This window comes from Ylistrum balloti, unplaced genomic scaffold (genome assembly GCF_031769215.1).
Source record: "Ylistrum balloti isolate Yb309-2 unplaced genomic scaffold, AGI_CSIRO_Ybal_v1 Utg371710, whole genome shotgun sequence".
Classification (NCBI taxonomy): Eukaryota; Metazoa; Mollusca; class Bivalvia; order Pectinida; family Pectinidae; genus Ylistrum; species Ylistrum balloti.
This window is the reverse complement of record NW_026782861.1, coordinates 121400-193488: the sequence shown is the minus strand read 5'-3', so window position 1 is coordinate 193488 and position 72089 is coordinate 121400. Positions and strand designations below refer to the sequence as shown.

The following is a 72089-nucleotide window of genomic DNA, read 5'->3' as shown; positions in this document are numbered from 1 at the left end:
GAAAAAAATGAAGGTTCCATGTGCGTTACTTTGTGGACAAGACGAAAATACTAGTTTAATCCTGTGATGTACACCAAACAAATCTTATGTTCGCATAACGGTATGTTATACCAGAGACGTATATATATGTCTCTGGTTATACTGACTTTGAAGTTCTCGTCGTTCTAATCTTCAAAGGAGTGTATCTGTCTGCAATTGGTCATAATTCTCCTGTTGCAGACCATTAAAATTACTTCGCTTTTGTCGCTTCTATATGTCATGGAACGTTCCAGAAGTATAGATCGGGAGCATGGTGATTGCGACCGCTGGATTATCAAGGAGTATTTAGATAAAATATTAATTTGTCATTTACATAAATAAAAAAACTGGCAGTGATATTGGGAAACTCCCATGAAAACCCTTTATATAACATGAACATTGCATGCAAATGAGAAAAAAAAACATCTTTTTATAAAATCGTTTCATATTTGATTCACCATTGAGACAACGGTAACGTTATGTTTTGATTTCTCATCTCACGTCTACCTCAACCATGGTTGTCTGACTCAAAACCATGCGGAAGGACCATGGACTTGAGGCATGTGGACAGTCTCGGTTTGTAATTTTCAGAAATCTGAGAAACACGTCACACCGGTCATTAGTCTGACAAAGGTAATAGTAGTTAACAAAATCCTCTTACTGGCTGTGTCATAAGGACATGTAATCAATATGACAGAATGATCTGTATCGCTGATAGTATCGTATTGTTTTCAAACACTAACATACATTACAAAGTTGATATTTTTACATGCTAGTAATGCATGTTACTACAACTATTTTACATTTTTCACATCAAGTATAAAAATCAACACACACACACACACACACACACACACACACACACACACACACACACACACACACACACACACACACACACACACACACACACACACACACACACACACACACACACACACACACACACACAAATAGTATACATTACACAAGTGTGATCTCTTACTGGGGAAGCGAAGTTTGTATGCATTGTTTTTATACTTTAATATAACCTGTATTACAGTGTAAGTTGACGCTTTCAGTGTGCGTTTACATTTTCCACGAATTATATGTAATCGTTACAAAGGCTCATCCTGGATTTAATTATCTGATAGTAGCTGGTCACGTGTAATTAAATGAAATATAAAAAAGTTCATTTTAATATTTTCGTACAATTCAATAACAATTTTTAAAAAAGTTTAGTAGAAAAAGAAAAGGTAATACATACATCTACTGTTCTTTTCACTTGCAAATTAAAAACTAACCTTTCTAGTCCTTGTGTATTACTTTTTTTATAATATTTAGTCTTTGATCAAGCGAAGACCGGAAATATAGAGTAAAATCCAAAATGCATATTCAAATAATTCATTTAAATATGTTGTACAATTTGGACACAGTGACGTTTTAATTGTCTCCTTTTGAGACAGACTCTCGCCCACCATACTCCCTTAAGTAATTTTCTCATGTTGGTCTCGTGAAATCATCTATGTAGGTGTAGCGTCATTAGCATAAACGGTGCTGATTCACTTAAAATTCAATGCAACCTATAAAAGCAACCTATCGAAAGGTATTCACATTTAAAATAACCAGCTACGAAGCAATATTTTCGCAAAAAAATTAAAAGGAAAATAAAACTGAAATATGTGGAGATCTTGAAGCTAATGGGTTCTGGTGTAGTGAATCTGTTTCACATACGTTCAATATACGTTACCTTTCTCATGATACACAATGATATCAGCTAAACATAGTTAAAACAATTAGTTGAACAAGTGTGGAAACCGAATTTGATTGTCACAATTTACAAAATGTAATACCCGACATTACTGTCTGATTCCGTTAGTAATCTTAAAGTGGGGTATTTTGAAATGAATGGTTTGAAACACCGCGTCTAAGATTTTTTCGTGTTGTATATATAGAATACAATCGAAGAATTCCAACACGTCTTCAAAATGAAGTCAAGTGTGATTTTCCTGGCAAGCCTGGGTTTCTCATGAACAAAGTTCCCAAACGTAGTTTTCTGTTTGTCCTAATCTCCGTTAAAAAGTCGGACGTGCAAAGTCCGTTAAGGTCTGCTGAATTACGATACCCTCTTGAGGTTTTTTGTGTAGTTTGTAGTTTTTGTTTTAGTCTGTGGTTTTTATCAATTTATTTCCGTTGCAAATTTTACGTTTGTAATCTTCTGAAATAACAGTTCTAAACAAATTCAATTCAATTTATGTACAAATTGTAGTCATTAGTTCAAATGCTTCAAAGGATGAAAGCCTGTGATAACGTGTCTATACAGCGTTCTTAAGTGTGAATAAAGCCGACAGATTAGAAGAAAACAGTCTTCTATATATACATGAAATGAATTGCGGTTCAGTCAATATCTGTAACCTGTTCATAATCCCTTATTTTTTCTGTTTTGTATGGCTAAGCTACGTTTGTGAAGTTAAACATTATTCTTCTCTGTTTTGGAAAACAGGTACGTGTCTCTTAAGATCATACTTGCTCGTGAGATGCAACGAATTAAACAAAATGTGATTACCCTGATCGTCAATTCACAACACGTATGATATCAGCGAGTGTCTGTCTCACTCGCTCATATATATGTTTAGAATATATCATCCGATTAAGCTGTGAGTGTTCTTTCTCAGTTTCGAATTTCAACAATTTAAAACCAATATTTGGACAAGTTCTATACATTATTGTGTGACTGACGTCCAGGTTGAATGTTACTATGACGTTACATGTGGATCCCAATCTGAAAATTGGTAGATTCCTTTCAACCAAACAAACTTTTGCAAAATTATAGACTGAGATTAATTTTTCAACATTCTTAATTGTAACTCTACCACGAATATACAGACAAAAACCCAAATTGCTGATTTTCTCAATTGTGTTAAGGTTAACACTGGCACCTGGTGACATTTTTTTATTTGGCAAGTTGACGTGATTAAAAAGGACGGATACATGTACATCACGGATTTTCGTGCAAACATTCAGCTGTGTTTTCCTTTTAAAATTTTTTTTTTCTTCATTAAATTGAACATATGTAACTGTTGCACTGACGTGTTAAGGATCGATGTTCTATTGTGGTGGTGACCCCGGAACTACGAGGGCAGTAAGTAATGTACTTCACTAATCAGACCGGTGTTTGTTTCCCTATGTCAATATCATGTTTCTCGTTGACAGCTGATATTCAAGCAGGGCGAGGTAACGCTAATTTCACACGACTGAAGTTGATGAATGAATTTCATTTGAGTGTATCATTTGGTACAGTTATAATTTCTTTAAAACCACATCGTGGATTTAAAAGTACAAATTAAAGAAATTTGTTTGTACTCGGAACTTACAGGAAATTGTACAGATAAAGGAATTGACGATATTACTATTTCATTTCATTCATAAAGAAATGTGAATCGTGTCAATGCTAATTATCCGTGTTTTATTTACTGTCTCAATTAACAGTATAATTATGTCTTAGAATTTTACTATATCCGGTTTAAATAGATAAACACAACATCAATTTTCGTTTACATTTCCGGTATTTGATGAACAAACCCCCAAACATGAGAATGAGTGTATTGTTATATCTTATAACCCAAATGAAAGAGTCAAAACCCAATACATGCTACAATATTTGTAAACAATTTCGTGACGAATGTGATACATGGACTGTGATACTGTAATAGGTAGGTATGGCAGGACACGTACGGTCAGGATTTTATTTTGTTTGTTTTTGTCCTGTCTTCTTATTAGTCTGAATTATTCTGACGTACTATATTTTTTTATATAGGTATTGATTCGACTCCAGACCGATATATATATAAATAAAAATGATTTTTGACAAAAGAAGAAAGACGTTACATTTTGCACTAGCGCTTTCACTGTATTAGATCATGGTGTGGCGTCACAACATGTTATCTGTTGATGACGTCATAATATAAAAGGGGCATAATTATATTTTGCAAACTTTACAATGCGGTTAAACATTAATATTCAAGTCTGGTTTTAAAATGTTTATATATATATATATATAAAGTCGATAGAACATCGGAATCATTCGGACTGCCTTCCCAAGCATTATATACACGTGTATATACTAATTTGAATTTGAAGTAATTTCCAACATTAATATCCCGTAAAATTAAGAATAAAAAAATAGATAAGTAAGATGACTTTTTATAACTTAGGTTTGGACACTCACTTCACTTTCGCAAGTAAAGTTTTTATTCTCGACCCCTTTAAGATTTAATTTCAATCCCACCTGTATGTAAAAGTGAAATGAATAGTAGGGTGTCTATCAGTGCACCCTGTCCTACTCCCAGTTTTTATTATCATAGTTATGTGGACTAGTACGCCTTAACACTAGACTTGTCACAGGGAGGTACACAAATTATAAACTCATTATGTTTACAAACAACACCAAACACCCATCATTGTCATGGTTATGGTGCAAGATCATGTTTACGGGGTCATTCAGTGGTACAAGTCAATACACACATTAACATGAATTCTAAAATATGGTCTTACTTGCTTTCTGCTTTCTAAAATCAAATATTTCTTAATCTTAAATTAAGTTTCTACTAAATAAGAATGTAAAAGATATTGTTTTATAAAAATATCTTAAAAAAATGACTAAGAATTTTCATTCAGTAGGAAAAACACCTTTTTGTTTTATATGAAAGACTGATATTTTCCTTTCGTTTCTTGACATTAAAGATGAATTTTATTCAGAAATAACATTGATATTTAATTTTGAATTTATTATGCTAATCTAATTTTGTAAACACAAGCCCCTGTACAGAATTTTCATGAATCTACCTTAAATTTCAATAGGAACTTGATTCTAGGGTATAATTTTAATCTGATTTGGGTTCATGCCAATTCTATTTTTAACATTTGCTTACTTACATTGTTTTACGTTTAAATACTTGTCCAAACTTCATCAAGTCAGATTCGCTGTCATTTCCAATATGTGCCTGAAATAAAATGACTCTATGTTTTTGTTTAACTCCCGTCAATGGATCCGACACTTACGTAAGTTAGTAGAGAGATATATTTTAAGAGAATCTTTCCATCAATATACAATTTATAGACATCGATCTATTGAGTATATGAAATATTGTTTTAATTCACGGCTTACTAACAACTCGTATTGTTTATTAAATTTATTTTTTTATGAAGGGATGGAGTCTGACTATCGACCGCGAGTAGGACAAAAGAAAATTCGCGGATAGATAGTAAAATCACTCCAAACTAGTGTTGGTTGTTTTCCCATAAAGGATTTTTTTAAAAACTATATGTATTCCGTAGTTTCGAACAGGTACGGGTGCCGTTCAACACCGCTCCACGTATATGAACGCCAACATCAAAAAGGCAAAATTAGTGAAATCCGATAGCGCTTCATTTTGAGTTTGCCTTTATCCAGTTGGCATTTATAGTGTCCATGCATGCCAACTAAAAGCAGTCACTGTTTATACACATCATTTTAATTTTTCATCTCGTTATAAGGGCAAACGTCCTCAATATGTTTAAATAACTTATCATATTCCTGATTTCACGTGGCGCGATAACGATAATTAATTTGTGATTCTAGTCGTTTCCAATATAGACACAGGACTCGTTTGTAATATAAACAGCTAAATATAGACGAGCCATAAATGAATGAAATAGACATCAACTATAAACTTAATTATCACCATGGTGTGGCCATCTTACTAATGAATGTCAGGGTTGAGATGCGTTAGTATTAACACGTGTTTTTACATACATACAAATCAGACCTTACAAAAATGTAAATGTTCAGGTAATAACGCGTCCTGACGTTTGTCCTAGATTAAAGATAGGCTGGATGACTTTGTTGATAGATCATGCAAGGTACGTGATTCTCTGTATCTGTGGTCGTCATTTATTGTTATTCAGCTCTGGATCAAATATACGGCGGTCCTCCCGCATAAGGTTCAATAAAGATAATCACCATCAACTACCAAGAGACGATTTCGCCTCAAAATGATTCTAGCAGCTCAGTTGGATAATGAATACAACAAACCTCAGATAACGAAATAATTATGAATATAAAAATAGATTTATTGTATTTCAGCCTAGTTTTGGTTCTGACACAGGTATCAAATTTGTATCATATTATCAATCTGCTGTTAGAGTTTCACACTTCAGTTTAACACTTGTCATATATACCCTAATCGTGGACATGACACTCTTCTACAGCCGCTGAACTCGACCCTAATAACCTACAAACCAACCAATCCACAGAGACAACTCTTCACTAAGGCGTGCGCTTTCATTGATTTTAATGAAAATGTCGACAGCTGACAAAAAATCACGAGTTTCGATGAAGCATGCAAGAAATTTATGGTCGTCATCATGAAATGAACAATATTTTTATTGCCTCGTGATATATGAAATTAGACATGCTCGATCCCTTTTTTGGGTCAGCCAAACCTAACATTTCTTACTCGGATTGACTTAAATTAACTTGGTGGGTGTTGTCGATTAAACAAAATAGTTCCCATATACACATTTATCTTCAGTTTGAACTAATATTTGCTGGAATCGGCTGGTTGTAATAGACCTGAGTTTTCTACGAACCTGAAGATTGTGCGGCTAATGACACACACTTGCACATTTGTAAATGCGTTGCGCGATATCATAACTATATTTATTTAATTTGCCTGTGATCTCTATGAAGCCTTAATGTGCTTTTTCCGCAATTTACGCAAGATGACCATTAAGACAACACCAGTGCAGTGTGTGGACAACACACGCCAGATTTAATTACAAACAGTATTTTAAGTGCGTTCTGCTATATTACAACTATGTTTTCTTAGTTTTTGTAAATCCTTTTAATCATTTTAAGTATATTTTTTTGAAAACCCTTGCAATAAGACCTATCCATAGTGTTTTAAACAACAACGGAATACGGAGGTTTTTTTTCTATCGGTAATTCTTAGCATGACGTTTCCCTCTGATTCACTGCATTTCTAATTGACCGTTTTGACAGTACTAGTGTTTGTTCATTTGCTTACCTGTTCGTTTAAGGTATGTATCTATTGTTTTGTTGGAATTTAGTAAATAATATCGACGGTATGGTCCAACATTGGTACTGGATCCCAACAAACAAACGTTCGTAGGATGCTTATCACTGGAATAGATAAATATTTGTTACATATATGCAACACAAGTATTTTGAAATCATCTTCAATCATATTTCATAATATATTATTGATTTTGATCAAATTCAAATAAATGATTGAATAAATAAGTGTGTAAATAGAAGTCAGCAAGGATTATGTTGTCAAGTAACTTTCAACGAAAACATTGATGAAATCGACGTAATTATTCTTTCTTACCAACTTGAGAAAATGTTATATTAAACTTTTTTTTTCAATTACTGATTTAACTATCACTTTTATTTAAGAGCTTATCGAGAGTATATCATATAGAACGATTTTTTTTAGCTCACCTGGTCCGACGGTCGGTCGTATGTCTTCCGCCGTTTAGCGTCCGTCAACATGGTACTAGAAATCGCCATTAGCCATGAATGACAGTGCGGATTTTAAAAGTGTTGATTTGGTAAAGAGGATCCAAGTTGATATAAACGATGAGTCTCAGCCAACTGAGGACAGAGGCATGGGGCTCAAAATGAGATTTTTTTAATAGAAAATCTTCTTTTGTAGGAATGACTACAGCACAAGCATCCTCCATTCATTATTATATCGACCCTCACTACGTCAAGAATGGTCCCTGTTTTGTCTATAACATGGTTGTAAGAGGTGATTAGTATTGTGTTTATCGCTGCTATTAAATTTCTTTTTGTGTAACTCCAATTTTAATTTCCATCATCTGTCTTCTAGGTTACCGCTAATTAGGTCGCTAGATCCTAGAAAGACGTAAATGGCTATATAATACAGAGTCATTCCTTATCTGGGTTCTGCTGTATATGATTATTATTTTGTATCAAGTTTTCATTTGTAGTGTCTTTTGTACCATCTCTTGACCCTGTTTCACCGTTTTTGTTTCAGGTTATTGACCGTCAAAATGAGAATGGCTTTTGGTTCCGAGAAAGACAAACGGTCTCTGCCTGACGTTCATACATGAGTTTACGGTAAACGATTAATCAACCCGTTGTCGATGTTACCTCGTTCAGGTTATGACATTTCAGCATGATAACACTATAAAATGACTCTTTAGTAGCCTTATTTTTTTCTAAACTTTATATTAAGTAAGCTGTTGCAAGGACGCAAAACCACAAACACATAAATCAGACAGACAGGCAGGCAGGTAGGCAAACTCAATTATATCATGAGTAACCAATATGTTCTGCTGTGTCATGTGCTATCCTTGGCGTTCCGAAAATTTAGAAATACCCCGATCAAGGATTGAATAATGACATAAACTTTTCCACGTCTGCACTATTTTTTTCTCGTATGAATCAGCAGTGAGAAGTCTGCTAGTTACATTGCAAACAACTCAACTACCACGGAAGAAATTTATGATTTCTAGAATAAATCATACACGGATTTGAAAACTTGCGTGGGTGTGAATGTTAGACTTGCTATCATTAATTCCCGCCGATCTTGTTTCATTTTCGTGTGAGCTGTTCTAAGGAGGCTTAGTAAAAGTGATAAACGACCCAACACTTAATACCTAAACAAACAAATATGTTGAACTCCATTTTTTTTCAAATATCACGTGACGATCGCAGCATGTCGACATCAGACGAGCAATGTTAAAGAGACACGATCATACTATTGTTGATTTTTCTAAAACTGATGGAAAATCCTTTTAATTTGTATAATCTTGAAGAGAATTTCCATGTGGTATTATAGTTTGATGCTCGCCCATCTTGTATACTTTGTCTTCGAGGGTCTCTGTGGAAGACTTTTATCATTTTTTTCTTCAAGCAGGCATTTTATGATTACTTCTGATTATTGTAACGTTATTTTGCAATAGAAATTAAATGTTTGATAATGAAAACCAACATGGTTGTGTTCAATTGTTGAATATTGTTTAAACTAAACCGACTTTTGTCAAGAGAAATTATCCTTGCCTGCCCCCTCCCCCTCCCCCCCCCCCCCCAAAAAAAAATAAATAAATAAAACACCCGGTAATTAAATCTTTGTATTAATAAAGAAACCATGATATCAATACTAACAAAAGATAAGCAGATACGTTGTAAATATCTAAACCCCGCGCGCGATTTACTTGTTACCTTTTCATTTCAAAACTTTATCTGATAAAAGTCCCTTTAAGGACAATTTATTGCACTGTCGACCTTGTGTTATTTAGATGAATTGAATATAGGGATGATTCGGTTTTGTAGAATATAATGATTGTGTGTGTTTATGTGTGTGTGTCCCACGGCACACACAAGTAGGATCAACTCTTACCGTGATCAGGCTAGTGTTGACTCAAAGGACTTTAGCGTAAAATATCCTGCAACGAACCTGTTCTCGACCCAAGTAGCGACCTATTAATAGAAACTTGGGATACAACAGGAATGCGTCATGGGGCAGGTATTATACACAATGTCGTCAGTCTATTATTGTTCACGGAGAGTTCGATACACATTAAGTAACACATACTTTGACTGACGACTTAAGAAAATTACAGCCCTCGTGAAATGAGGACATTTCTTCACTAACACGTGTTGCATGCGTCGTTGCAATGTGAAAGTGTGTTCTTTACGAGCTTTTAAATAAAAGTAAGTATTATCGAATTTCTATCCACAGAGGAATTTAAGTGTGCCATATTGTACACCGGGTATAAAAATATATGCTCGAAAGATTCGGACACGCTTAGCTGATCCTCATGCACACCATAGGTATTTATGGAAGGCTCGCGGTTGGAAGGTAACGACCGAAGTGACACGGGATCAAATTTTACAAGCTTTCATGCTTTTTCTGAAGATTCATCAATATATTAAAAAAACACAGCATGTTTAATATATATGGTAATTAGATTTGTGGGAATCTGGTGAAAGTTTGGACTTGGAGTACTTGACTTCATTGTGAGGTCATTTTTTTGCGTGACAGTTTGTGTGACAATGGCTCATTGGGAAGTATGTAGAACGTGACATGTAATTTAAGCTTGATATTCTGATCGACTACCTACCCGCTGGAGAATAAGGTAAGAAAGTACGTAGTGTTGTGTAAACCTGTCTGTAGTATATAAATCTATTTGTTTATAAATCCCAGTCAGGCCCCGGCTTTCATTGAAGGTAACATTCCTTTATTGCACTCGCCACAAAGAAAGGTATTCAGGTTAATACAGGTAAGTTCTTTCTATCTTTTTATTCAAAAATAAGTTATTTATGAACATCATATTTGGAAGTTTTCGCCATGTGTACATGTAATGCGATGTACTACATGTTTCTGAATATGCTAATTCACTAATATCTGTAATAGACTGATATTTAACTAACCTGCGGATGTAGTGCACGTATTTGAATTCATAAGATGTCTTTCCTTTTGTTTTGGTATATAATTTTTTTCCTGTTGTTTTGGTAACCAGTAATTAATGTTGAAATTGATTAAGATTAAATATGTTGGGTATTTTTGATCTTTGTAGCCCCGGCTCGGTCCTAAAGAATGATAAGATATCATTGATCACTATTTACGCTATATTTAATATGATTATAAATACTTAAATTTCCTTTGTGATGTCATATCAATATTTATTGTAGGTATTTCTATGATTTTAAAAGAGATCAGCTCTCCTGTCTATGAAATGAGTTCGGAATGCCCTTCTTGGTGTTCCTGTGAGATTTTACTTGTCTTACTGTTTCTCTTAATTAATAATATATTTATCGATTTTTTTCAATTGTTACTTTTCCCAGTTATTGATTTTGTTAATTATTGCATAATTTGCATAGAGGGGATCAATATATGATCACGTGTTTTGTCGGCTGTCTTGAATTTCACGTCCGTCTTATCGTCCTCGGACTTAGTTAAGTGGATATAGAAAGATCGATGGAAGTTGACAATACTTTCCCCAGTATAATAAACGCGGTTTAATAACACAGTAATAGGATTAGTGAAGTTGAAAGCAATGAATATGTATTTTCACAGACTGATGAACGATGTAATATAAGACATGTGTTTTCAACTGAAAATTTCATTACAATGAGTTCTGTTGAATCTTACATTTTCGCCCGAATAAGTTTTTGTAGTTTTTCAAAAATAGGAAAAGAAAAAAAGAAAAAAGGAAATGTTGTTTTCATGAAAGCTTGATTTCGTTACTAAGTATAGCTCAAAAAAGACCTATATGTATTGTAACGGTTCATGGACATATACATTCGGCGATTTAGATTACCACGAAATAAATGAAAATAAATTGCCCACGAAAATTAATTGATTTTTCAGTAATGTTTGTAGGCGTGATATACCCAAAACACTATGCACTGAAGTGTCCTTTCAAAAAAATCGCTGATAAGATAGTCAGATATCTTCGGACTAATGATCAGTAGGCTGAACATCACAGACTGATATAACATCTATGCTGTATATTTTCATAAAATGATAGTCTTTCAAGTACGTGATGAGAAGAAGAATCAGACTCAAGATATGCCTTTGGTATAACTATAATTCTAATTATAATAATGAAACTACTGATCTAACGTCCCCGTTACTTTTGATGGTCTGGCGACCGCCATCTTTCCAGAAAGGTGTCTAAAGAATGTTTGACATTTGTATGTTTACATATATGTCAAGCGTCTAAGTGAATTCGCCGGAGTGGACTAGTAAGTCGGGTGATCGCTTATCCGGACGTGAATTCCTTTTTGCACACGAACATCAGTATGCTCTTCAGGAAGTCTCAGACTTGGAGTAATTGTGTTTGTTGATGGATAATAATTCAAATTAAAAAAAAAAAAACCCAAACAAGCAAACTGTAATGTTGTGTTCAGTATATTAATTTCTTATCATTGTGGCTTCATACAGATTGAAAATGTTTGATTTTCGGTGAAATCTAAACTTTTGTCAATTTAGAAAATGCCAATATCTGACTGACGTTGACAAGGAAAAGCGCCACAGGCTACACCACTTTAGTCTGAAAAATATTACATGGACAAATTCACTGGATAAATGATAAAGATAGCCAACAGTGTTATTCTGACAATGTTGTGACTGTAGATTGCTCAAATTGTCGCGTTTTCTCGAAAGCTTTCAGGTAAAAGGTGCATGTATTGTTTTACTTGGAATGTATTATTCTGTATAATTTTATTTTCAAGGTATATTTTCCCGATGTATTTCTGTACCCTGAAATGACGAAAAATAAATCTCCGTCAAAATTTCAAATGTTACAGTATTCTCGTAGTATTTTACATTTAAAATTTACACTTAAACTGCCAATTAAAAATATCTTTAAATATTTAAGTGACTGTGTTGAAATTCGTCCTTGCTCCGGCGTTGGTTTATTTTTACCTTATAACTTAATACCTAAACTTTGTGTGGATAAATGAAATAAGACTGAAACCTGTTGAAATAGACACCTTTTGTCTGATAAGTAGATCAAAACACGGTGAACCTGAATAGACTGATTATCCTTAAGAATAAGTATGATTGTTGAACAGGTCATCTTGGGGAAAAGATAAGCACATTATATAGATAGGTCGGGCAGAAGGTAGTTACAAGTATCTTGACAGGTCAAAGTGCATCATAACTATGATTTATCGGATGTTTTGGATTTGAAATGCCAGGTGAGGGATCTCAAGTAGGTCAACCCTAATATGGCAAGGAAAACTTATAGTTTGGACAATTGCCCTTGGGAAGATCAATTATCGCGTGAAAAATGTCTATAAGTGTGACACGAGACCTGTCATGTATATTACTTGAGCTGTTTTAGGATATAATTAGTGAAGTGATACCAATAGAATATTGACAAAGGAATTTCGCCCATAAAGTGGCGGGCGGGCGGGGGGGGGGGGGGGGGGGGGGGGGGGGGGGGGGGTGGTGGTGGGGGGGGGGGGGGGGACATTCTGAAAACGCACTTTCACAATTGTTCATAGTTGTTCACAGTTTGCGTGTAGAAAGTTATTAGAACTCTCTGTTTAGATTTAAAAATTGCGATTCATGACATTTAAAAATTTGGATACAGTAAAAATTAAAGAGCATCATGATGTAGCAATTTAAAAAAAAATTTTTGCACGATGTGTAAATTAATATTCAACTGCTAGTGAAATTCCATCTCCTGTCGACTTTTACTCTATTGTATAGAAAATGCAGATTCATCACGTTAGCAGTGCGTGGTATAAGGGTATATGGGTCAAATTTACGCAATAATTCACCCTCTCTTAACGAGGTAGTGGCCCTACCAACTGTATATATATTTAAAGCCACAATGCTTTACAAAGGTTCCTAGGAACATAGATAACAACGAAATTAATATAACAACAATATAACGCTAGGACAATTGTAAAAATTGGCGTCTTACAATATAAATTTAGAACTAAATACAGTCGAGACAAATAATGAAATAAACTACAGCATAAAGATGTTTCGTCCTTCTAGGACTTGTCACTAATGCTATGGACGTATATTGTTTGAAAAAAAACGAATGTCAAAAACCAGATTGATAGGTACTCTGAACACTAAATTCAATGAATATCGTATTTTCAACATTGAATCTATGAAGTACATATAAGTTTTTATTTCCAAAATTACGACAACTTGTGTCGAATCACTTTTGTTATTTAGTATATACCAAGAATATTTTAAAACCTTATCAAGCGGTCAGGGGCAGCTGCTATATCTCCACTCAGATACAACAATCTGGGCTGGCGTCCATATCGCTTTTGATAATTCCTAATCATTGAAAAACAACAAGAAAACACCGACAAGCCATCATAAATTTGATTCAAAATTTGATTGAAATTGAAAAAAAATGAAAAAAAATATGGAGAACAGAAAGATTTACTCAAATATCGTTGTGAAAGCATAGCGAGTTTAAAACCAGTTGTTCCGAAAGGTTGAGCATCTTTTGCTTCATCACCTCCCAAGTAAATCACTGTTAATCCGTGTCATGTCACAATAGCTGTGTAATAAATTATACAAATAATACCTCTATAAATTATACAGTTTCAAACTTTACAGATATGCCTGTAAATACTACAGTATCAATATATACAAACAGAATCAAATTGTTTCACGTGTGCAGGTACACATGCTTTGCGACAGCAACACAAATAATATAAATACTACTTATAAGTTTTAATTCATTAACGATCAACGGTTAATGAATCCAAATATATGTTAATGTGACAGATGTCCAATACAGTTGATGGCCAAAAATAAACAGCATACTGGCGTTAAAGAAAACACATATTCAATTAAAGGCGTAACACCTTATGTAATTAATGGACACAAACATTTTAATCGCTCAAGACAATATAAAATCTAGTTATATATAAATATATAACATAGCATGTAATGTCAGCATACGATCAAATTATTGAAAAGAAATAAAACTTGTTAGTGGAACTGAAAAGGTTATTTTCGAAGTATACTTATATTTGTGTATGTACTTTGTTTTTAACTTACAACATATATCCACTAAATACTGAACTGTATATTATAACAGATACTTTTAAACGTTAGAGGAATTTGTGAGTACTATATATCCATTAATTGGTGTTTATTTGATCAAACATGAGTCCCACGAAAACATAGAGCATATCATCTAGAACTACCTTATTTGGAAAATACGTTCCATAATATAAAGGATACAAATAGAAATTTATGCAGTAAATTTCAGTCTTTAGCATAAACCAAATCAGGCAAGACTTATTTTTTCGTGATAAAAGCACAATACTTTAAAACTCATTTCTTTATGACACAATGAGAGTACATTTGAAACAGAAGCATGAATATCCAGTTCTATTCTAGCACGAATGAATACGAAACGAAAAAAAAAATGAAAGTTTAGCAGACACCAACTTCACCTCGAATCCTTTTTAAAACCATTATTAACAATTTTTGAACTGATGAAAGTTGACTAGTAACAGTGTTGACATTAGAGTTATGGAAAACTCACTCGAACGTGACTAATCATTTGCTTTTCATTAAATAACACACGTGATATATAAGTTTTTGCCTGCTAATTTGCATACGTTACCTTATGCAACAATACACATGTAACACTTAAGGTAAGTGTGTTTTTAACACTTTCTGGTAAACATTTATCATAGTATACCCGACATTTGTTACCCGAATGGCTTAAGCTATACCCCGTAAAATATTAAGTCTAAGTGGTTTGTACAGAAGAACAGTGGATGATACTTTGATTTCCGAAAGGTGTTAGAATTCATGTCGACACTCTGGATTGAATTATCATAATTTTACATGTAATGTTCCTGTATAAAGCGTCTCTCATGACAGCATGAACTGAAGACGCTCACTTTGAAACCTTTATATTCATCGATCGTGTTATAACACCAGCTTCAAAAACCAGTTTCAATGTTTTAATTGATTTAAAAGAAATGACACATATTAAGGTAAAAGATTTTGTATTTGTGTGATGGAAGGTACCTATAAAAGACAAAAGTTTGTTTTAAAAAATGACATATTAGGTGGACAAATGAGTTGAACGAAAGACTCTTGGATGGTTGTAAGTTGTAGATATAACGGTTGGTTATAGACAGTGCAGTTGACTGTGATGAAAGTGCAAATGGACGATCCGTTTGTGTATTCAATTGGAGACATCTTGACACAGTTATTTTACAAGTGACACGAATAAGCATAGAAAGACAAAATGATGTATGGCTGAGCAGATGGCTGGACTCAGGACGCATGGATGAACATGAAGACGCAGAACTAGCTCGAGGCTGACATATATCACAGTTAAAGAGGACAGTCAATATTCGTAATCACAACGTATGCATGTTGCAGTTTCATAAAATTTCGGGATTGTGATATCTTTTCTCTGGGTTGGAATTTGAGGGCGAGGGAGATTGGACCTAACCAGTAGTCTATTTATAGGTACGACAATTGCAAAATGGAAAATGAACATGACACCAACTGTGATCTATTGCAAAAATCACTCTCCAATCTACCAAGAATATTGTTCCAGACTTTGTGGACTTATATTATTGCAATTATCTAAACAATTACTTTATACTATTATAATCTTTAAATGTTTTGAAAGGCAAAGTATCTAGTGGATTGATTTTATATAGACATATGTTATTGATTATTAGTGAACTTTTTAATATCTTGTTGATACGTTACTTAGTCGGCGAGGTTGTTGAAAAGTTATTGTTATGTTGGGCTTAAATTTTCGTGTTTTTCATAAGAAAGTTTTTTGGATGACACTTTATTTCGTGAATAAATATAGTTCAAACAATCTACTTATTCTTTTGTTAATATTACCTTGACACATGCATTCGTGCCGAAAATTAATTATCTTAGTATCTTCACGTGTTTAATCCCATGATTCCATTAGGTGCGCTCGATTTAGTGTTCAGTGTTCGATTCTGGTGCATTCGATTTAGCCACTGCATTGTACAGAAATAACAATTCCGGCGACCCTGGTGTATGCGGTCTTTCAATGGTCGATAACACAGGCACTCGAGGCCAGGATATTATTTTTTAAACATTGATTTTTGTTTTAGCACTCATGACTGACGTTATTTAAACGAAATATCAGCAGAATTCAAGTTTATGTGCCGGTTGACAAATCCGAGGTCCACGGTCATTAAAAATACACAAGGCAAGCAACTCCAGATTTTAAAAAATCGACCCCTCGCTTGGAAACTGGCTCAAAAAAAGTAGTTATGATAAGTTCCTTGTAAAACAATATGTATCCGTAGGTAGTGTGTATATTTACCTTTTATTTGGTGCTTAACATTACAGGCAACGAGAAATTCACAATACGTACATGAGATTAACATCTCAATAACCGGAGATTTTATCGTCCATGTAATTATCTTTGACGGAAGTAACATGCCATTTCAAGGGCGGTCACTCCGACTTTTTGGGAGAAGAGTTCCGGATAGCACTATACCAGTGAACAGGTAAGAAAGTTTCCGATGTCATTACGCGCGTAACTTCAAAATAGATATTTTTATTTCTACAAATACATTTGCGGGGATGGAAAAATAATGGCTGGGCAAAGAAAGTCCACATTTGCCAACTCGGATACAATATCATGGTAAGGGATTATACAGAATGCATCAACTTTCAATCAAGCTGGCGGTAATGAGAATTTTTTTTCAAAAAAAAATAGAAAAAAATCATGCAGATAATGAAAAAAGGGCGCAATTTATGAAAAATATCTTGGGGGAATATATTAACTTAGAAATTGGAAATTAAATTATATTTTCCATAGTGATTTTCTTTGCCCAGCCATTATTTTTCCATCCCCGCAAATGTATTTGTAGAAATAAAAATATCTATTTTGAAGTTACGCGCGTAATGACATCGGAAACTTTCTTAACTGTTCACTGGTATAGTGCTATCCGGAACTCCTCTCCCAAAAAGTCGGAGTGACCGCCCTTGAAATGGCATGTTACTTCCGTCAAAGATAATTACATGGACGATAAAATCTCCGGTTATTGAGATGTTAATCTCATGTACGTATTGTGAATTTCTCGTTGCCTGTAATGTTAAGCACCAAATAAAAGGTAAATATACACACTACCTACGGATACATATTGTTTTACAAGGAACTTATCATAACTACTTTTTTTGAGCCAGTTTCCAAGCGAGGGGTCGATTTTTTAAAATCTGGAGTTGCTTGCCTTGTGTATTTTTAATGACCGTGGACCTCGGATTTGTCAACCGGCACATAAACTTGAATTCTGCTGATATTTCGTTTAAATAACGTCAGTCATGAGTGCTAAAACAAAAATCAATGTTTAAAAAATAATATCCTGGCCTCGAGTGCCTGTGGTCGATAATGATGATTATGATCGTTTCATATTTGGTCTATTTTTGTCGATTTTACCTTTCGTATATCACATTGAATAAGCTCATTATAGTGCGTTCGATTGCGGTCACCGGTGCCCTCAATCTGTTTAACTGCATGTCTTGTGCGTTCTAATTAATATGTATATATCAGCCGAAAACGTAAAAAAAACTGATTAAACACACCATATTAAACGCTGTTAATAAAAAAACATTTAAAAGCCGTTTAATTAAGTCACCACAGATAAAAATGATAGATGTCAAAAATGCAAATTCTTCAGTTTGGAATCTTCTTGAATTATGGAACATCCCGAAAATTAGTTCCGAGTCATACCCGTTTTGGACAATTATGACAGAAGTGAAAAGGAAGTGAAGCTAATTTGTTGTCATTTTGTCGAAACGAAATCAGAATGGGCTCCCTGAAGTAGCCGCTAACAAGCATAATGGCACCGTTTCTGACAAATGACAAATTGGCTGCTGTGTAATAAGTATACATACGTTTAATACAAATGGATTTCTTCGGCTAACTTTGAATTCGGTCATGTAATTAATTATTGTCTAGCAACCTTTATGCCATACGCATTAATATCAGGTCAACATGTCTGCAATGAAACATCTTTTCAGTCATATGTCTTTGTTATCACTGGGGTGAGTATTGTTTACTTTTCGTCCATTAGAATACCAACCACATTGTATTGACAAATGAGGGACTGGTGGATTTTGTACTTGATTACATTTTTCTCTTTTAATTTTTTACATTATCAAAATTCTTGAACGTCTATAAGTTGTTAGATAATTGAATTTATCATTGGTTCTACATCACGTTGAAGAACGTATTCAGACCTCTTTGCTGAAATGTTACTAGCCAGAACGCTCATCCGAAATATAAGTGATAAACTTGGTAATATTTCAGAAAACATTCCGAGGGTTCTAAGCATGAAGGTGTTCATGATCAGTCTGTTGTTGGTTATGTGGCACATGGTCTGATTCTCCTAGTACTTTTCTGGTGTCTCCATGTAAATCTTTCTTTTGTTCATAATTTGCCTTTGTTTTATTGAATTTGAGTTTGGATTATGATTATGTTGACATGTTTTTTTTCTTGTTTTTTTCCCCCTGAAATTCTGATTTCTAATATTGTATCAATGTAAACAACATTATATTATAACATTAATGAACATTGTTAAATGGGAATAACTAAGATATAATGATCAATTTCGTCTAGGTACATTGATTTTTCCTGTGACTTGTATGTCCGCATGAACTGTAAAATCTTAAATTTCGTGTTTTTAAAAAAACATATGCTTTTTTGTTGGCACTTAATTTAGTGGATAAGTCTTGATCAAATTCACTATAATCTATTGCAACTTTTATCTATCTATCATTACGTATCCATATAAATTCGTGGATTATGAGTACCAACAATTCAATAAAAATGTGCCCAACGAAATTTTAATGATTTCATATCATATGTACAAAATTTATGTATGAACAGTTGATACCGATTTGAAATACATCAGTGACGTTTCGGTGACTACACTCTGCCAACTTTATCGAAATGATGAATTCACCGAGACGTCACTCCTAAAACAAACGAAAAAGATACACAGACTTTGTAAATGGGAGTTTACAACCTTTAAGATTATCAAGCTTTTCCGCCTACACTTTTCTATATCAGGTTTCTATTCTTTTACTGAAATAATCGATAGATTTCCAAAACTTATCTAAATTGAATATGAATTCAGCATCTATACCGTGTCATTTAAAACAATAACCCTAAACCAATAATACATAGGACTCATTTGCGTACCCGTGTTTTTGAGAAAAAACTGATTTTATAAAGCGTGCGGTAAAGCTAACAATGCATTTTAAAGTTAATCGGTGTGATAAGCATACTTATGTGTTTACATTTTTAAAATGTTGTGCCAATGTAATTCTGTAGAAATTGTGAAGTGGCAGAGACAGAGCTCCAATCCCGTAATGATTATACTGAATAACTACATTTAAATGCATATTAGTTCAAGACTTGGTTTAACGATATAAAAACTTTTGTATGTGAAATGTTTACGACGATTTAAAGATGTCAAGTACAGCATTTAAAATACATGTAAGCGTTCTGTCTGATATTTTCAAACTAGACCGCTTCTAAATTTTTTTTTTGTCTTCGTTTTGCTAGAATGTTTCCCTGGTTGTATGATTGTATGAAATGAAAAAAAAAAAAAAAAACAGATGTTTGTTGATACATTAACGTTTTAGAGCATATAGAAAAAAAGAGTAAATCTTTCTGTTGGTCCTATATATCTTTCTTTGTTGATTTTGCCTGGTAAGCCTAAACAGCTGTTAGACGAATAAGGTTCGGAGTAGAAACATTGATTGTGTAGATGTCTGGTGGTTATTTAACAAGGTATCGTTTTCTAGCTAGTTACTGGACTAATGATGACACTATGACAGCCTCAAGACACCGTCACTTCTCAAATAACACAATATCCCTCAAATCAAATTCTCACTGATTAACTTTTCGCCTTCAAAACTAGCTGCTAGTATCTTGGTTCAAAAACATCCTCATATAAATGCTATTTGTTGAAAATGCACAATTTTACAAAAAATAAATTTGCGAGACTTGGATCTGAAAGCTTAAAATTTACAAAAAAGGGCAACAAATGATTAGATAAATAGCTTTTGATTCGTTCATTTATATAAATAAAAAGGGTTGACAATGCTTTATAAGACATGGAAAGTACATAAATAGTATATTGAGATGCAGATCATATGATATTGTCGTGACGATATCTCGTAGAGTGTCATGCACGTTGTTGATCGGTACAGCCGAACTTAGAAGTTCAAATATTCGATAAATTGACCGACCGTTTTTCCTTTGCCACCTTTGCTTCCCGAAATCATGGTATTTTTCAAGACATATGAACGTTAAATCCATTGTTTTCTCATAAATAATTTCTGTAGTTTATCCAAATCGTTTCAGGAAAGATGATTTTTCTCTCTCTAAAGCCCAAGTCTATCACCATATCATAGAAATCACGTTCCTGATTCGGCTTAACATTCTCATAGCTTTTAAACAACATAACGTAACATGACTTCGTGATAGAAAATTAATAGTTTTTAATATATAAATGCCACAATTTGAATAAAACTCTCGCTACTTTTAAAGTCTGGTTAGCTTCACGGTCTGATTAACCTTAGTTTACATCACGTGTTGAATTCAATTTCACAGAAATGTGTTTTGAACATGTTGAGAAAGTTCAATATGTTATATATTAAAGTTATGGCAAACAAAAATCGGAGAGAGTTAGTTATGGTGTGGATTGTGGGGAAGATTAAAACAAAACGGTCGTGGAATGTTAGTTGTGTCGTGAATTGTGAGGTAGATTCAAGAAAAAGTCATGGAGAGTTATTTTGGTCGTGAATTGTGCGGTAAATTTAGGAAAACGTCATGGAGAGTTAGTTAAATTGTGAATTGTGGGGAAGATTTAACTAAAAAGCTGAGGAGAATATATTAAGTATCTCGGAATTGAGTTATTATATATCTTAATATTACAAAGTTTCAATATTCAATTTAACTTTCAGCGCATTTGAAACTCTTTTAACGTTCAAAAAATCTTCACAAAATTCTGGACTCTTCACTCTTATCATGCAAACTGACCTATTTTGTCGCCTTGCGAGGTTAGAATAATTTCTTGATTAAAGAATATTGTTCTAGAAAAAAAGCTTCAGGGAGATACCAATATTTCTATAGTTAAGGTCGTTGGGAATGCGATAATTCTCATTGAAGGGATTTGGCTACGATTTTTCATATTTTTTATCTATGTCTAGGCGAGGTTAGAATAATGTCTCGTTTCAATGAAATTGTTCTAGAAAATAAGCTTCAGTGATGAAAGGAGATTTTTTTATAGTTAATGTCATTGGGAAGGAGGTGATCCTAATTGAAGGGTAATTACCACGAAAATCGTCTGCGGGCACGTCACCCGTTTGTACGTCTGCCCCTTACAGCTGCTCGTCGCCAGCGTCGTATAACTTGGGTTGCTCTGGCCCAACTGAGAGCAGCCCTTTGGAAGAATTTGGTCAACATGCCAATGAGGAGGATACACTCATTCATGAACATCTTGCCTGTAAGAATAAGGGCTGTGGAGAGAGCGAATGGGGGACATATCCGGTATTGACTATCCAGCGCCAGCTATTGGTCAATTCCGATTTCAGATTACAGAGTTTTTTTTCCTTTCCTTTCAATTACTCCTTAATCTCTTACCAAGTACAAATCGTTGTTTTTTTCCAGTTTGTTCTTTATGGATTAATCTTCATTCTTACTTAAAAATATTGAACATTATACTCGACGTCCTGTCGAAAATCATCATCAAAACTTACCCCTTGCGTTTCTTTATCCCTCGAGTATACATCTATCCACGAAATCCAGAGTATGGTTTTATAGTTTATTTTATCCTGTTAATATATATATATATAAATAAAAATGATTTTTGACAAAAGAAGAAAGACGTTACACATATATATATGTATATAATATTGTGTAAGTAGCTTGAAAACCTTTAATTAACTATTTTAATAAATTTAACATTTTTTACAGGGACACTCCTCCTGGCTGATAAGACGCAATCCCAAAGAGTTTTTACGGGGACATTTAAATGCATATGTGCTATGATGGAGAGATAGTGTGTGTTTGTTTAGAGGGTAAACAAAAGTTTTCAGCGGTGACCAGGCTAGTTTGTGTAACTGACCCATGGTAATAATCGATTAGGAAGGTGTTTATCCCTTTTGATCCACCCATGCTGGTATGTGTTCCTAATCAGGAACGACGTTTGATTTTACCTGGACCTTTCACCTGTCTGTTCCACCCAGTGGTACTTCTTACGTGAATTTTCGTATATCTTTTTGTCGAAGCCGAAGAGGAATCATACAGCTACCTGGATTTTTTACACGACTCTCTGTTACTACTGTGCTGTTTAACAGTAGAAAAGTTACAGGTGTTTGTTTACAAAGGACATGATCGGGACATCATTGACGTTTAAGCAAGGGTTAACCTAATTTCTGCCGATACCGACATTCCCAGGAAGGCAAGATATACTTGGATAGCGATCATATATTACATCATTATATTCTCATCCAGTACCAAATACTGATTCTAAGCCTCAAGCAAGCCCGGACCAAAGTTCTTCAAGACAAATATTCAGACATTCATCGACTCCATTCTTTTCACGAAAATGTCAGAACATGTGGTATTTAGATATTTGGGGACGGATTGGACGATCGGAGTAATGATACTGTGCTTTATATTATCGCCAGTCAACTCGTCCACATCCACCAACTTTCTGAATGACGGTATATGTAATCCAACAAACACAGTCACATGCCCGTGTTCGCGTCTCACAAATGACAGATTGATGGTCAACTGTAGTTCAAAGGGATTCAGTGAGGTACCCTCAGGCTTCCAGAACGCCTCAGTGCTGTAAGTATGACCCCTATACTCTAACCCCTGTCAGAAATTCAGTTGATGCGAAAACATTTTGTTTTCCTAGAAAAGAAACCCTTACAAGATTTCATAACCAGATTGAATTTATTTTCATTTTGCTCTAATTAACTCTAATTGAACTCACATCTGTTTTACTTGCGTATTTCTTTATTGATTTATTCGTTAGTTACTACTATTTTTTTCCCTTACATTAGTTCCGTCATTTCACATCCGAACTAGAAACCAGTTTCCAACGCAACTGACAGCATGATGTATCGCACGAAGATATGATTGAAACGCTCTCAAGCTATGTGAACAAATACCCATATCATTACATAAATCACACTTTAAAATATAGCAAATAACACAATAGAGCTTGAATTTGTGTATGTCTCTTTCTCACCACATGCCTATATCTGATGTAGCAATATCATTATCATCATATTTTGTAACATTCAGTTCATAAAATTCATATCTGAATGGTTGAATGTTAAATATATGTTGTTGCATATCCAAATTACACTGCTTCATTGTTTCCAATATATCAGCGGTCTGAGGCTTGCAGTTTTACTTAAAAAAGAATTGCAAAGCTCAATAATATTCTATCCAGATTTCATGACCAGGTTTTAAATTTGGACCAATCAAATGTTAGCACATTATCTCCTGATGGCACGCTAGTGCTATCATAAATTAATAACTGTATTATATAATATAAAATAAATAATAAATTAGGGTATCCACAATCATTGCTACATCAACAACACATTAAAAATTAAAAGAGCTAAAATAACATTACTGCTAATATATTACATTTTAACTTATCATAACAAAAATAAATTACAAAACTTTGATTTCATAAGTATTTTATCATTCGACGATGTCTGTGCATGTAGTATCTTGTCGTACTGTTAAAAGAATATTTCAAGAGTTGTATTATTTACGAAAAAAATCGATTTATACTGAAAATGAAATGAATACTTTTTGCTATAGCTTTAAGCATAACCGGAAAATGTTAAACACTATTTACCGTAATCTGAAATAGTGGACAGCATGATTGCAATAACAATGAGATAAAGAGCCCGTACCATCATCCTACTTTTCAAAGTTAACAACAACCCGACCAGGATCGGACCCGACATGTTGATTTGTCATGAGAGGAGGTACAGAATCGATAATCTTGTTTAGCGAATGCTCATCTCGAAGTTGAATGAAATGTCGCGGGCGATATCAGGAAATTAAGAAATAGTTCGATATAAAAGAATTAAAAATCCAGAATACGATCAAACGGTTACAACAGATTTGCTTTAATGAAATTGAATTCAATAAATAAAGAATGCAAAAAGCAAACAAACAAAATAAAGAGGATTTCGATATCTGTTATCAGATTACATGCTCCTTCATCCCCTTATTTCCGTTTCATTTATTTCTATGTGAAATTTGTGTAATGGAGGAAGCTTGATAATGTTGTCTATTGTTTTAATATTGCGAGAAGAAGTTTGCATTGAGACATCACTCCTGAAGGTTTATCGTTCTAATCCTCGTTTATAAAAAGGAAAACGCCATATCAACGGTTGGCCTTTTTGTCTTCACTTACCTTGGTCATCTCGCTTGCACTGTGGGTGCCCGCGTTCTATATTCTGTGTTTCCGATTGCCTCCCTGCTCCAATTACTCTTACTTATCTTTCACGGTTCGGGTAACACTTACAAAAAATTATCGAACGAGATAGAATTTAGATTTTTAAGATTTTGATTAAAACCCTAAAACATAAACAAACCTTATATATTTCTGTGTCCTACATGTCCGGTTTTTGTTGTGGAATCATAATAATAAGTAGTGGGAGAAAGACACAAATCATAGTAATAAGGTGGGGTATAAATTCGTAAAAACATAAAATTAGCGATGGTCTTCATGAAGAGTCCTCACCAGATAGCTTCCCCTTTACGTTCAATTAATCAACTTTATATTCTTGTTAAGTGAACCTTTTGGATTTGATATTGAAACCTTAAGAGAAACGGCGTTAGAATCCTACTTTTCGCACATGAAAAGTTCCGCAAGTGCAGAATTTTATTTAAAAAAAAAAAAGAAAATAAAAATATTATTGCTTAACATCGATGTGACCAGAGTATCACAAACATAATACTTACATATTTTTTTTTATTTATTGAGAAAACAAAAGCGAAAAAAGCTGTCAGCTTATATTGATCATTCTTGTCGGTCCAGAAGGGAACACGCGATGTGTCTTTAAAGAACCCCGGACGTAACGGTGAAAGACGAGTGAATTACCACTGCGACACCCGACCACCCAACATGATGTGGATACGATTTTAAGAGAAAGATAATGTAGACATTTAGTTGTATAATTGAATATAATCATTTCTAAATGTTTTTTCTTCAATACTGAATTCTTCCAATTCTGAAATAGCATTACAAAACAAGAAAATACCGTCAAAATAATGATAATCCGAATTTTAATTTTAATAAAACTCGAGCAAAATATCAACAAAAGAAAGATTTCCATGGAGACACGTGAAAGTACGAAGAATCACATTTTATTTTATGTAGGGGTTCATTTATAATTTCAGGATCACAGATTTTATTTTGTAAGAAACTAGACTCAACATGATCACCCCAAGTCACCTGGTTTATGTACATACATGATGATTAGGTCTGAACGACGAACAGGTGGGCTTATCAGCCAGGTAGCGACAAGGAATACATACATGTACATAAATAGGTTGATGGGTGTGCAATATCTACGTCGAACAGAGTACATGTCTCAATTTTATAAGACATCCCTTACCTTCTGTGCCTATATTGATATCTGTAAATCCAATCTCTCACATTTGGCACGTCGGCATTTTGCATTGTAAATGCCTTTTTATGTACATTTGGTGATAATTGTAGAATAGAAGTTCTACTAATACAACTAGTAGAAAATAAAAGATGTAGCGTTTTGTCATCAGACAGATCAACAGCGCGAAGTGTTTAAGCATTGACATGTGAGAAGATAAGAAACAAAAATAAATTTTGCAACTGTACCATTAAGCTGTTTACTCTTAGTTAAGCTGAGTTAAATACAGTCCATTGCTACCATCTTGTCTATGTTTTTTAAATGTTATATTTTATCTCATTATACAATTTTCTACCTTGGTCTTCACAGGATGATAATAAAATAATGTCGATTCCATACCATCTTGTACATACCATACGTCAGTGCTTATTCGATTTACGCTGGTCATTCTTCTGATGAAGCTGACCATTATTCTAGTGACATGACCAACCGTAGTTGGTAATGTTATTATTCCCACTTTTATAGCATTTTCCAAATAGGTCATACCTCTGCAACATGACCTTAATATCAGGAATACATTTCAGTATTGATCACTTTGCAATATTTTTCATATTATTGACATTTGCCGAATGGTAACTTTGCGTTAAGGACAAGAGCTGCTAGTCAATGTCATGTGGTTTCAACCATCGGTGAAAGATGACACAGTTTTGATCAAATGGTTCGGTTTAAATTGTTGTGTTTTGTTGTTTTTTAGGCTGTTGAAAAACAATATCATTACATGGTTGAACGCAGGAAACTTCAAGGGTCTTCATTACCTAGAAACATTGTAAGTATACCCTTAACATCTTCGTTTGTGAATAAGGTATATAGTGATTTTACGACTGAGTCTTCTGGCAGCAACATACCGTATATATGTTATCATAAGAATAACTGGGCAGTGGTGATTTCCTGCACTTCATTGGCATTAAATTAAAGACAATAATTATCGAAGTATAAGTATATTTTCTGTCTGAATGAAGGTATGTTAAAATATTTACATATAGATATCCTTCATCTCCACATAAATACTTTTGTTTACCTTGTAAAAATTCTTTTTGATGTATGGAAGACTAAGTAAATATAATACACCAACCTGATATATTCCCCCTTCTAATGCAAATTATTCATGAAGTGGAAAAGCAAACCATTATACTAGCATTTTGTCTTCAACATTGCGACACCGTTTTTATTCTCATTCTGCTCCTTGTACTTGCTGTTAAGGTGAAGTAAGATTTCCGTTCCTTTAACACAGTCTGTACATTTCTCCGTTTGAGAGCGATAGGAATATTGTTCGGAAAAAAATGCTAGATGATAAAATCAAATATTAACTAGAAACATAAATGAAACCAAGTGTTTCAGAAAGGTAAGCGTCTTCTGTTTTATCGAAGACAACCGATATATGAGGCTCGGTTACTCCAAGGATAGTCACATTCTTTAATGAGTACAAGGTTGATAACAACGAAACCAGCAATCGTCGAAGACATCTAGCTTAAAACCAAGAATCTTGTCAGCAGAAAACATTACTTTTGTATCTATATGAAAACGGCGTTACTGTGTTCATTTTAAATGCAAGGGATCATCATACGAACAGAGAAACAGTGCCTTCCTGTTGTATCTTCCTGTTATATCAATTGTGCCATACATTATATGATAGGGTTTTGTTATCACAGCTTGATAAGTTTTGTCATGAAACAGAGAATGATGTATCAAATTTATGCGTCACAGAGTGGAGGTGATATTTAGTTCGGTGCTCATTTCCTCTAGTTTCCACACGTTTTGCGTAAATGTGTGGGATTTCCGGCTCGTTTTACAGACCTATTAAGAGGGAAAATTCGAATTTATCTATCTGGATTACTTCAAATGGTATGTTATTTTTATTATTAAAAATCCATTCTCTTTCAGGCATATCAGTGACAACAGAATCAAAACCATAGCGACTGGAACATTTGATTATCTTTACAGTCTGCGAACCATGTAGGTACAAAACTGCATTTAAAGCCAAAGTTGTTTCTAAGGGTTCATAACTTGACAGTCACAATTGACTGCAAATTACTTAGATTTCGCGAAACTTATTTCCGTAAGAGCTGATCTAGAAATGACTTTAGATTCATGGACATGGACCGGCATCCGAATCAGCATGGATGCCACCCAGAGTAACTTTCGTACCAATAATAGCGGGAGGTTTGAATCCGCGGATTGACTCTCCTCGCGTATTAGCGGTAACATAAAACCTATGCGAAATACAAGTGATTTACAGTATTGAAGTTTAATTTTACTGTTGATCGAAACGTTTGCTGTTGTACAAGAAAATGATATCTGAAGGGTCTTTTTTCGATAACGAAAAGCAGAATTCTTCAAATTTATAAAAGAAAACGTCTTTTTTAAAAGATATGTTTCTTTTTCTCTTTTTTTCGTGGCTGATATCCTTCGTAAAGGATTGCATTATATTATTATTATTGATTGTCATTTATTTTTGTTTTGTTTGTGTTTGCTAGAAACTTACAAAACAACCTTTTAACCCGGATCGAATCTACCACGTTCCAAAACTTGCCTAACCTTCGAATACTGTAAGTATTAAAAATAGAAACGGAAGCTTAACTCCTTGCTGAAATGTCTTCAGACAAATTTAAAGCCATCATATCACAACAAGCATCAAGAAACAGGTTATTATGAAGTTACAGATTTAAAAGAAAAGAAGAAAAAAAGTCTTCATAAACTTGTAACTTTCGGAAATCTGGTGTTGAAAATGTACCCGTCATCCGGGAGTCTTTCTCGAAAATGATGACTTTGTGGACAAATCTCTTTATGTGGAACAAACTGCGATATGTTAAAAGTAATTGTTTGGAGGGCAGAGTTATTATTATCGAGAATTAGGGAAATTGCTTACCACGCTTATCATACAGCTCTATGGAGAGATGTCCCCATGGCTGTATTGAAGATAACGATGGACGTACACATTGTTAAAAAAGAATCTAGAATCTGCGTTGTTTCTTAATTTTTATATTTATAGAATAAATACGACGAACATGGCCATTCTTAAGTGATTTACTACTCATGATACGGCTAAGTCATTGACTATCTTATTCTAACTCATAATATCCCCTTAAAACAAATTGAAACATTGATATAATACTGTTTGCGTGATTTGGGCGAAGTACTTATCACTAATAAATAAAATGATATGAAATGTCTTCGTTGATATAAATTACATATCTTTGTGTATTCTGTAATAACCCCTAACATATATGGATTTACACTCTCACTCAACGCGTGAAAAACGATTCATAAGCAGACTGGGCCGTTTTTAATAAGTCTGTTGCTGGTTAAAATAATTTTATTTCTGCAACTTATTTATTGTCGTTTACATTTTGGATACATTCATGTGTTGCAACGGTGTGTATAAGATAGGCACAACTGATCACTAGGTTCCAAATTCTGTTATTATATAGAAAATTTCAAACTACAGATGACACCATTGCCTTTGAAGACAAAAAAACTATCATGGTCTGCATAAAGCAAAATAAAATCATATTTCACTGATTGCTGGCCATGCATTTATTCTTTCAGGGATCTTACGAACAACCAGATCGGCAGAGTAATAGGCGACGCCTTCGTGACGCTCACAAATCTGAAACAGGTGTAAGTACTGACGTCATAACAACCTTTATAGACAACCGTGTACGAATACCATTTTCGTCTTTCTCGCGATAGAGGCTTACGATTAAAAAAATATTCATGTGCAATAAACCTATATACGAACTGTTTCATTGATAAAGTGTACACATAAGTAACTGACAACGAATGTTACAACTCGTACCTTTTTCTTATGGGGTGTTGTTCTTGATATATAACTATTCGAAGAGTCAAAGAAAGGACTTTAATTACCATTATTCTACCACTTGACAGCGCATTTACCGGAAATGGTCTCATTTGTGATTGTGAAATCCGGAAGTTTTCACAATGGTACGGAATCATGGGAACGTACGACGTTGCGGTACTTGATGCGCATTGTGCTGACAAAAATAATCTCCCCATCCAGGATGTGACCGACTTCGGTGTATGTACAGGTATGAATGTAACAATTACAGCTTGCATAAACTACTTCTGCGATTGATTTAGGGTTACTTTCCGTGAATAGTTTTAAATACAGTTGCACAAGGCATCCACCATGGTAAGCTCTTGAAGTAATCAGAACTTAACGGCGAATCGAATTTGCATCTGGACATTAAACGACAGTTGTATTGTAAATTGCACGTTCATTCTTAAATGAGGACCAGCCCTATAGTTTTTTAAATTTTGAAATATTCTATGTATCTATCGTTACGAAATATCCGTCCCCAGTTCACTGGTAGTATCTAATGATGTTTTGCTAGAATTTGATAACAACAATTCATTTGACCTGACTTAACGCAAAATCAAAGCATATCTTACATTTAGGTTAGTGCTGAACTATTTTCGATAAGCTGGTAAAATTACGGTTGTAGTTGCTAGGTAGCATATATCCTTAACTGTTGTTTCAGTAACTTTTGAATACAACTGGATATCTATTATGCATTTCAAATACATTTCAATATTTGAATGCTTACAAATATTGGCTATGATTCAGAAACTGTATCATGTGGTGAGGGTTATCCATCTGATATTCAATGTATGATTTCAATGTATGATTTTAAGCAAGCAATGAAAATTTATCAAATATAGCACCAAAATATAGGTTCCACTTTGCTTTTTGAATAAGCATTGCTACTGAAAGACAGGGATACATAAGATATGTATCAGCACTTCGCAGTACGATTTAGATTACCACACAAACAAAACATGTACAGATGGAGATATGATACATTGAAATCGAACGAGGGAAAACATTTGATTTCACTTTAAAGGCAACGCTTTCTCTCTCGTTGTAGGACAAGATCTCTTTGGTCAGGATATATCTTGTGAGTTCTGTGAACAGAAAAAGAGTGAGCGGCTGTGTGAATCTCCTGTAGCAATGGAAGCGGGTTGTCAAAGTTCGGATCAAGTAAGTATAGTTTAAATTATTATTAAGCTTAGACAAACATTTATTTTATGCCGGATGTGTAAATGCCAAATTGGAATTAATAAATATCAGGATTAACCCATCTTATTGGTTATTTCTATGAAGATAGAGATTGAAATGTTTAAATTGCTAACATTCTAACGGCCCTCTTGTTGCAAGAGATATACAGATATCACACTGGATTTTAACGTTGCGTGGACACAGTATTGTTCCTCGATATTTTACACAATAACATTTTTTCGCCTTATAACTAGCAGGAGTTGGACATTTACATACATATATGTTTATATGTGGCACTGATTTTTTTCTCTGCGATCACATATATTCGCAGTCGCTACCGCAAACCACGTACCTAGAAAGCCTTGATTAAGAGTTCCTGAGGTTATATCCAATGGACATGCCATTAAATGATTGGTTGCTTTAAAACATTAAGAAATATTGATATATCCAAAACTAAAATCGATTGACTACTTCAGGTATAGCTGTTGTGATGGGCATTTCGATAAATATAGCGTGGCATAAAAGTTAAACAATGTGAGACAAGAAAGAGGCAACATCATTTCCATTCTTTTGCCAATGGCCTGCTTGAAACTGTTTCAAGGAAAACTATATTTGTGAATTATTTTACATCAAAGATATACATTCCGTTCCTCCTCGGTAAACTGTTATCAGTTTCGTTGAAAAAGTGACTACTGACTAGCGTTGCTAAAGTTAGCTTGAATTTTGACGTAGGCGTTTCTAGGTTCTGTGTGCACTATATTGCGGTAAAAAGAGTGAGAAATTGAGAAAATATCTGATACATTTTACTCTATATAATAATAATATATGTAAAGTTATCATATCAAAAGTGCGTTTCAATACTGACTGTAAAAGTTTCTTTTCACGCTGTTTAAAGTCCTTGCAACAGTCAAAGTGATATCAACATTGGTATGAACCAGAGACGTATATATCACATATGTTATATATGTCTCTGTATAAACGAAGGAGATTGCCGTTTAAAATAATAAAAATTGACAAAAAAACAAACAAAAAAAAAAAAAAAATAAAAATAAAAAGAATGCATATTCTTTTTGACCATGACAGCAGTTATTCTCCATGTTGAATAATTTCCTAATATGTTCCTGTATCCTCTTGACAGCCGTATATGCTGTTCATGGAATATCTGCGAAAACAAATGAACTCATTAGCACTATTTCTGCCAACTTACTGTCGATTTCAATTCATAGTGACCGCATTTTTCAAATCTTAAAAAATTATACTTCGAACATCCATTTTGTATTATATATATAGTAGAATCATTCCTTTAATTAACAAAGAGTGACTTAATATAAAACGAGTACCGTGAATGTACATACTATGTAAGACATCATGTTTTGAAAAGTCAGGCGTGTCTGATGCTCTTTAGTTTGCTTGGTGGTTCAGTTGTTATTTACTTAGTTCTTATTTGACTAGTTAACTTCCTCGGTTGTCCAAAGTTTACATGGCGGGTGTCATTGATGAAGTAGAGAAAGCTTACCCTTCTTGTATATATGATCTTATTCTCCTTGTACTTTTTTCAGAAATGTTCATGAATATGTTACTTTTGTGCATATTTTGCACTAGTTTTCTTTAATTTTATTTTCGATTATGATTTTTTTAAACATGTTGATGTTTCCTTTGCTGTTTGTTATAATAAAGAGATGAAAAAAAAATTTTCATTTTGAAACGTAAACTATGGAAATGTCAGTTGCAAATTATGAAATATGTAAAAGCTTATCACATGATGTGACAGTTCCACTTCTTTTAAAAATAATCGATATACAATTGTAAATATACACGATGAACTGATCAAGCAATCCGTCAACAGTCTAATGGAACAGACGTTAAACTTAGTTGCTGACAATGCAACATCATGGAAACACGATTGGCTCTCTATTGAATTGATGTACGCATCCTCGTTATTGATCGTTTATGACGTTCAAAGCCTGTATCGAAAACTCCGTTGATGTAGACCTGTCACGGCATATACACCTACATCCTGCGGCACTTTGGAAGCAGCAGACAGTTGGCTTTGGTTGGTCAACAGATAAACAAGGAAGGTAAGTTTTCGTTATACGTTTTGTTTTGGTAGTGAGTATTTTTTAGGATATATCTTTGTTGTGAACGATAAAACATCTAATCTATTGGGATAGTGCATCTGCCAGTCTAGATGTTTCTCAGTCGTTTCCTAGACATTAAAGATTTAAGCTCTTTGCATCACTGACGAGTCCTAGAGTTAATAAACCGCTATATGGTGCAATTTCATCCATTGGTTCTATGGCTCATTTGTATGGCTATTGTACAATCTTCAACAACGTAATAATTAACTTCTACACTGTGAAATCATCCATTGATTTTCAGTCACAAGAGCTATTTTTTATACTAAATTGTCTTCCGAATGTGAATACCAGGTTATTATTGGCATATAACCCGTACCATATATTTTATACGGTATGGAAATCAAAAATATAATTGACACCTTTTTTTCTTCATTATTTTAATCGTGATGTCACAATCCCTATTTGGTATTTGCCATTGACGTCATAGAGTAAACAGGCAGGAAATAAAAATTTCAAATTAGAAAGTTTGCTGCAAAAATCAGATTAAAGTACGCACATGAATTCGTATGAAAAGAACCGCGTGTAAAACCCTCTGCAGATGAATGTGTACAGTTTCCCGTGAAATCCCTAGAACATCATATTGCATGATAAATATTTAAATTTATTCCTGCATTTATCAAAAGCTTTAATCTATAAATCACTGAAAAAGGAAAACAAATGATACATTTGGATGAAAGGACGAAAATATTTTTTTTAAGATTTAACCAATAAATATGATATTTTGATTTCTCGGATTAGTATGGTACTTTTGGTTAATTAAATACAGCATATCTCTCGTTAGTGTGACATCGGAATCACGTGACCGGATAGGAAGTCATGCTTTGATATCGTGTCAAAGAAACGTTATTTTCTACCGTTTTCTCTCTTCCATCATTGATTAACCATTTTGACATGATCCACACTGTAGGTGAGATTTAGTAAGCAAACCTGTAATATCATGGTGTCCTTGTGAAGGATTGTGCAAACGAATCACAAAGAGTAATACTGAATAATTACAGGTAGCAGATCTGCATCATGCATCTGTTGTGTGTGTTGTTGATTATCAAATTTTTGGGATCAAAAGACTGAAAATCCATAACGAGTTACCAAAATATCAGCAATCTTAAAATATCAAAACTAGGCTCGCAAACCTATGTACTTATTACTGAATTTCTTTAAGTGGAACAATAAGAAACACACGTAAGCATAATAATATTGAATATTTTTTAGAAGGTGTCATTTTGAAAAAAGGACAAAAAAAAAAAAAAAAAACCCATTGCGAGAGGTTTTTTGTTTCAATTGGAAAAGTGATATCTGTAATGTAGTGTATTTTCTTTTATATTTCAGATAAAAACAAATTGAATATATCAGAATGAACACCAGCAGTAATTTCACTACTGTTTCCTGTGATTACAATTGCTGGAAGAAGATAATTGATCAACTTAATGCCTTCATGGTCGTGCAGAATGTGCCCATCTTACTGTTTATGTGCCTGCTTGTGGTGATAGGAATCCCTGGCAATCTTATTGTGATTTGGATATACTGCGTGCGCAAGGTTCGAACCACTGCCAATTGCTTTGTCATCACCCTTGCCTGTGTGGATCTGACAACATGTGTCGTTATACACCCGTATGTTATATCCAAGTTGTTTAACAGCTTCAACCAACAGCAGGTTTTGACCTGCAAATTGTTCGAGTTTCTGATTCATTCAACTTTGTCTATATCCGCCATTGTTTTGTTCGTGGTCGCAGTGGACAGGTATCTAGCTATTTGCAAACCATTTCATTTTTTAAAATATCAGAAACATGCCACAGCTATTTTAATCATAACGTTTGTTATTGGCACTATCGATAGCCTTCCGTTACTAGAGTTTTATGGTAAGAGGACAATACAAGTATCTTCAATGTCCAACAGCATAGTTGAAGGATACATATGTGACTACAGTGACGAGTATCAAGGGACGGCATCAATGACGTCATTCGGGTTTGTCATGTTTGTTTGTTTCTCTGTGATTGTAGTAGGGATGATGATTATGTATATCAATGTTGCACGTACAGCATATAAACAACGTACAAGGGTCGTTTCTCCTGCAGACTTGGCGACCGATTTTGGAGAAAAGAACTTGAAATATGGCAACAAAGCTCCAAGTCAGAGTGTTCCAGTTAAAAGTGGTCCTAGTCGGAGTGGACAGACAGTTAGTCCCGTAATGGTGTTGTCAGGGTCTTCGGATTTAAGTTCCGTGTCAACAGTTGAGCATGTATCGTTGACAGTCAATATGTTCAGGGCAAATATGTATAAGGATTTGAAATCAAAGACACAACAGCCTTTATTTAAAACATCAAGCAAATATGTCCAGAAACGCATGTTGAGTGCAGACAATAACAAAGTGAATGAAGAGCGAAAAAGCGGAGAAACATCAAGCAAGAGTAAGGTTCGATGGAAGGCAACAACACAGTTGAATCACAGATACTCAGCAAGGTTGAAAGCAGCTAAGATTCTGTTTCTCGTAACAGCAGTGTTTCTCTTGTCCTGGCTTCCATTTTGGGTGATCAGATTTTGCTGGCTTTTCGCGCCGTCGTACATGGCTGGTCAATCAGAGACAGGAAAGGCAGTGTTGAATTTTTTCATGCACTTGTTTTATTTAAACAATGCTGCAAACCCTGTTATCTATACCATCATTAATAAGAATTTTCGTGCAGAATGTCGTCAATATTGGGAACGTTTTCGCGTTAAGATTGATCCATCATAAACTGGAAACCAGGGACAAACTTCGTAGTATATGTATAGCTGTAACAGTGTCACAGGGAATTGTTTTGGTCTGGTATCTATTTGGACTCAAATACTGTCTAAAATTATTAGATATATGACAAATATGAAATTTATCGAATTATGGCGCTTAATCATCCAAATTTTGACATTTCTTCCAATCAAGTTGATTTTTTCTCAGTCGCCTACTATAATTCATTGTTTGATTGCACTGACCTAACTCAAAAGCTCTAAATTTGTATTAAAAGCAATTGGCTTGTGTCTTTCATACAATCTACAGAATTAACATTTTTATTGAAGTCATGTAATAGATACGGATACAAGATATACCATGGGAGTAATGAACTTTCAAAACCATCAAATTGTTTGGCATATCGTGTCTGACTTCGGCGTCGAACTGATTTTCCTGACCGGAGTCAGTAACCAGAACATTAGTCCCACCGGGCTGTCCGTATTGATGTTTCTAATCTGTGAAATTAAAATCAAAACATATATCCATATGTCATATTTCATTCATAGAAGAACGAAGTATTTCGAAAAAGTTTCAATCTGATCCTTAGACCAAAATGAAGAAACCGATAATAGGAATCTTTGATGACAAACCAACAACATGAAATGTCAGCAAATATGTGGAACCTAAGGCCATATCCGTAAAGGTGTGTCATTTGATCGTATTTGATGCATATCATACATAAAAACAAATCAAATGACATCAGTTGAGAGAACTGGTCCTCGCTCGTCTGTACTCGTGTTTTGTTATTTTCATAAAATGTTAAAACTGACAGTACTATCTTTTAATTTTTATTATTTTTTAAATTAAATTTTTTTTCATTTAACCCTATTAATCCTATAGACCATTATAAATGAAGAAATTGGTATTACAAATGTCTGAAGGAATTTATTGATTTGTTGCGATCGAGATGTCTTTATTACACAGGAGTGATTGGTTGCGGGTTGGTTTGTATTAAAATTGTAACTTGAAGGCAATGAACGGCGCTGTTATCAACACCTCTCCTGAACGTTTTACCAAGTTGTTGAAGCGACATGTGGCATATTGTGATGACACGTTCCAAATTATGGTAGTAAAACATTCAAAAAAAAGTAAATTCCTTCATCATGAATAAGAAAAGGCAAGAACATGTATGAAATTACGATATCTCAAATAACCATTGATGACGAATTAGATTGCTGTTGGGGGGTTGTGGGGGATTAAGTCCACTCATAGCCTGATATACCATTCAAGGTGTCACCTGCCAAGTCCAAGAATGTACTACATGATCAGTAATATGCATACTGAAAGCAGTAAACAGAATTGGGAATGGGTAACTGGTAGAAAACCTTGACTGGCTTTGATAAACAAAACAAAACAAAACAAGTCGCTCGGAACATAGATTTGATAATTCCTGTTGATATTTCTAGAGAATTTTAGAATGATATGAAATAACGAGCGTTTATCAAGCGTGCATCTATTCACAATGTCCTGTTAGTATTCTCATCAAATCAGATACGCTGTTATTTAACTTTCATTTCACGAATATTCTATTAAATAAATAACATTAAGAGTGCGCAACAGGCAAATAGGAATACCAGCCCTGTCCTCACAGGTAGTATTTAATTATAAACAATTGTGAATTGTACACACACAACCTTAATCTATTTCGATGTCAATCAATTAGTGAAATCACGGATAGGTATCGATTTCCTTCTTGGAAATGTGATAATTGTTTCCATGTTCCATTGCAATCGATTAATATTGTCAAGCCAGAACGATTAGTCGGTGTTTCTATCTTCATTTTGAAATTGATGACAGGTGGTTTTATCTCTGTTTCACTGATAACCTTCAGTTCCTAAATAAACCCTTTCACCCTTGGGTGTTCACTTTATACACTTAACTAATGGTACGTGAGATTGAAATATCCCACTTTAAATATGTCAGGTATAAATAAAGATGATAAATCCTTCTAATTTGACAACATATAGTCACAATATCATTAAATATTCGTTTGATATGGTTTGTACATGTATGGTCTGTTTTAGTACAGTAATGATAAACTGTGACAAATGTTTAGATAATTTGAGCATAAAGGTTAACTCATACTGATATTGTATAACAACACAATGGGAGGCAGCGGCGAATTTATCATTGGAGAGGTTTGGGTTAGCAGCGGGTTTGTTATTGGAGATTGAGTTAGAGGCGGATTTGTAACTGGTGATTGAAGACTCGAATAACGAATTAACTACTAACAGCTAAGAAGAAAATCGAATAGCGATTAGACCAATGTAATCAAGCTGATGTTAGGATATAGGTTAACCTAACAAAAACAAATTAGATTTAGGATATAGGTTAACCTAACAAAAACAAATTAGATTTAGGATATAGGTTAACCTAACAAAACAAATTAGATATAGGATATAGGTTAACCTAACAAAACAAATTAGATATAGGATATAGGTTAACAAAAATACAAATTAGATATAGGATATAGGTTAACTAAACAAAAGGCAATTAGATATAGGATATAGGTTAACCTAACAAAAACAAATTAGATTTAGGATATAGGTTAACCTAACAAAACAAATTAGATATAGGATATAGGTTAAGCTAACAAATACAAATTATATATAGGATATAGATTAACCTAACAAAACAAATTAGATTTAGGATATAGGTTAACCTAACAAAACAAATTAGATATAGGATATAGGTTAACTAAACAAAAGGCAATTAGATATAGGATATAGGTTAAGCTAACAAAAACAAATTAGATATAGGATATAGGTTAACCTTACAAAACAAATTAGATATAGGATATAGGTTAACCTAACAAAACAAATTAGATATAATATAGGTTAACCTAACAAAACAAATTAGATATAGATATAGGATATAGGTATAAACCTAACAAAACAAATTAGATATAGGATATAGGTTAACCTAACAAAACAAATTAGATATAGGATATAGGTTAACCTAACAAAATTTAGATATAGGATATAGGTTAACCTAACAAAAACAAATTAGATATAGGATATAGGTTAACCTAACAAAAACAAATTAGATATAGGATATAGGTTAACCTAACAAAAACAAATATAGGTAACAAAACAAATTAGATATAGGATATAGGTTAACCTAACAAAAACAAATTATATATAGGATATAGGTTAACCTAACAAATACAAATTAAAAATAGGATATAGGTTAACCTAACAAAACAAATTAGATATAGGATATAGGTTAACCTAACAAAATCAAATTAGATATAGATATAGGTTAACCTAACAAAAGGCAATTAAATTAGATATAGGATATAGGTTAACCTAACAAATACAAATTAAAAAACAAACAAAAAGCAAATTATATATAGGATATAGGTTAACCTAACAAATACAAATTAAATATAGGATATAGGTTAACCTAACAAAATCAAATTAGATATAGGATAAAGGTTAACCAAAAACAACAAAAACAAATTAAGATATAGGATATAGGTTAACCTAAGAAATACAAATTAGACATAGGATATAGGTTAACCTAACAAAACAAATTAGACATAGGATGTAGGTTAACCTAACAAAATCACATTAAATATTGCATAAAGGTTAACCAAACAAAAAGCAAATTATATATAGGATATAGGTTAACCTAACAAAACAAATTAGATATAGGATATAGGTTAACCTAACGAAAACAAATTAAATATAGGATGTAGGTTAACCTAACAAAATCACATTAGATATTGCATAAAGGTTAACCGAACAAATAGCAAATAAGATATAGGATATAGGTTAACCTAAGAAATACAAATTAGACATAGGATATAGGTTAACCTAACAAATACAAATTAAATATAGGATATAGGTTAACCTAACAAAATCACATTAGATATTGCATAAAGGTTAACCGAACAAAAAGCAAATTAGATATAGGATATAGGTTAACCTAACAAATACAAATTAGATATAGGATATAGGTTAACCTAACAAAAACAAATTAGATTTAGGATATAGGTTAACCTAACAAATACAAATTAGATAAAGGTTTACTAAACAAAAGCAAATTACATATAGGATATAGGTTAACCTAACAAAAACAAATTAGATATAGGATATAGGTTAACCTAACAAAACAAATTAGATATAGGATATAGGTTAACCTAACAAATACAAATTAGATATAGGATATAGGTTAACCTAACAAAACAAATTAGATATAGGATATAGGTTAACCTAACAAAAGATATAAATTAGATATAGGATATAGGTTAACCTAAACAAAAAAACAAATTAGATATAGGATATAGGTTAACCTAACAAAAACAAATTAGATATAGGATATAGGTTAACCTAACAAAAACAAATTAGATATAGGATATAGGTTAACCTAACAAAAACAAATTAGATATAGGATATAGGTTAACCTAACAAAAACAAATTAGATATAGGATATAGGTTAACCTAACAAAAGGCAAAAATTAGGATATAGGATATAGGATATAGGTTAACCTAACAAAAACAAATTAGATATAGGATATAGGTTAACCTAACAAAACAAATTAGATATAGGATATAGGTTAACCTAACAAAAACAAATTAGATATAGGATATAGGTTAACCTAACAAAACAAATTAGATATAGGATATAGGTTAACCTAACAAAAACAAATTAGATATAGGATATAGGTTAACCTAACAAAACAAATTAGATATAGGATATAGGTTAACCTAACAAAAAAAAACAAATTAGATATAGGATATAGGTTAACCTAACAAATTAATATAGGATATAGGTTAACAAAAACAAATTAGATTTAGGATATAGGTTAACCTAACAAAACAAATTAGATATAGGATATAGGTTAAGCTAACAAACAAATTAGATATAGGATATAGGTTAACCTAACAAAAACAAATTAGATATAGGATATAGGTTAACCAAATATATAATATAGGTTAACAACAAAACAAATTAGATATAGGATATAGGTTAAGCTAACAAACAAATTAGATATAGGATATAGGTTAACCTAACAAAAACAAATTAGATTTAGGATATAGATTAACCTAACAAAACAAATAAGATTTAGGATATAGGTTAACCTAACAAAACAAATTAGATATAGGATATAGGTTAACCAAATAACCTAACAAAATAGGTTAACAACAAAAAATTAGATATAGGATATAGGTTAACCTAACAAATACAAATTAGATATAGGATATAGGTTAAGCTAACAAACAAATTAGATATAGGATGTAGGTTAACCTAACAAACAAATTAGATATAGGATGTAGGTTAACCTAACAAAACAAATTAGATATAGGATATAGGTTAACCTAACAAAAACAAATTAGATATAGGATATAGGTTAACCTAACAAAACAAATTAGATATAGGGTATAGGTGTACCAAATGAAAACAGATCAGATATAAAGATATTGATTCCAGTCATTGGATTCGTTTGCCGAATCTCCAATTCCACAATCTTCAGCGCTTTCTCTATAGGTTTGGGAGTTGTGTTGTTTGTTGTGATTGGCCGTCGCCATGAATTCAATGATATCTTTATCCTTATATGATATCAGTTAGATATGCCCGACTCTGGTAAACATGTCCGGTGTATTTGTTATTGTTAATTGTTGTTAAATTTGTCAAAAATCAAATTTAGCTGTAATTTTTTTTTCTGAATGTCCAATGGACTTGAAATTTGGTTCGGGGAACAGTACCAAATAACACTTTAATACATGATATTTCCTAATTTTTGACTGACTTATTTTTCTAGCGTTAAGTTCTGCTTAGTGTCTTTTCATATAAAGATCATCCAAGACATTTTACTTGGTATCATAGAGAGTGAAAAACAAAATGCTACAACAGCCCCGCAATAGACAGTCTACAGTTATACTGTGATACATCTGTGACATGTAAAATTACCTGACTTTTGTACATGTTGAACATTTCTTCATTTTGTAATCTTATTTATGAGGAATAAAATGATTGGTTGATTGATTGCTTGATTGATTGATTGGGTCGATTTCAATTTCACTGACGTTGAAATTAATTTTAATTGGAACGTATGCTGCCGATGATGTTGCTGTTGCGTCCAGTTTGGCGACGTCATGTTTTGTCGATGATGTTGACAGTAACGTTACGTTCCATTTAGTTACTACGTCGGTAACATCAGTATTGCCTGCTGAATGGAAAGCGATCAAGGCTACTGCTTAAGAGTCGGAAGGGCTTGACTATCCAAACATGGTTTCATAATTTTTCTTGGTCGAGGTCGATAGTTCTCCCTATATAAAGACACGGGCTTTTAGCGAACCGTGCGCGAATAGGCATTCAGGCAATATTTTATGTGATTAACAACAACGCGACGCCTATAAATGATATATCGGTGGATTGACGGAACAGGTCTCTAATACTTAAGCTTCATATCAAATCCGTTGACGATCCTAAACTAAAAACATCTACACGTTTTTTCCGACACCCAAATTTTCGAGCACATTTTGGACATGGCCGCCGTGTCGTTATAAACCTATTATAAATTATAAACTCTCGCGAGATTGGCGGTCATTTTCAAAATGAGCGTGAAACTCTGATTTCTATAATATAGGGAGGAAATCTCACTATTGACCGCGATCCGATCATGACAAAAAGATAAAACTGTGGATAGATAGTGATAACTTAAGAGATTAAATGTTAACAAGATCATACAATTAATATCATGACCGGATCCAGTCTTGCTCCAGGCAAGGCATTATTACCCATCTCCAATACAACAACCATCGACATTGGTTAAAAGAAACTTATATTTCATACAAGGTTCAAGCGTCGAGGTTCGGTGATGCTTGGCAAGAATTTCTAACTTGTAAAAATCTACAGCACCTCATTTTATCTTCAAAGAATTGCTTGGCATGATGAGTGGAAACAATCGGGTAATCACGATTGCCATCATATAGGTACCTCATAGTATATCGAGGACAAATGAATCTGCATTCTGCATTAAAAATACACATTTGTTGAGTATGCTTTCTTAAAAATATTTTGCAGCCAGTGTGTTATTCCAAAATGGCGTTCACGTCAACCGGCCTGGAGCTAAATAAAGGATGTGAGTCGTATGTCTCTTGTGTGGGAAAGGCTCGAATTACCAACCCGCAATGCTCCGGGAGAACAAACGTGCAATGTACTTTCTGTTGTCTGGGAAACCATTGCAACGACGACAATACCGGAAGTAAGATGTCTTTCTATAATTACGGGACTTATCAATAAGGGTTAATTGAATAAAAGCAGAGGTTTTGTTAGTTTTGAATTTGTCTGACACTTCGTCTATGGAATGTCTATTGCATTCAGGTGTAAAATATTTGTTTGCAGACAGAGGTATTGCCTTGCTTCTACAGATTAATATTAGTGCGTATTATTGATCAAATTTCTTAAATAAAATAGGGTTTTTTCAATGTCTGTCTTGGCTTTGAACTCACGGTACAGTTTGTAAAACCTCGTCTCTAACAAATAGACAATGGCAATAAAAAAAACAAACAATAACATAATATAATTAAGAAAGTACATTGTTATAAAAATATTTAATGTAAAAAAAACTATTAGTCAGTATCATTTATTAGCAAATGTGAGTTAAATTACGAAATTTCATGACATGTCAAATGATTCGACATAATTCCACTCTTCTTTAATGACTTTGCCGATGTAATATTTTTCTTCCATGTCTAAAACCTGTCAAAGTGTAACTTTATTGAGTTATGTGATAAAAAGTTTCGTTTCATGTAAGAGTTGTGGAAGTCCTTTTAAAATCTTGATATTCGCTAGCTAAGGCTCGGTAAAAAATGAAAACTAATCTGAAATGGAAATGAATATAAGATCCTATATGTAGCAATGAAATGGTTTTACTGAACAGTGTTCTTAAGGGTCGCATTTCTAACTTTAATCCTCTTTGAAAAAAAAAAAAAAAATTATATCGGGTATTTCCTTATATCACCACGTGACGTTAAAAAATGACGTCATTTTGTAACGTCACGTTTGATTGGCCAATGCGGTAGTGTAAGAAATTAGCAAAGAAAAGAGGCCATTATAGATGTAAAAATACTGAAATGTGAGATTTAATTATTAGAAATAATTATTTCTATGTACATCCCGTTTTTATAATTTTGGTTCAATGATATCATATAAGATAATTTATATTATTTTCTTATTACAGACCGCTTGAGGACGGTGACGTTTGCCTTGACAGCAGAATTGTATGGCGATGTTGCTGATAATCTGTTAATTGGAGGTTCCGTGTTTTATGTCGCTGTTCAATCCGCAGTAAGTTTTTGTAATCTGCATATTAATTAATTATAAAAAAATTGTTGAAATACGTACATAACAATGAAGTATATTATAACATTTTTGTCAATGAACCACAAAAATGAATTTTGACTCATTTTCTGAACAGGCATCAAACAAATGAAATGAATGTCAATATCTATTTGTTCATAACGCTATGACGACACATATATATGGTCTAAAACTTTAAATCTTTTGTGTTATTTAAAAACATATAAATATACGTAGCACCTACTAAATCAAACATGATTTTCAAGATTTACAAAATAGGAATTAAAAACGGAATTCATCTCTTTGATATTTTAAACTTGAAATGGAAACAAAATGTATAATTTTTTGCCACGTGATGGAGCATTTGGGCAGTTAATATTGCGACTCATATTCTTAAAGTGCTTTCGTTCTCTGAGAAATCTCTGACGTCATAAATTGATTGATAATAATATGACGTCAAAAAACTGATTAATACTAGGTTGGTGTATTTATCGAAATCTAGCATAGTTAAAAGATAAAAGATCATGATGTTACGATAATTGGATAATAGAATACAAGAGTTGTGTATTGTAGATTATGACATATAACTAAATCCTGCATGGAAATATAAATTGACACATGATAGTCTCACAAATTACTTTAAAAACTTAGATGAGCGTTGTCAGAACCACCTAATCTCTCCGTATACGAAGGAGAGTGAACTAATTCGGTGTGTTTTCTTTTCCAGATTGCAAATATTTTAACCAATCAGTCATTGGGATCATATCACGTGATCGTTCACAGCATCGCGAGATTAGGGTAAGTAACAAAAGTGTATTGTAGGAGATCAAGTGATAAGACGCAATAACAAAATGGCCACATAATTTGTCCTTTTTTTTCGTTATCTGATGTTTGATCACGTACATTTGTAATATTCAGAGAAAGATAAATATAACGCCACCATTTTTGAGTCTTCGTCAACTCCATGAGTATTTTCAGATTGTGTTTTATTACTTTGAAATTGCCACAGGCCCGGAGAATTGACAGTTTCTGCCAGCATTGAGTGCTACACAATATACGAAATGCAGGAAGTCGAGTTATATAGCTTTATCTATAACGAACTTCAAAAAACAGCCCAGTTACACGACAAAAAGGTTCACAGCTGGGCACTTGAAAACCCAAGTAAGTTTTTCTTCATAATAGACAACATCAATCAAGTACAACAACAACAACAACAACAACAACAACAACAACAACAACAACAACAACAACAACAACAACAACAACAACAACAGTGTGCCGAAACAAATTAGAACACTGTATCATCATTCCAAACTGATGTTGTAGTTCACATACCAGACTGATGTTGTAGTTAACATACCAGACTGATGTTGTTGTGATCATACCAGACTGATGTTGTAGTTCACATACCTGACTGATGTTGTAGTTAGACATGTTGTTGTGACATAACAAACTGATGTTGTAGTTCACATAACAGACTGATGTTGTAGTTAGCATACCAAACTGATGTTGTAGTTCACATAACAGACTGATGTTGTAGTTAGCAAACTGATGTTTGTAGTTAACATACCAGACTGATGTTGTAGTTAACATACCAGACTGATGTTGTAGTGTACCAGACTGATTTAAGTTAGTTAGCATACCAAACTGATGTTGTAGTTAACATACCAGACTGATGTTGTAGTTAACATACCAACTGATGTTGTAGTTCACATAGTTAACATACCTGACTGATGTTGTTTAACATACCAGACTGGTGTTGTAACATACCAGACTGATGTTGTTGTGATCATACCAGACTGATGTTGTAGTTCACATAACAGACTGATGTTGTAGTTAGCATACCAAACTGATGTTGTAGTTAACATACCTGACTGATGTTGTAGTTAACATACCAACCTGATGTTGTAGTTCACATACCAGACTGATGTTGTAGTTAGCATACCAAACTGATGTTGTAGTTAACATACCAAACTGATGTTGTAGTTAACATACCATACTGATGTTGTAGTGATCATACCAGACTGATGTTGTAGTTAACATACCTGACTGATGTGTTGTAGTTCACATAACAGACTGATGTTGTAGTTAACATACCTGACTGATGTTGTAGTTAACATACCAACCTGATGTTGTAGTTCACATACCAAACCGATATTGTAGTTAACATACCAGACTGGTGTTTAAGTGATCATACCAAACTGATGTTGTAGTTAACATACCAGACTGGTGTTTAAGTGATCATACCAGACTGATGTTGTAGTTAACATACCAGACTGATGTTGTAGAACCAGACTGATGTTGAAGTTAACATACCTGACTGTTGTTGTTGTTAACATACCAGACTGATGTTGTTGTGATCATACCAGACTGATGTTGTAGTTCACATAACAGACTGATGTTGTAGTTAGCATACCAAACTGATGTTGTAGTTCACATAACAGACTGATGTTGTAGTTAGCATACCAAAATGATGTTGTAGTTAACATACCTGACTGATGTTGTTGTTAACATACCATACTGATGTTGTAGTGATCATACCAGACTGATGTTGTAGTTCACATAACAGACTGATGTTGTAGTTAACATACCTGACTGATGTTGTAGTTAACATACCAAACTGATGTTGTAGTTCACATAACAGACTGATGTTGTAGTTAGCATACCAAACTGATGTTGTAGTTAACATACCAGACTGGTGTTTAAGTGATCATACCAGACTGATGTTGTAGTTAACATACCAAACTGATGTTGTAGTTCACATAACAGACTGATGTTGTAGTTAACATACCAGACTGGTGTTGTAGTTATTATACCTGACTGATGTTGTAGTTAACATACCAAAATGATGTTGTAGTTAACATACCTGACTGATGTTGTTGTTAACATACCATACTGATGTTGTAGTGATTATACCAGACTGATGTTGTAGTTCACATAACAGACTGATGTTGTAGTTAGCATACCAAACTGATGTTGTAGTTAACATACCTGACTGATGTTGTAGTTAACATACCAAACTGATGTTGTAGTTCACATAACAGACTGATGTTGTAGTTAGCATACGAAAATGATGTTGTAGTTAACATACCAAACTGATGTTGTAGTTCACATACCAGACTGATGTTGTAGTTAGCATACCAAACTGATGTTGTAGTTAACATACCAGACTGGTGTTTAAGTGATCATACCAAACTGATGTTGTAGTTAACATACCAGACTGATGTTGTAGAACCAGACTGATGTTGAAGTTAACATACCAGACTGATGTTGTTGTTAACATACCATACTGATGTTGTAGTGATCATACCAGACTGATGTTGTAGTTCACATAACAGACTGATGTTGTAGTTAGCATACCAAACTGATGTTGTAGTTAACATACCTGACTGATGTTGTAGTTCACATAACAGACTGATATTGTAGTTAGCATACCAAAGTGATGTTGTAGTAAACATACCTGACTGATGTTGTAGTTAACATACCAAACAGATGTTGTAGTTAACATACGATACTGATATTGTAGTGATCATACCAGACTTATGTTGTTGTTAACATACCCGACTGATGTTGTAGTTAACATACCCGACTGATGTTGTAGTCAACATACCAAACTGATGTTGTAGTTAACCTACCTGACTGATGTAGTTCACATAACAGACTGATGTTGAAGTTAACATACCTGACTGATGTTGTAGTTCACATAACAGACTGATGTTGTAGTTAATATACCAAACTGATGTTGTAGTTTATTACACCTGACTGATGTTGTAGTTAGCATACCAGACTGATGTTGTAGTTAACATACCAAACTGATGTTGTAGTTAAAGTTAACATACCAAACTAATGTTAAAGTTAATATACCAAACTAATGTTAAAGTTAACATACCAGGATATTGGTTTCTAACAACTACAGAGACACTACTGAAACATTTGTATTGCACTGTTGTAGTTTGATGTTTCATTATAATTAAGATTCTTTATGTTTTCCAATCATTTGATGTTTGTATCCTTTAGTCAATACTACCTCACATGCACTTCTTATTATTTTTTTTATGACGATCAATACAAATTTAGAACATCAAACGTGTCATTTGGATATACTGGTCTTTTTATGATTGTTAGATTGTACTTGAGCACTGTTGCAATTTCTTATTTTTCTGCTGTTAAATTGATTGATGGAAACTTCAAACGGAACAAAAACATCGCTGAATTAATTTAAAATGAAGGGATTCATATGATTCTCGTCACATCTCTTTACAAGTATACCTCAAAGTCCTGCGCACCTATATCTGTGATTTATGTATCTTATATGTTACCAGAGAAGAGATGTGTACATAAAACATCTGCCTTGTTCATTGCTCATCAATGCTTCTTTTCTGCCACGTTTCTCGTTTGGAGAACCTGACATAATTGAATGCACGACACATGCATTTAATATAATGGAATTAGCTTGTTTGTCTGTCTGTTTGTCAGTTCTCAAATCGCTCCACTTGACTGGATAATTCCTTTCAAAATGATGGACTGACTTTAATGGATTTTTGTATATATTTTAACTACCGCACACGATGTGTATTTTCAATAGATTGTTGACCTAATTGCCGAACTTAATGTCTCTCTAATTTGTCAAAATCATTTATTTCGTATAGTCTTAAAACAATTAGAAACGTGTCTCGTTTGTCATCGTAACTACACATACGTCGACAGCTGTTTTTTCCCACAATTTACTTTATACCAACTTATGAATTTTACAAATCCTTGCTTGCAGCACTGTGTCCTGCTGAAAATGTTGCCAGTCCTAAAGGAACGTTTTCTTGGACTTTTGCTGAAATAGGTGAAACACAGAGGGTCGTTTGTCCAAACTACACAGGAAACAGTTTCAAATATGCTTACAGAGAATGGTAGGGATTAAAATCTGATGTCAAGGTTTATATTTACATATATATTTGATAACTGAAACATTTTAATAACAACTTTATTCCACTTCATGATTTTTTTATTAACTTTTTACAATCAAGAGAATATATCTAAACTGTTACATATTTTTGTCCATCTCATAAGATGGAGTAAATCTAGTAATCGGAACAGCCGAAAATCTTATACGATTGAGTAAATCAAGTAAAGAGAACAGCCGGAGCATTGAATGGACAGCAAGAGTATTGTGACGTCATATTTCAGTAGAAGCAGATGCAATGAGAGTGTCATTATCATATTGTGTTTAATCATGTTTGGTATGATGGTGTATTGGGACAGTGGTGAACATATATAAATACACGGGTATAGCTGTAAATGTTTCATCAAAGATTCACGAAGACCTGTCTTACGTCTGCTGATTGCTCTCCGATAAAAACCAGCTGGAATAAAAGAGTGTGTTCTCATTTTATTCTTCATGGCTTGTCTTCGACGTGGAAATATCAATTAATGTCTTTTTCGTTCTCGACAGTAAAGCTATATATGGCCTAGCATGGATCGTATTCTCTATAATTCCAATGTCGTTATTGTTCTAGATGTCTTAAATCTATTAGTCACATGAAAATCACCTGTCGTAAAAGGTAATGGATACGCTTTCGTTTTGCATAGGGGCAAATATTCCATACAATGATAAAAGGCCTATACATTTTCACCTTTAAGCAATATTTCCTGTATGTAAGTACCTGATTTGTCCTCCATTGCAATTTTGTCCTTTTTAATTTGTACTTTTCACTTTCTTTTTAATTGATGTTGTTCTGTTTTTAAATTGATATGACAATATATCGTATTATATGTTTCCCTGAAGCCTGATGGGACTTAACAATGTCGCAGAGTGGTCAGCCATGACTGTTAAGGATTGCCTTGACTACACAGCACCAGCAACGACGACATCGACGACGACGACGACGACAACAACAACGACGACAGCGCCACCTGTTAGCACGACGGCCAATCTAATACAACTGTCTCGGGAACCGGCCACAGACGGTAGGTATTTGTTATTCACTTAAGCATTCGGTTACAAAATTAATTCAGAAATGGCATTCCTGAAGATTTATTCAGCCAAACAAGACACAGTTGATTAAAACTTCTTTACTAATTTATAAATTATACCCACCATTTAAATTGTGATTTACCTCGTTTGCCTCTTCGGTCCATACATTTAAGACCCCCTTGCATCACTTACGAGCTATGGAGGTTGTGATGATTTTTATTTTTCCGGATCGAAAGAATGAAGGGATATTGTTTTATGCAGTCTGTTTATCTGTTTTCAACTTTAAAATTGCTCATAAATATTGCACCGTAAAACGTATGGCTTTCATATTGGCACGTGTGCTCCTTGTGACAAGACCATTCTCGTGGTTTCAAAATGTTTGACCATATGACCTTGACCGTGACCTTTGACCTACATTTCAGAGTGAATGAAAGTCATTACCATAATGAAGACACAAGTGTTTTACAAAATGTGCATACAATTAGCGCATGTCTTGCACATAACAGTTTTAATGTCCCACTTTAGAATTTTGTTGCCACCGGGGCCATATTGTTTGATAAACTCATCTAGTTTTTGTTTTGTTTGTGTTTTTGTTGCTGTTTTCACTTTGTCTGCCTTTTGAACTTTCCATCACAACCTCTTACGTTTGTTGCCCAGTTTATACTGTGAAATGGTTAATACAGTGTACATATCCCCTTTGGTAAAAATATGTACAAAAATAAAAGTCACAAATGACTAATTAGTTAGATATATTCACTAAAGGATTAAGTCACTGAAGTCTTTGTGCAGCACTCGATTAAACTTATATCATCATCTTTAAAGTCTTTAATGAACGTCACATTTGTTTATACAAAATAAATCGATCTAAAATATAAAAAAAAGGATACGTATATCGTCTATTGGTGTATCCGAAAGCTTTCCTACTTTTATGACAATGTCACGATAAAACGAATTTTTACCGACTTCTTTTAATTATTATATGTATATTTATATATATCTCAAGTGTATCATAAAAAGGAATTCCTTATCTGTTTATCAACCGTCCGAATATGTTCTATTTTTCGTCAAATATATGATAACGCCTGCGCACAAAACACCGTCTCCTGTAAACAGAAATGGCTTCCCGCTTGAATCGGTTGGCGATTAATTTTTCGTAGTTCTGAATTGACTAAGATTTATCAAATAACATTTGTCAAACCCATAGCAAATTCAGGTGCTTAAAAACTGGTTTTTACTGCGTCATTGTCATTTCTGTCCGCCATCATGTGTTCGTGTTTACAGAATTAACTGCCTCGTTTTCAAAACTATGGCGTGACATTATCTGCTTTAAATTTAAAAGGGTTTCCCGCACTAAAGAAAATGGAAATCGACTGTGAATATTGGGATAGCATAGAAACGTAACTGAAAATATAATAAACAAGTACAATTAACAAAAAATAATGAGTTTACCGTGATGTCCTTTTAAATACTCAAAAATTGTGATTAAAAAATTTGAATAAAAATGTAGAGTTGGAAACGACAGCGCCATACAATCAAACTGCGGTTTCGGGCTCCTAGTTCACTTCAAAAATGATAAAGGCCGAAATTTTGAATTTCGGGAAGCAACATGCACAAATGACAACCAATATTTGATTATAGTGAATGCCGATGACCAGGCCACTAAGCTTGCGGAAATATCGGGGGCCTCCGAAACCTACAGCAGTGATGATGTCAAGTTGACGATCGATAAACTGGAGGAACTAATCAACCTTAATAGCACCCACTTCTCCTCACAAAGGGAAGCAAACATCGCGAAGACTATGAGTAACTTCCTGGATACTCCAAAGGAGCAGTTATCAGTTGCAGAAAAGGATTCGAACAGCCCGACTAGGTAAGCATTTATCAAAGCTTGGAAGGGAAGGTAAATATATATATCCGGTGAAAAAAACGGCAAGCACCAGGTGATATAATATTGACAAAATATTTTAACGAGATGTAAATATTTAACACGCAGTAAATTCTGTGGAAATGCGACTTTCAGGACGGTACACTATGCAAATACATACATATTAAACGTATACACAACACTTAACATAGTGGAAGACGACAAAAACGTGCATTAAGGGATTATAATTAAGTCCTTGTTATAATTCATGAGTCTCCGCGTGAATCTTTTTGTTGTTTACATCATATCCTAGTTTTGTTAAAACTGAGTATAAATTATAACTCTTTTGATACATTTTGAATTACATCTTTAAAGTTTTGGATCAATTCAAATATTTCCAGTCCTATATTTGGCGATATATAGAACATTAGCGTCATAGAACTGTCCTCGAATGACGTAACGGCAGCAGTTAAACTTCATTATTTGGCTCCGATTTTAAATTTGTGTTGATAGATGCGATTGTTTTGTGTGTAATTAGAAACGTTTTAATATTCCTGTCTTGTTATTCAGTTCCGGTATGTCTTTCATGCCATTAAACTATTTTTGGAACTAAAGCTTTCCGTTTTCAGGTTTTTGCAAATAGTTCAGACGTTGGTTGACAGAGCTGAAACAAACAGTTTCACCGCTGTAAATCCTAATTTGGCATTGTTTTCAAGAAGAGGAATTACATCGTCCAGTTTCAATGGTTACACTATTCATTCTAACAGCCAGCCAGGGGAAAAGTTTGCTCCAAATTCGGTAAGAATGTTTACCATTAGACAGAAAATGAAATGACGCGAGAATTTCTCGTTGTCGTGCTTTTGCGTAAGTTGTGAAATATCATCGTTAGTGACAAAAATACTTTCTTCTTGGCGTCGAATTTGATTTTTTTAACTGTAATCATTCATTTTTTTCATTTTTTTTCTGTGTCGATTTGGAAATTTCACAATTTTGTTGACATTGTGCTGTATATATGTACAGTGACTAGATTATGGTGTATTTCACATCTCGTTAGTATGTCTGGTGGTGCAGTTGTTGTTCTAATTTGTGAACATGACGTTACTAACTTAGATTGATCATTCACTAGTTACCAAGTTGAAGTCATCACTGAAACAGGTGATGCCTAACCATCCGGAACATATTGCAGTGTCCGAGTAATTTTTTCATTTGTTTATGTTTTGCCATTGTTTTATCGAATTTGAGTTTGAATTACGATTCTGTTGACGTGGCGTTACTTCCTTTGTTGTTTCTGTAAGCAACGGTTTCCTCGACACTTCACCAGGTTAAACGAGGAGTGTTGGGAAATAATTTCCCTGAGTAAGATAAAAACAAAAAACACAAACACACATTCAACCAAATTACTCCTTAAACTATCTACTTATGCTTTCAGCTTGAAGCTTAATTTAAATAACTTGGCAATAAATCCTTTTTAACAAGTTCCCAGGCTAATGTGACATGGTCGGGTATTGTCTTATCAAGTCCAATGAAATTTCAGTATGACGGCACTATAAATTTGCCATGGAGTGACCCTGTCATCCGAAAACAAGTCTAAAAATCACCTTTGCTTTTCGTGAATGGAGAATCGAGAAACATTTGTGTGCGTTGACGATGTGATATAGTTTACCTTAAAAATTCTACCTTGTCTTTTTGGGTGATTTGACGGTTTTTTTCTTCAAAAATTTTCACCTATTGATATGATTTCCGCTGTAAATACATTTCTCCTTCTTAAAGAAAACACATGACACATCTTTGTCTTATTTGTTTTCGAAACGAATAATAAATTAACTAATTAAAAACAAAATAAATATAAGTAAATTAACTTAAATAGACAGATGAAATTAAAAATTAAATAAATAAAATTTAAAGAAAAAATAAATAAAATTAGAAAAAAAAAAGAAAAAAAAATCCAGCTCGACCTCTGATGTTACTGTACGAATTTTGTTGTTTCATTTGAGTGTTGTATGGTTGATAATTCACTATAAATTTTTACTTTCTATAGATATAGGATAATTTCCAGGAGACTTTCATTCGGCCTTACTATTTAGCAGTTATTTTTGTGAAAACATCTATTCTGAGAAACATAAATTGAAAAATTATTTGTGATTTTTTTCCAGAAACATAATGGTCATTATTCATCACGATCTGACAAATCAGACAAAAAAAGTTTTGATAAGTCAACTGTATTTTCGTCATAATGATCTCATTAGGGAATTGTCTACGTCCTTACGTGATATGTAGTTAGACTAGCTTGATGCTCGTTAGTGTACCAATGGGCTAATTTGTTCACCCTGTTTACTATCTGTTGGCATAGTATTTCATAAAACACCGTGTTTGCGGTGACGATTCAAACCGATTAGACATGGCAGGTAGATATCGTAATCTGTGAAACACGTTTTGTAAAGCGTGTTATTTTTCTGTAACATTTATATGGCTGCTATCGCGATCTTACTGAAAAGTGTGAAATAGCATTAATATTTATCGGTTATGAGACCAATAGCCTGTATTTACAAATTACCCACTTGGACACCCAACCTATGATGTTAACAAGTCGCACTTTATTCGATATTCAAGGGCCTGTTCCCGTTATAATGTTTCTCTCCGTGCAAAAAGTCAACTGAAGGGACAAACTCGTAACACAGGGTTTCAAAAGATACAGATCGGTGTAAATTTGAATGGCCACCATAGTGATTTCATTGAGAATTATCTTATTTATTGTCCGATATGAACCTTGACATGTTTAATGCTCGATAGTGTTCCTGTTGTTTCCGTTGTTGTATAAATTATTCTCATTTAAGAACGTGACACTGATTACTTGGATTGACCAAGGTTTACAAAGCGGGTGTCGTTGATGAAGCAGAAGACGCTTACTCTTCCAGAACACATGGTCTTATTCTTGTGCATTTTCAGGAGTCTCCGTGTAAATCTTTCCTTTGTTCATACTTTGTCCCTAGTTTTATTGAATTTGAGTTTGGATTATAATTATGTTGTCATATTAGTATTTTTCTGATTCTTTTTTAAATACCAGATTACTTCCGAATTATAAATATTGTAGTCTCGTTCGTAGACTGTCCCTTTCGTCACAGATATCTGGTAACAGAGATTGTTATTTTTTCTCGTTTCAGGTCCAAGTACTTGCAGGGACACATAATACCAGTGACCAGTCTTTCTTAGTCTTACCTGCCGATCTCCCTCAATCATTGACTGCCAACCAACGGGCGGCCATATCTAAAATAACATTTGCAGCTTTTGCCGAGGATAAAATATTCTCAGTGGGTGTCGCTTTCAGATGAGAGATCAATAATATTCTATATAAAGATATCCTTTCGTGTCCATTTTGTATATTTGTATAAAATGTTAACGCATTTGATCATTTTTTGTAGAAATATTATGTTATTTGAAACTTATTCATCACTGGATATGTCTCCATACGATGAAATTGACATTGTTCATTTTAACACTGGAGTTTCAAGTTATGTATTTCTGTTTGTAGGCCATAACAGGTGATCTTCCACTGGCGTCCGGCGATCCACAAGTGGGCGATAACTCCAATTTTATTAGGGGTCCCAACAGTCTAATAATGGCTGCCTCTATACCTAACGTTGATGTCTCTGGTCTGCAAAGTCCGGTCCTACAGCGTTTTGTTCATACTGATAAGGTATTTTGCACGAAATTACATATTTCTGACTATTATCTGCTATGTCTGCGAAAATAGAATTATGAATCCAATTAAATCAGCGTCGTTTTGATTCTTGTCATTCCATATGATACATGTAAAACCGTAGTAAGAAGCAAACACTTAGGTGACATGTTTCAGAAATGACGTCAGTATAATAGTTCATTCAAACCTGCGCTGTTTCCTGTCAATTACAGTAAGTGAATTAAGAAAAAGAAATGCTAAATGATTGCCTTTTATTGGGTTTATCGCGGTTCCAACAAACATGGTCATTTCGAGGCGAGCTGTGAATATTCCTAAGTTTTAATGTGTTCAGCCGCTGAGTTTGATTGGATATAAATAACGCTTTGACGTGATTAGCAAATCGTAGTCAGGGGGAATAACTCGATCTTACTCGAATAACTTTAGGTGGCGCTTTATTACCACGTATTCAGTATAAATCCCGGTTTACATGGATGGAGCTCAAGGAGAAAACAAACAGTATTATTCATAGATAATTGTTTGAATATATTTATGTGTTGAGTCAGTCATTCCAAGTTGGTGTAGGCTCATGGAAACTTTTATTAAAACATCGGTTACCATGTATTCACATTTTTAAGGCCGCAAAACGCCAATAATTTCGTGTTGCCGCCATAAAAAACGTATCAAATAAGTGAATGAGATGATTCTTCAGAAATATTAATTCTGTCAAAGCATTTCAGTTAGTCATGCACATCTGTCACCAAATATTCATAGGGAAATTCAATGGAACGGCTGATTTAAAGAAATACTTACTTCCGGAAAGCTCATGTCAGATCAGCGATAGAGAAGATTTAGACGTATCGGTTAGAAAAGCTATACACACGCCCGTTTGTGACACGTGAAAATCATGCATTTAGTTTTGGTAGGAATTATTTCACGATCACAAAAAAATGTTCGTATTTCGAGTTATTTTACTAAAAACGCTGTATCAATGGAAAGCTTTTATAAAACAAATATCCACGTTTTTTCACCGGAAAGGAAAGTTTTGTCGCAGTCGATAGAGCCCATCTTCAATATACTTAACTGAAAGACGGTTCAGTGTTTAGTTTTCGGTCTGAAGTTAATAGATATATATCAAGTAGTAACCCCTATTTTATATTTTGACAGAATTCTAACAACCCTGAATGCGTCTTCTGGGACGAAAGTTTACAAACCATATCAAAATGGTCAAACCAAGGCTGCTTCATATACGAAACTGTGAACAACTCCCACACCACCTGTGCATGTGATCACCTGACCAACTTTGCATTATTAATGGTAAATGTAGTGTTTATATTGAAATAAAAATAAAACCTGTCCCAAATCGGTATACAGATGAGTTCTTTTAATTGAAAAATTATTTCTACTTTGTTAGCTATAAAAAGGATTCGTTTGTCCAGTTCCAAAGTTGTTTTATCTTAAGTATTTTTCAGAAATAGTTATACTCTTTAACCTTGGAATAGATGTCTTAAACTAATCCACATTCTATCTTCTAAAGAAAAAATTCACTTCGAATTTAACCTCTGTTGTTAAATTAATCAATTTACGTTGTTAAATTTATATATGAAGCTAATTTACTTCAGTGATATTAAGAGATGTTTTGTGTTGAACTGTACATACTGTATCAATTCCTCGATACTCCAGGGGTTACATTCACTTTCGCTCTCGGCACCCCTGGAACATGTCTTGGCAAAACTGAAGGTCTATTGGGCGACACTTTGTGAACAATACCACTGTGGTCCTTTGATCCTGCGAATCTCGAGGTCGTATGACTATATATTGTAATAGCTTTGAAGATGGGTGGTGATCATTTGTAATCTTCAAAAGAAGAATATCAGTCTGTGATTGGTCAGTTTTTTTTCTCCTGTAACCAATCAAATTACTTGTTCTGTCAATTTTGGCATGACATGTTCCATGTGCAGTGATCGTAACCTCTGGAGTATAGAGGATGGTTGATATCATAAATAACGAGTCATTATATACCAATGATTGTGTTCTACAGGATATTTACGGTACAGGTGGAAACCTCAGTGAAGAGAACAGGCTTGCCATGTCTCTAATTTCCTATATCGGATGTGGGATTTCCATATTTGGTCTTTTACTGACACTCATTACGTATTGTGCTTTCAGGTAAATAACTACTAGAGATATATATGGATATTATATTCATTTGAAACATTTAGATAAGTTTTTTTTATAAGTCAAGGGAGTTTACTTCAGTGTCCTTAACAACGCAAAGGATTTTTTTTTAAAAGCGTGGATATTTTTTTATACGGGCTTTTTAACTTAGAAATATTAATGGCTTACACTTTCCAAAATTTCAGTTCGCTTATTATGTGAGCTGTATTTCTATCTATGTTTGAAACAAACGTATTCTGTATCGTTGTAAAGGGAGGCTACTCTTGTAAGCTTAGCGGAGAAGAAAGGATGAATTTTCGATCGTTTTTCTGACGTTAGTATCGATCAATTTTCATGTTCTTCAGAAAACTACGTACCAGTAACCCGTCGAAGATTCTCATCAATCTGTGTATTGCCCTGATTTCGGTTAATATAATCTTTATCTTGGGTCAGCAAAAATACACCCTGGACAACTCCATTGCTTGTAAGGTATGATAACATTTCTCATAATGTAATACTGCTGTAGTTTGTGGATCGAAGACTTTTTCATTTTGAATTTATCTCGTTTTCATTCAAATTCGTGCAAATTCTAGATATTCGTAATACATACATCCTTTAACTGCAAACGTTTTTGATGAAACATGGATTATTTAAGCCATTGAAAAAAAATTCAGTACACGACAAGATGAAAATGAAAATTAAATTAACCTGATCCAAATATTTAATATGGTTTTAAAGGTGGTGGCGATTTTGCTTCACTACTTCCTGTTGTCCGCTATGACGTGGATGGCGGTGGAAGCTTTCTACATGTACCTGGCTCTGGTCAAGATATTTAACACCTACATCCGGCGTTTTCTCCTCAAGTGTTGCCTGGTAGGATGGGGTAAGGACCTTTCCAAAAATGATTTTTTTCATTTTCCTGTCTTGGCTCAACGCAGAAATCGTTCTCATTGTTTATTTTTCATATTGCATTTAAGTTTACGTTAGATTTTTTTATTTTTTTTTTTGCCGTGAGAAAAAATTTGAAGGGCTTTTCAATTATTTATGTGAACCACATAATTTTCCTGTTTCATGGTAAAAGACAACTTCGTTTCCATTTAATATGAGGTTTGTGAAACTCTTCGTGAATATTTCTAATATGAAATGGAATATTATGACAGATGTTCTATGTTTATCGTTTCCCGTTGTCAGATTTAATAAAGTTTGTCGTTTCTTAACCAGTTGTCATGACTTAGGTTACCTGTAGATTTAGTGGGTTGTAGTAAACTTATATAACTAATCAAAAAAGAGTAACAGGAACTTTATGTTATGTGTATTTCATGGTAAAAGTTAAAGAATATCGAAATATTTGATACATTTCAATGTTGAAATAGTTGCTTCAAAATTAGTGTATTAATGCTTAGTGGAATAGAAGCTCTTGTAACACAAAAAGTAGGAGATTTAAGTGTGACGTGACGTTTCGATGACTACATGGCCACCTTCATCAGACAAATGATTAGCGTGGAGCGTACTAGTACCGACGTATTTTGTGTACGAGATTGTAAGGAATCGACTTTTTCGGCTGTACTGTAATCTTATGTTTACTAAGGTCGAAAATAGCGTGACGAAATGGAAAAAGTTGCTAACAAAAAAGTATACAAGATGGTAACAATGTGGAAGTACTTCTTAAGAGTTTTTGTGTACATCCAGAATAGAATTAAATATATGTCTGGTAAAAAAGTAAACAAAGAAAATGAAATGGATTTTAACTAAACTATTCCCGTCAAATGATGAATCATTCTGGTCTATATATGCGTACTAAAATTCGAATATTTTATGGTTCCGATGTTCTGATGAAAAAATGAAATAAATAATTAAACATCCTATGGAAAACAACATGTTTGATAACGACTGTAAGACGTACAAGAAGAAATATATATATAATGTTAAGCACCATTAATACCTCTACGTCATTACTACAGCATCAACTATTTGACAGGTATACCTGTTGTGGCGGTGGCGGTGACGTTAGGAATTAACAAGACGGATAACTACGGAAAACAAGCTGGAGACATGTAAGTTATGTTCTAGAAAGGTGAAACAGCTGTGTGACGATTCCTAGAAGGAGGAAACAGCATTATGACATTCCTAGAAGAGTGAAACAGTTGTATGACAAGTCTTACAAGGATGAAACAGGTCTATGACGAGTCTTAGAAGGGTGAAAAAACTATATGACGAGTCTTAAAAGGGTGAAACATGTCTATGACGAGTCTTAGAAGGGTGAAAAAGCTATATGACGAGTCTTAGAAGGGTGCGACAGCTGTTTGACGAGTCTTAGAGGACTGAAACAGTTTCAAACATAATCATGTATTTTATCATTAACTTAATTATCATAGAATGATGTATAGTGTACAATAAATCTAACGAGGGTGTCCACAAGAGAACATATTGTACATAGTTAACTCTGCGACAAAATATTACGTTAGTCATTAAAGTAAGGGAGGTAACTCTGGCAGTCTTACGAAGATAAACCAACACTACCTCTAGTCATTTCGATAAGAAAAGATCTACACCATGTATAATACCTTAAAAAGGATCTTGGTAACTTTCAAAGATAAAAATTCTAGTATTCTAGTTTTGAAACAAAGTAGTGAATTTGCGTTCGGTAAATAATAACCCCGTTTTATGGTATATTTCAACCTTATTTGTTGAATGGTATACATCTTGAATTCTCAAATAAACTAATTATGACAGAATAAACAAGCCATGTTACGTAATGTCGAAGATGAACAACTGTAAGTCTAGTATATTTTCACTATATAATGCTAAAATAGTTTGTTTTCTTTCTGTTAGATGCTGGCTGAATCCTATACCATTCTACGGTGCTTTTCTGGCCCCAGTGTTGCTGATTCTCGTCCTCAACACCATCGCATTTGTGTTGGTAACGCGTCAACTGTTTGGAATGTCGTCCAAAAAGATTACCAAGTCGGACAAATCCAGCACTGTATCCCGACTCCGAGGGGCTGTGGGCGTGGTCATCCTTCTTGGTCTGACCTGGGTGTTTGCAATATTTGCTGTCGGTGGCATCGGTGGAATAATTATCCAATATTTGTTTACCATCTTAAATTCACTTCAAGGACTTTTCATCTTCATTTTTTATTGTTTTCTGCACAAAGAGGCAAGGAAGAATTGGGCGAGAACGTTACCTTGTTGTGACGCTTCGGACGAGAAGGGAAGCACACAGACCAGTAAAGGTACGATAAATAGCCCAGTTACCTCCCTTGTATGATCTATAAAACGTTATTTGAGATCTACCAGTAGCTTAGTTATCTCCCTTGTATAATTTATAAAACGTAATTTGAGATCTATATATAGTTCTGATAACATTTTGTTTATTGTATAAAATGTATATATATAGTTATCTCCCTTGTATAATTTATAAAACGTAATTTGAGATCTATATATAGTTCTGATAACCTTTTGTTTATTGTATAAAATGTATTTTAGATCTACCAGTAGGTTAGTTATCTCCCTTGTATAATCTATAAAACGTATTTCTAGGATCGGTATCAGTTTATTTTTGAAGTCACACTAACCAATGAAACTGTTCAGGAATCAATGTTGTTGAGTCGTGAGAGAACGTAGTGAGAACGTGGTAAACAACAGCATTGGCACATACACACGATATACCCCGATGTAATTGAAGACATTTCCCGTCATACCAATATCATTGTACAACTGTAGCAGTGTTGTCACGATCAATCGGGATTCGTCACGATTTCCATCACGTTCTCATCACGTTCAAAATAGAGTACACAAGCTTCACAAGAGCGTAGACGAACATTTCTCGGAACCTATATGACGTTATGTTACACTTTGATTTGAATTTCAACCTTTTGTAAAAAAAAAATATGATGAAAATTATTACAAAAAATAATGGAGGCCATATTTTCATTCCGACATCATTCTTTTGCAATTGTATCGCGGGCTTAATTTGCTTATTACTTTAGAACTTGTAAGTTCTGTATAACATCTCTTGAACATTTTCGTCCTTTTCGCCAATATTTTTAAGATGTACGTTTATCAACAACAGGATATATACAAAACCTATAATCAACGCAGTAAGTAAGTTATGTAACTTACTGCTATCAGATAGAATATTTCATGTTTTCACATCGTTTCAAGAATATTTTGAGAATGAACTTTTCGTTGTGACGTTATGGTGGAAAATGTTCAAAATTTGAAACATGATTCAGTATTTTTGGTAAAAACTTAAACGAAATGGAATTTATCCCATGTAATGGGATGTAACCGTTTTCGGACTCTTTGAGTTCAGAATTCTTCAACCTCTTTTAATTTGTCCTCTTTTTGTAGCAGCTAAATGTATAATTTATGCAATTTTGTCTTGTCTTGAAGAATCTTTGCACAACAAATTTAATGAATCTTCAAAGAATTCATCTATCCTGACGCTAGGTTCAAGTAACCACTTATGTGTCAAGGTTATAAGTCAAAGGTCAAGGTCACGACTTCTGGATGTTAATACTGCTTCGTCTGCGACAATTTGGGACGACTTCTCAACATATTTGAGTGAGACTTTAGTTAATATTGCTTTACATTAAGCTTTTGTTCTGAGTTAATATCAATGCCAAGGGTCAAAGGTCAATGTTATGGGAGTGTTAAGATAATTTTGTCTTGTGTTTATCATTCTTAAAAAAATGTTAATTCAAAACCAGTTTAAAATAAAATCATTCCATACATCAAGTGTTGTGTACATAGCACGAATACATATCGTGTTTATATTATGTTTGCGAATTAAGCCTGTTGTATCAAAATATTTCTGCAACTTGCAGCAGAATTTTCGACTTTAACGTGGCCATGTTTTTTTCTGTCCTGTTAACTGTAGTATATAGACTTTTCATATTTTTCGTTTTAAATAAGCGTGTTGCTTCTTAAATATGGATATATCGTATCGCCGTCTTTCGTTTTGAATATGAAACATTGTCGTTATGAAGGAAATCGATACATTGATTTTGAAATAAAAATCTATACAATTATTTTACAGTAAAACATGGAGGTAATTAATTCTTCAATTTCAGACAGAAACTTTAGTTATTTACATATTCGACTTCTGTTTTCAGGGGAGAAAGGGAAAAAGTACACCCCAGGTATATTGGTCAATATGTGTGGCATGTTCTGTGAAGATACTAAACTCAAATTCATCTTAAAATACTCTGTGCAAGATTTCATTTCTAATTCTTTCACTTGATTAACAACTTTTAAATAGCATTATTATTTTTCCCTATTAGATTGTCTTCTTTCTTTAACTGACCACCGTTAATACTGCTGGGTTTAACTCGTCACATCTTCTTCACTGTTTTGAGTTTTAAGGGAATGTACTTATATTTAATGATTATAACAGGTAAATATTTGATTCACGGATCAAAACAAATGTTTTCTTACAAACAAGTGCTGCGTTATTCAGTAACTAAGGTGTTTGTTTGCAATTCACAGACTAACCGGAAGTGTGCTTTCTTGTCGATTCTGTGATTCTGTTTTGTTTTGCATATCTTTAGTGGAACCTCTATAAAAATACTGTCATTTTAATTTTCAAAGTGTATGGCGAAACATTTGACGCTGTACATAATGTTGTAATATAATTTCTTAGATCAATGGATTTTGTTGTTTATTTTATAGAGGCTCCACTTAAGGTGCGTTTCGGATTTATTCATGAATAAGATGCGTACACAATATTCTGATAAAGTATGTTTATTTTGCACATGCCTTTCATATTTTTTATATGTCTCACGTTTAATGTTGACACAATTTCCTGAAGACATCAAACAATTGGGAAAATCGGGTTGAGCTATAGATAGAACTGTAAAGTTTGTTTTAGAAATGATTAAGACATTGGCGTTTTGAAGTGATAATCTTCAACAAAACTGTATTATTATGTATCAATTCAAAATAACGATTCTTTAAATTAATCTGAAGTAGAATATTCCATTCCAAACGATGTGGAGTGACAAAAAAGTTTAAAATAACTTGAGAAAGAACTCCAGCAAATTTTAAGAAGCAAGATTTTTAAATGATTACGCATGGACTTCAAAAAAAAAATTTTGTTTCGAAACGATGAAAACGTTTGGGCTTCAGTGGAAAAATAGATCAACGTCATATTGCTGAAACTTATCATATTTCATTTGCAAATTCGTGTCCAAAATCTTTAACAGGAACATGATAGCTTCTGTTTAAATATTTGCAAGTTTATCCCATTGCTACAGTTTATATTAATATATATATATCGAGAGGATATTTGATTTTCGATTCCAGCTTTACTTTGCATTTTGGCTACAATAATGCGATGGAACCTCAACGATTCTAGCTTTTGATGTCTTTGAAAATCCTGATAAACTGATTTCTATTGTATTGAATATATATCGATAAAACAGGACCTCAGATCATCTGGGTTCTTTCCTTTTCAATTTTTAAATAACGAACATATCACAAATTCCAAGTTTACAATACAAATTTTGAAAGTATGCAGAATATCTCTACCCACACTGAGACAACCTCTGGCAAACTTATGTTGATAATTTGTGATGGCATTGCATGGAGAACGACGTTACCTGAAAAACTGAAAATACCGCAAAATTATGGTTTAGGTTTTTCAATTAATCCTCCACATTTTGACCCTTAAATTTGTCAAATTGAACCTTTTCTGATTATTTGATCAAAAGTAGTTCTAATTTGTTTTCATACGAGATTTAATGCAAGTGATCTCGAAGTTTAACATTTTGTGTGCCAATGATCGAAAAACATAAACAAACTAAGATTGGTTTCATAAAATCTCATATGAAACGAAACTTGTTTAAGATTCTCTATTATTCTATTCAAAAGTCGTCAATCTATGATATCACATGACCAGGGGTTGTCACTATGTCTGATGTAAAGACTGATTTTTATTATAGTTTACTGTGCCGGTTGAAGTTACCGATATTCTTATGGTTGAGATTCCGTTTGGCGTGGCTTGTGTGTTATCAGTGCTAGCATATGTATACTTTTCTTATCAGGGTACAATTCCAGCAGCTCTCCGTCCTCTAGAAATGGCACTGCCTCCTCTGCTGACTTTTCTGACATAAGTAGGAGTACCAGCCAAAGTGACTTCGGCCCACAATGTAGGTACCTTCTATATAGTAACACGACTGACGTCCCGAAACCTACTACTGAATCTGGTATACGTTTCAAACGAAAATATTGTTCATTAAAAAAAAATTGAAAAGATTTTAGTAATACTTTCAGTTTTGTATGCTTTAAACTAGCAAAGATCCGAGTTTTTTCTGATGGAGGTCTTCTTCAATCATATAGTTTACAGTCGTTTTCATAATTTCCAGAATAGAACATTTCCGCCAAATTTCTGTTGTTCAATGTTTATTTTGGTGTAAACATGAAAATATTTTGACTTTTTTTCAGAGAGAATCTCTATCATGCGCTTTGCATTCCTTATATTAAATAAGAAAATACTCAAATCCTTAAAACGAGTGTATTAGGTCAAGTTGTTTTCCCTTTTATTTCAAGTTTGAATTTCATTCTTTATCAATTTATTTCATCTGTTGAAATATAAATAACGCAGTCTTAGAATAATGAAACAACTTCATGACGCAATTGTGTTTCTTTATTAAACTCACTATGTCGAATTTGAACTAATTTATATTATCATGTGCTCTTTAATTGTTCGTCTTTTCTACAAACTTATGAATTGATAAAAATAATCTTTCCACCAGGTTGAGTTAATTGGAAACTCTCTTTAAGTGTAAGTTTCCTTACCTTTGTCAGCTTTTCAGTTCCCATGGTTTCGGAAAATAACAATCTCGGACAGTAATCCGACATCATTGTAATGTGATGTGTTACTAATTTTAACTTTCTGTAATAAAATAACAAAATATCATCCAACAAAACATATATACATGTACTTACCCCTATAACACCTCATAAACACGTTCAAAAATGTTAATTTAATATCTTGAGTCACGCTATATTGTCATGGTATCATGTATACTTTACACGCACGATTTACACACAATAACAGTTCCCTTAACTTTATATTTTTTATACCTTGTAAAACGATGTTTCGTATACTTGCAGTATTCCTTGTGAGAGCGTATTTCACCATTTGTTTTAGAGAGTCATCATTATACAAATGAAAAAATAGTTTAATCCTTGGATTTCACTTCTATGATTGTTGTAATTTACATATAATTTTGTTTGGGATTCCTGATCTTAATGTAGACATAAAATATTTTCAGACATGTGTATTCCTTCATTAAGCCCAGTAACATCATTATATAGACATATGCATGTTTCCATTATAGTAATTGTTTTCCATTTAAATGTATATCGGAATGATGCGTAGATACGTTATAGTAGCTTGTGCCTCTTGTTGTAAGGTTGACAATTAATATGTTTAAATAATAAAAAAAAAATAGGATAGCATTATGACAGAGATGCTATTTACCTTTATGCTTAGCTTTCAGCTTAATTTCCTAAGCCAAAGGAATAACGCAAAGCTTCAAAATGACGAAGTTAGATTTAATTGACGGGTTTAGTTGGGAATGATTGATGTATTGACAATAAATTTGTTTGTGTTTATCGTGTGTGAAAAAGGTTACAACCGAATAGGATATATGTTATAGGTAAATAAGATCATCACTTTCTTTGCTTTTTAAATACTGTATACCTGAATGTTTTCGCCTTAGGTTAAGTTTGCCCTTGTACAAGCACAAATTCGTCGCATGTTAATTTCGCTCTCTTGGTTATGGGTTCTATATGAGTAACAAGTTTCAGCTCATATCTTTAATTCGCCCTCCCTGTTCATGGACGATAACGGGACGTGAAATTCCCGCTATAAAGTATCAAATTGATGCGAGTAGATTTTAAATAGGAACGGATTAATCAGCTTTGCAGCTTGCGAAAAAAATATTTTACAAAAGATACAACTATGCTTATATGCTTTTGTATTTGTTTCAATGCCTAAAAATGAAATATATCTCACATAGCATATTTCTTTTGAAAGAAACACCGAAAATCAACTGGAACCAGTCAAATGAAGTATTCTATGTATAAATATTTATTCTGAACGTTTTTTAAAATCCTAAAAAGTATTAACGGTGTTCAACACATTTAATCTGTATCATATTCGCCTGTTTAATCCTAACTCTGTATATAGTGAATTATCATTCTTTCTACTCTCTCTGGTTAACGGAGCAACCTACGAAAAAACAGAATTTCATATCAGTGCTACAATATACGTTTCTATGAAATTTGAGAGTATGTGTATATATACTCTATATATACACGTATATTTTCATGCTTGAAGTTTTATTTACAGCAAACATGAAATGTAGTTTTATATTCGTTTATTGTCTGATTACATTTTGATCATATCCATATATTTTAATATATATTTTCATCCTGAAAAAATGAATTTAATAAGTCTTTTACATACATTTGTTGAAGTACACGTCTATATTTATTTAATGACGTATTCAGTCTGGTTGGCGATTAAAACCATTTTGACATACTGAAATCACATTGATATACGCTGTGTTATATTGGCTTGCAATAGAATCGATCGTGTTTATTTCATATACGTGTACAATTAACTCTATAGTGATTGTTTAAGAGTATTGATTTTTACAGGTTATTGATTATATGTATTCGAAATTTGATGTAAGGATCAATATATTGTCCTATTTCATAAACCAAATAAAATAAAACACATATATCAAAGTAAAAATTTAATTTGAACAAACACTTACAAGGAAAAGCAGATTATAAAAATGACAAATTAGCCGACAGTTTTTATTATGTTGCAGTTCCATCGACCGAGCCTACACGAGGAAGATTCCCGTCATATGCTGATTCAACAGTATAAATACTTTTTAATTGCAAGATTCATTTCTATTTTGCTGTCCTTATTTGTGATCTATTGATCCAGTCTGGAATTTTCTATGCACACTACGCTCAAATCCGTACCAACAATCAATTATGAAGCTCCGCTGTTCTGATTTACCACTGCGGTGGTACATGTCGAATTCAATTGCATATTGGTCGGTTACATATTGTGTTCAATGAATTCGACATTAAGATATCTACAGGACAGTGTTCTAGGTGTCTGTCTACAATCTGTTATGTCCCCTTGTAATTTTTCCCTCACCATTTGTATGTCATACCGAAAAGCTGGTATTTTTCGCGGATAAAATTTCGCTTAAAAGGATCAAATTATATTTTAACGAACCAAAATATTGTGATCTGGATGTTAAAGGACATCTTATAAACACGTGTTCCATTATTTAACGTGCTTAATTTTCACGATCACCTTATTGTATAACAATAAAAGAAAATATAAATCCCGCAAAAAATAACAGCTATACGGCATTTAGTGTTGTCTGTTATCGACGATCAATAATTCTTACAGACGTTGTGGGAGAGAAAATAAGTGCGGAGAGAACAGAATATATGAGAGTTGAAAAAGATATTTAGAATTATCTAAGGATATACAGAAAAGTATGTGAACTATTTTAGCTTTGTCATTGTCCTTTCTAAGCGTCATTTTCATGTCAAATATATCATTTTTAACATCCTTTTTATTCAGCCATAATAGGAGGTGTTAAAAAGGTGATTAAAAAGTAACATAATAGATAAGTGTGTGAAATGGATAAATGATTCATTCGGATGGTAGATATGTGTAATATACTAACTGATGAAAGAATGGATGAGAAAGCTATTGAACGTATATATGGATAGGTAGGAAGGAAAGAAATGAATAATGAAAATGAATGAATGAATAAATGAAATGAATGAAGGAAGAAAACGAATTAATTAACAAAGAAATGAATGAATGAGATGGAATGATTGAATGAAATAAGGAAGAAAAGGATGAATGAAGGAAGGAAGGAAGGAGGGAAGGAAGAAATGAAGGCGATACTCCTGTAATAAAGAGACCTATAATATTAATGTTATACATGACGACCTTATTTGTCAAACTTATCTATCTATATTTAATCCTGAGATTTTAACCTACTTTATTTACTTAGTATAAGTGTTGCTTACAAAGAAACATTGTTATTTTTATGTTCATGTGTTCTTCTGTGTCTTTGTCTTCGAACAACAGTAGCAGTGGTACCTCGTTAATATGGAGAGAACATTTTCTAGTACTAAGGTTTTGAATATCATGTACTGTAATTTGTAAAATACAAAAAATAAAATCAATTTTTATCTGATACTTGTAACACTGATAACTCGAGGATCCTGTTTTCATCGAAACTCGAAATATAAACCAGGTAACAACTAAATATTCACTCTTTACCGTATGAAATGGAATACTCGAATAAAGGTAAAATGTTTTCTAAGATCTCAGTCGATTTCGAAATAACGAAGATTGGCTTACAATCAAGAGTAAACACAATTACAGTTCCTTTTTTATAAGTAATCTGCAACATTTTGACGACTTAAAAACAGTTCGCAATACCTTGGACTTGATATGAATCCTTTTTTTAATGTACCTGTCGATGAGATTCTTGCGTGTTTTTGAGACCAGATTTGGTAATATTTGCTTTCTATTATGCAAAATGTAATATGAAGTTTTCTCATATTTTGGTATTCAAAAAATAGATCTAGTATTTCTAAATTATGAATAGTTTGTTAAGAATATTTATTTAAAAAAACTTTTGAAATGTTCAGCTTCCAGATTAACGAGGTTCAATCTAAATGAAAAGGAAAACACTTACATATTTCCATATTGTTCCTTTACATATTTCCGTATTGTTACTTGCTTAATATCGACAATCAGTATTCTTGACACCTCCATGTAAGTTTATTTTTGTATTTTTAAATTCTATATTATGGATGTCATTAAGTTAGATATATATTCATCACGGAACATTTTCTTCGAGTTGGTAATATCAATAAAGTAAAAGTTCTTTTAACACAGTCACTTGTAAATTCTTTCATTAGATAAATGACCAGTGTGAAGCGTAGCAACAGACATATATAGTTGACGAGATGGTCCGACTAATCCACTTTAACAAAATAGTCAAAACGGCTGCAGTATATTGTAAACATCTTATGTATTTTTTTTCTGTAATCTTTTCCCCCATCTCACCACACGATTTCCTGTCTTTGTGTACAAAGAACGTACGTAATTGCTTGAACGCTTCACACTAGGCATTTCATAGAAACGTCACAGTTTAATCTTCAACAGGTTGTGCGGTATGAAATTATATAATGACGATACTCATCTATCACAATCAGGCTTTTATACTGAACTATGAATTGAAGTTTCAATATATATACCAGTTTTAAAGTGTCTTTAAAAAACCGTGATAATGTGTAATCGATATTTGTCGTTTCCTGTCAAAGGGAGAATACTCCAAATGATATAAATTCGTCTGCTGAAAGGCCAAAACGGCATCATGGCGGACGTAATAGTAATAAAGGGGAATTGGAACTCTTCTTCGTGTGAATATAAAAACTACAATGGTACATTCAACCTTAAACGGTAAATGATTTGACATATTTTTACATCCATGCATACTTTAACGACCGTACTGTTAATTTTAGTTAATGTGTTTGAACTTAAACGGACGATATTGAAAACACCTATAAGCAAAATAACGACACGCGTTTTTAAATTAAGATGGATGACTGATACAAATCTTGGTGAAATGAATTCAATTGGCACCATCACAAGTAAAAATTGTAGATACTGATCGCACGTCAGAGAACCAATAAACTAAAGACAGGATGCGATGAATTAGTGCAGGTCACTTGGATCAAAATGTAGGAGTATGCAATGCAAGTGACGTCACATTTTAGTGTCGTGAAACTGTGTCATTCATGTGGCAGAAAGTTCTGTTTTCAAAATCGTCTGTTTTCAGCTATTAGGTTTCTTTGTACATATACATAATTTAAATACCAAAGAACATAGGGATCAGCCTTTATGTAGTGATATAATGTGTAAATATGTTCATTATTTTAAGATAATGAGAGTTGATATGCCTTTTTTATTATGTTATTTTACTTTTTCACCACACATTTTCATTTAAAATATTTCAAAAGTTGAAACTAATGTACTTGTAACAGAATCGTCTGTTTAATCAATACTTACATAAGTTTACAATTTTGCTATTTATAGACATATTGCATGTGACTAACCGCTATCTGTATACACGTGTACAAGTTAGTACCACATAGAAATATGTTGCACTGCAAATGTTTCTGCATTTAATGATTTTTTTTTTGTAGATTTTTGTTTTTTTAATTAGATATGTCTAATATGAGGTCAATGATGATGAATAACAACACATTTGTTTTCCATTTATAAAATATAATTGTACTTTCACAAATACCGAAAGATATCCATTTGGCTAGGAAGCAACAGTTTTTCACCGTCGTATTTCATGGATCAATTCCTATAGTAAGTATCATTAATGTACATATTCTGTCCTGTGTCAGATTTAAATGCCGACCTACATATTTAACATTTTCCCTTCCAACCTCCTCTTAAATATCAACATATTAGGACCTTTGCTTCATTGCCGAGTTCTTGAAGCCGTATGAAGCAGTTTAATTCATTATTTGGGTCTATGGTATCTGTTTTTTATTGAAAAAAAACAGTCCATGAGTCACTTGTAGATTTTGTAATATTTCATGATATTCGAGGCGAGCTTTTATTTTTACCATCACATCAAATAGATTCAGTTTCCACTTTTTTTCCTGTGTTAAGATATTTAGAAGAAAAAAAATGTTTTGGGCAATATCGGAGACGTATTCAAGTTGACTGGGAACTGATTTTAGTTCATCTCTTAACTAAGCCCCAAGCCACACTCTAAAGCCATGTTTAATTTTTCCAAAAAATGCGTGTACCGATGCTGTATCAATGTTAACTCATTTGAATATTACGAAAATGA

At 33.4% G+C, this 72089-nt stretch overlaps 2 protein-coding genes across 2 annotated transcripts; both read left to right on the top strand.

Annotated features, from left to right (window-relative positions):
- The first annotated feature begins 23218 nt into the window (after positions 1 to 23218).
- Positions 23219 to 68053, top strand: LOC132563404 (adhesion G-protein coupled receptor G6-like). Its single transcript, XM_060228167.1, has 26 exons — positions 23219 to 23409; positions 26959 to 27030; positions 28146 to 28217; positions 28739 to 28810; positions 29811 to 29882; positions 30150 to 30310; positions 31151 to 31263; positions 43210 to 43390; positions 44369 to 44475; positions 45215 to 45285; positions 45497 to 45648; positions 49256 to 49388; positions 50264 to 50445; positions 52091 to 52322; positions 52946 to 53114; positions 55478 to 55624; positions 55846 to 56010; positions 57157 to 57306; positions 58031 to 58158; positions 58512 to 58635; positions 58885 to 59029; positions 60125 to 60200; positions 60979 to 61379; positions 63264 to 63290; positions 65193 to 65297; positions 67995 to 68053. Exons 1-26 carry the CDS (start codon positions 23219 to 23221, stop codon positions 68051 to 68053), a joined length of 3507 nt encoding a protein of 1168 aa, XP_060084150.1.
- LOC132563413 (probable G-protein coupled receptor No18) lies at positions 34771 to 36147 on the top strand. The gene has a single exon (XM_060228174.1). The coding sequence runs from the start codon at positions 34771 to 34773 to the stop codon at positions 36145 to 36147; it is 1377 nt and encodes a 458-aa protein (XP_060084157.1).
- Positions 68054 to 72089: the final 4036 nt, after the last annotated feature.

Coding starts and splice junctions, on each gene's coding strand:
- LOC132563404 (XM_060228167.1), top strand. CDS start 23,219: ATGATACTGTGCTTTATATTATCGCCAGTCAACTCGTCCACATCCACC. Junction 50,446..52,090: donor TCGGGAACCGGCCACAGACG/GTAGGTATTTGT, acceptor ATTTGATTATAG/TGAATGCCGATGACCAGGCC. Junction 58,636..58,884: donor ACAACTCCATTGCTTGTAAG/GTATGATAACAT, acceptor ATGGTTTTAAAG/GTGGTGGCGATTTTGCTTCA.
- LOC132563413 (XM_060228174.1), top strand. CDS start 34,771: ATGAACACCAGCAGTAATTTCACTACTGTTTCCTGTGATTACAATTGC.